This window comes from Cervus elaphus, chromosome 1, assembly GCF_910594005.1.
Source record: "Cervus elaphus chromosome 1, mCerEla1.1, whole genome shotgun sequence".
NCBI classification, from domain to species: Eukaryota; Metazoa; Chordata; class Mammalia; order Artiodactyla; family Cervidae; genus Cervus; species Cervus elaphus.
This window is the reverse complement of record NC_057815.1, coordinates 92,080,162-92,152,250: the sequence shown is the minus strand read 5'-3', so window position 1 is coordinate 92,152,250 and position 72,089 is coordinate 92,080,162. Positions and strand designations below refer to the sequence as shown.

Here is a 72,089-nt window from a genome sequence, read left to right as displayed (position 1 = left end):
CTCACTGCACACTAAACCCACAAAAAAGTACATCTGAACAAAGCAGCCAGTGAAGGAGATGGTTTTCCGGATTGACTGGAGATTTACCAGTGCCTTGGGTGTTACAGTAGAGGAATAAAATACATCAATGAATGCTAAATTGCTAAGGAAAAAGTACATAGGTGTGTGGAGCTGAGAGTCGATTCTGATTAACAGAATTAGTCCAAGGTTCCCCAAAACAGTGAAGAGATAAATAAAGAGAAACATCATGAAGAGGCTGATTTGTAGTTCAGGGTGATTTGCAAATCCAGAGAGGATGAAGAATGTCACCTCCGTGAAGTTGTTCCCAGCCATTTCTGTCCACTCAGATCCTTGACTTCTCTGCTGAAAAATGATAGGAAAAGTTAGAGGAAATTCAAGTCCAAAGGAATGATAACCAGCACTAACCTAGACTCCCATAATGAGAGAGTAACAGATGGGAAGCAAATATTAAATGACTTCAAGTTAATTGAGAATTTGGGCATGATTTTAATTTTTAAAAAATAGAAGTAACAAACAATCAAAATTCTAAGTTCACATTCATTGGAATTGATTGCACTCTAAACAAAAACCCCAAATCTATCTGGATTGTTTTTTAGAGAAATTTCTATAGAGATAAACCATCCTCTTCCCTTATCTATGCCTGGGGCCCAGTTCATATGCTTAGAAACTCACATACTGTAATTGATTGTATATTATTCTTAGAAAACATGAAACTCAGCTGGAAGTTTAAATTTTGATATGTAATGCTACCTTATGTGGCAGTCATAACATTTCAACAGCCAATAACTACTTTACAGGGTTGTTTTAGGTGCTTCATGAGCTCTTCTATGGGCATATCTAATAGTTCCTTGGACTCAATAAAACTTGCTAAATTTTGCAAATATATATGTATGTAATTTATAAAATATATATTTTACAAAATGTTACATATAAACATATGCATATATTTACATATAGTAAGTGAGATATTATATGTGTATATATTTTTTATATATATATAAAATGGAGAAGGGCATGGCAACTCACTCCAGCATTCTTGCCTGGAGAATCCCATGGACAGAGGACCCTGGTGAGCTAGAGTCCATGGGTCACAAAGATTTGGACAGGACTGAGTGACTAACACACACACACACACACACACACACACTCTCTATATATATGTGTATATATATATATATGTATATATGTATGTATTTAAGTCCCCTAACACAAACCCCCAAGGTGTGAACTTTCAAAGACGTAAATGTGCGTTCACACGCTCAATCACATGTCGGTTTTCATGTCTGGCGAGCGTTGTCCGTCCTCCACAATCGGTTGCGCTTTCGTGTATTTTACTGGACACTGCTGTGTGGAGCACAGTAGTGCAGAATCTTTATTCCAAGTGCAGGTTGGGCGGAAGCAAGCGTAAAAGCAGCAGGGATGTAGCTGGTTCCGCTCAGAAGAGAATCAGGAAATGGCAAGCGGATTTGATTTATTTGAGGAGACACTGCTAGTTTCTTGAGGCACAGGACCCGAACGTAGAATGGTGCATGAAAGCTGCAGCAGCCGTTCAGAATGCAATCCGTTGCCAGCCTGTCTCTGTGAGAAGAATAAAAGAGCTACTACTCAGACATCTCTGCACAGATTTTCCAAGAGGGCATTCATCGATAGAACTGGATCCGGCAGGGAACAAGAGCCCGTGCGTCGGCGTCGGGCCTGAGTGACCCCGCGCTTGCCCTGCTCTGCCGCTGGCGATCGTCAGCTCTGCCGGCTCCCGGCCCCTCTCTGCTCTGCCGGCGGTGACTTTTCCTGCCCGCTCGCTCGGTGCCGGCCCCTGTGTGCCGGCTTAGTTCTGCGGTACCGCACTTTTCAAGGTACCGCACTGTAAGATTAAAACTTTCCTTCCTCTTTTGTGTTTGTTTTTATGCATTAGCTGTGCAAAAATGATTATAAGCCGACTACAGGACAAAATTATACAGCTGACTGTGTTAGCCGGGTGCCTAGGCTAACTCTGTTGGACTTAATGAGCAAACTGGACTGACCAGTGTTCTCTAGGAACAGCACTCATTCACATGCAGGGGGCTCACGTGTTAACAGAAAAGGAAAGAAACGTCTTGTCTAGTTTATGCTGCTGCCAAGTCGCTTCAGTCGTGTCCGACTCGGTGTGACCCCCTAGATGTCAGCCCACAGGCTCCCCCGTCCCCGGGATTCTCCAGGAAAGAATACTGGGGTCGGTTGCCATTTCCCTCTCCATTGCCTTCTCCGTGTTTATTTTATATGTTAATGCTAAAATCCTCTCTACTTTTGTTTTCTATCACATGCCCTTTCTTTCTATTAGTGAACATTTCTAAATGGGGAACATAGTCTATGATGCAGCCAAATCGTTTTGTCTCTGTGGTTAGAACCAGGTTTATTGTTGGCATGAAGCACTTGGTTATCTACAACATCAGGCAATAACTAATTCATTGCCAATAGCAGGATTCAACTCAATAATATGATGTGAAGAAGCCTAGAAATGGTAAAATGAATATGATTTGTTATATTTAAAACAGAAAATTAAAATATAAAGTGATTTCACTAAAAATTAAAGAACTTATTTTCCTAGTTATATTGACATAAGCATGTGATAAATAAGTAAAACTGAAACTGGCATGATATTAGTGTGGTTTATTTCAGACATACAGCACTCTGCTTGAGTAGCCCAAAGGAATCTTACGTTACATAAAGTACACCTAATCCCTTAGTATCTCTCATGTTCACAGTGCTCCTATTTATTTATCCATTCATTCCTTTATTTAGCATTTAGTCAATGAAGACATTTGGTCTTGGCTGTCATTAAAGGCGCTTTTCTTAAAGCATACTGGAAGGTGCAGGTGTATAAAAATAAAAACTGTGTCAATGTGAGAATCACACATAACTACACAATAATTAAAAGAAGAGGGTGTTAAAATTAGACTTACCTGGGATTTAGTCATCAAAAGGAAACTCTCTTTTCATTTAGGACACTTCCACCTTTTTTCAGGTTTATGAGCAGACAATAGGAAGACAAAACATCACTTAATACTTGCAAAATTCATCATAATTTTTGGCACATAACTGTATTTGTCTCACTATAATTCTGAACTCTATGAATTCCAAGTAAGACAACTTGGATCTGTTGCTGTTTTTTGCTGCTACTGTGTTTGTTATCACAGAGCTCTGTTTCTAACGCAATGGACCCTTTTGATATTAGGCAGTTGGTGGGGAAAACGGCGGTGGTTTTGATGACAGTTATGGAAAATACACACGTCACCTTCCAATGACAGGATGAAATAAGAGCCAGATTAGCAGAGTGACTGTTTATTTGCATGTACCTTCTCAGGAATTCAAAGCTATTTTTTAGTTCAAATTTAGATTTTATTCAGAATTATTTTTGTTCTCAGGGTTTTTATAAAACAGTCTCATGGCAAAGAATTATCTTCAAAAATCTAGACTTAAACTGTCTTTTTATACCTAAATCTATTTTTAAACTCACAAATATATATCATAAAGGAACTGGTGAATTAGCACCTTTTTTCTCTTGAGATTTGTATTTTAATTATACCCCAAGGTTTATTTTTAATTTGCATGGGATGCATCTGCAGGGAAAAGGTTTGGAAATCAATAGTCCTTATTTGTGAGTATTTGCTTAAATGTCCATAGGCATACTGAAAAATGCAATTTAATACAGTTTTCAAAATTATATTTTATATTATACATTTAAATTGTTAAACATTATATTTATTATATTTGCTTTTATTATATACATTTTATATTTTCTGTTATTAAATTGTTATATATATTTTATATTATTCATATTATATAAAATATATATAACAGCTTTTCTAAAATATGAAATATATATGAGATTCACAGTATTAGAAAATATCAGATAACTACTGCCCCTTTCTAATCTTCCCAGGTAACTCTCCCAGCAAAGAGAAGTGAGTCTTCCTCTCTACTGATTTAACATTGAAATCATGTTACCACCTATGTTAATAAATCATGTATGCTTTTGTTTTTCTTTTTTAATGCAGGCATTCAGTGATTTTTAATTGACTTGCTCCATGGTATGTACACAAAATAACTGGCTGAGAATAAGTATGCCATCTAGAAAAATAAACACAAAATCTTAAGTAAAATTACAGTTTGTGCTCTGAGTTTCATGCTCAGCGGAATGGTCAGTACTTTGAAAAAATTTAACTATATTATTATTGTTTCTTTATTTTCTAAGCAGCTTGGTAAGGTACACTCTATAAAGATTCTAGGTTAGTGAATCTCTGACTGACCCACAAATAAAAATTTTTTAAGTGTCTCAGGTCCATGGATTCTTTCCAAATACTAGCTTAGAAGGATCTCACAGATTTGCCTAATTAAGTTACTTTTTAATTGGTATCATAATATTTTATTTTTTTACTTACCTTTAGAAAGGATTTAGTATTACAATGATGAAACATGACAGATTTTTCACTGGGGAAGAAAAAAAAAACACATCTCTAATTCTACTTGTTGCACTAGAGATTTAAAAAGAGAAATAAAATCTATTATACATGGACTATATTGGTTAAAGGCGGTCAGCATATTAAGATGTTAGAAAGAAAGAAATTGTACTACATTTCCCCCCCTCTAGTATGTGTCCTGAAAAACGTAAACTTTCAAAAAACTGGGCTGTAAACATCAAATTTCCATCCATTATCTTACTTTTTTCAACATACTTTTATTGAGCAACTATTAAATAACAGATACTGTGCTTTATGGGGGAATACAAAGATGAGAATAAAATCATCTCACTTTTGCATCCCTTAGAGTTGGTTGCCTCCTTCAAGATTCAAAATTTGTCTCAGTTCTTCAGTATTCTGACATTTGATGAGCTAAAGATATTGTGGTTACCATTGTATAAATGGTTTAAGGACTTTGTTGGACCAAGCTATAGGGTGAATGTGTGCGAGCGTGCTAAGTCACTTCAGTCATGACCAAACCTTTGCAACCCTATGGACTGCAGCTCACCAGGCTCCTCTGTCCATGGGGATTCTCCAGGCAAGAATACTGGAGTTGGTTCCTGTGCCCTCCTCTAGGGATCTTCCCAACCCAGGATGGAACCTTCGGCTCATGTCTTCTACCTCAGCAAGAAGGTTCTTTACCATGTAATAAATGCTTGCTCAATTCAGTTCATATTTCCTATAAACCCATTTATAAGAGAGTGAAAAAGCTGGCTTGAAACTCAACATTAAAACAAACAAACAAACAAACAAAATGAAGAACATGACATCTAGTCCCACCACTTCATGGAAAATAGAAGGGGAAAAAGTGGAAGCATTGACAGATTTTATTTTCTTGGGCTCCAAAATCACTGCAGGCAGTGACTGCAGCTATGAAACTGAAAAATGCTTGCTCCTTGGAAGAAAAGCTGTGACAAACCTAGACAGTGTGTTAGAAAGCAGAGACATCACTTGCTGACAAAGATCCATAACATCAAAGCTGTGGCTTCTCTATTAGCCATGTAGGGACTAAGAGTTAGAACATGAGTTACACCATGTGAGAGTTAGCCCACAAAGAAGGCTGAGTGCTAAAGAATTGATGCTTTCAAATTGTGGTGCTGGAGAAGACTCTTAAGAGTCCCTTGGACTGCAAGGAGATCAAACCAGTCCATCCTAAAGGAAATCAACCCTGAGTATTCATTGGAAGGACTGATGCTGAAGCTCCAAACTTTGGCCACCTGATGTGAGGAGCTGACTCATTAGAAAAGACCCTGATGCTGGGAAAGACTGAGGCAACAGGAGAAGTGGGTGCCAGAGGATGAGATGGTTGGACAGCATTACTGTCTCAACGGACGTGAATTTGAGCAATAGTGAATGACAGGAGCTTGGCATGCTGCAGTCCATGGGGTTGCAAAGAGTCAGATATGATTTAACAACAACTATAGCAAGAAAATAAACCCACTTTGGGTTCTGGCTGTCAATCAGCTATATTTTTAACTTTTTATTAGATATTTGCAGACTTACAGATGCACCTTACCTTGCTCAGGAAAGCTAACAGCTTACATGATTATAGCATAATTATTAGCATAAAGAAGAAATAAAGAGTTTACTTAATTTTACCAGTGTTTACACTAATTTCTTTTTTCCTGTTCCAAGATCCGAGTCAGAATAGCATGCTGCACTTGCTCTAGCAGACACTAATGGAGGATAACATTATGTTAGCCTTTCTTCAGCTCTTGTCCTCTCCACCCATTTCACCTACAGATGTTTATTCTTCCTCTCTTTCTTGCTTAATTGAACTCTGAAAATGTTTACCCTCTAACTACACCCCTCCAAGACAACACTCTCTAACATTCCTTTCCTCTGGGGGCATTCCTCATTCCAGAAAGAGTATCACAGGATGATGACCTCAAGAAACATCAGAACCTGTCCTGGAGTCACCTGAGATCCTGGAATCACCCTAAAGATCTCGGTGCCTCCAGGAAAAGGAGAAGAATGCAAGACCATGTCAACCCTGATCCTTATCTTTAGCCCCACTTTCCATCCTGAAACTATAAGACCTCTTCCAGCTTCTGCGGAAGGGGGCGCAGTTCTGGAAGCTTTAGTTTGCTGTGGTTCCCCTTTGACTGGCAAAGTAATATAGCTACTCCTTTCTACTCCTCCGAAACTCTGTCGCCATATTGCTTCTTGATATTAGCAGAGAGGCTGTTTTTTTTTTTTTTGGCAACACAGTTAATGTCTTATCTCTTTAGTTTTCTGATATCAGTGATTGCCTCCTTTTCTTTCCTTTTTCTTCATGACCTTGATTCTTTTTAAAGAAATTGGTCAAATATTTTGAAGAATGTCTCTCAATTTATGTTAGCCTGTTTTTTTCTCATGACTAACTTGAAATTATTCATTATGGGAAAAAGTACCAAAAGCCCATATACATGCCTTGTTCACATTATCAGAGGATATATTACATTGATAAATATTTCTAGTAATATTAAACTTGGTCACTCAGTTAAGGTAGAGTCTGCTCGAATTCTTTACTGTAAAAATAAGATTCCTTCCTCTGTAATTTACATAAATATTTATATGTAAATATATATGTATGCAATAGTGACATTCTTACTTAAATTAATATCATTTACTATGTATTTTATATAGATTCATATATATGTAAGTAAACAGACTATGTAAAGTTATTTCATTTATACTTTTTGGAATCCATCAATAAGCTACATCTGCTGATTATCACGATCATGCTTTCATAGTAAATTTCCATTTCCCACATTCTTTCAACATATTTTAATTGAAAATATCCTCTAAGGGAGAGTTATTCTTATGCATTTATTTATACCAGTATGTACTTGTTTAGAAGTGTTTTGTCCTTTGAGGTTATTATCTAACACTGTCATCACTTATTTTGTTGTTCAAATTGTTCTAGCTTTGTTAGTGGAAACATCATTGTTCCTGTGTGCATGATTGTTTGTACATGCTTGTCATTTTCTCTTTATTTTTACTTCTTTTACCCTGGCAGCACAAGGTACTCCAGGTTTATTTTATATTTTCCTGGGGAAACAACCACTCTTCCAAGGACACCTGCTATCTTTTATGAGAGTTGGATGTTTGGAATCCAGGATATTTTATTTTCACTTGCATTTCATTTTCATGTGTGCATTTATATTTTTCCCTTAAGAACATATAACAAATTTTTAACATTTTTAATGTTTTTAAGTTTTCAAGTCCTTCTGATCATAATTTTATAAATGAAGACTCTATGCTTTAGTTGAAAATGTTTAGAACTGGGAAACATAATTCTGAGTTTGTGCTCAGAAAAACCATTTGCTCACTTTATGGCCATGTAGGCATTGATTCACAGTGTCCTTGTCTACAAAGTGACAATAGTAGTACCCACCTTACATTTTTGTGAAAATTAAATTAAATATATAAAATATACTGCATGATATTGAGATTTTACCAGGTATTCAATCAATACCTGAGTGGCTATTGATATATTCAATCAGTTCCCCGGTGGCTCAGATGGTAACGGATCTGCCTGCAATGTGGGCAACTTGAGTTTCATCCCTGGGTTGGGAAGGTCCCCTGGAGGGGGGCATGGCAACCTGCCCCAGTACTCTTGCCTGAGAATCCCAAGGACAGAGGAGCACGGCGGGCTACAGTCCACTGGGTCGCAAAGAGTCAGACGTGCCCGAGCGACTAAGCACACAGTTAGCCAATGTCTATCTCCTGTCCTTGATACAAATGCTTTATAATAGTCTATTACAACCACACATCCACACTGATTGAACTGTTTCCTCTACTGTTTGACTTTCACACTAATGATGATTTTTTGTTGTTTATTTTTATTAATTTTTTACATTTTTTTATTGGAGTATAATCGATTTACAATGTTGTGTTAGTTTCTCCTGTAGGTCGATGTGGAATTACAAAATACATGTAGGAAATTCTATTTGTTTATGTAAAATGGTAGGAGGACTATATACGAATATTTGAACATATGTGTGCTTGAATTCTACCTCTGAAATCTTGATGTTTTTTGATCTTGGTCAAGCTTTTAACTCTTTGTTTCCTCAACTATAAAATGGATTAGTTCTTCTAGAGTTTAAAAAAGAAGGAAAATTGAAACCACTCTCTGTAACTGATTTTTTTTTTTTTGGGGGGGATGCTTGGTATAGAAGCATGTATGTGTGGGTGTTTGTGTGATCACCATCTACTGGTTCATTATTATTCAATCAAAACTGAAAATCATATTTTATAACTGAACAGCCTGTAGAAGACGGTGTCAGTTTCCTACATAAGAAGTTAGAAGAGATTCAAAATAATAGTTTGGAGAGTGAAGGAGTCCAAAGTGTACACTGGCATGAAATTAGTGCATACTGGAGACACTTTGGATTCAACACAGAGAGACTTCTCAGAGCTTCCTTTATCTGACTGAAGGCAGAACTTCTGAGGGTGAGGCTGCATAAACCCCTCTCTTTGGGTCTGCTTTGTCTGCCAGGAAAAGACAGAGAAGGCCACCTGCCTCTATCATACACAAATGATGCCCCAGAATTTCTCATCTGCCATCTCTTCCCTTAGAAGTCTGTCTGTTTTTCTCACAGAAGCCATTTCTCACTCTCCCTTTCTTCTATTGTCAAATTATTGAACAAGTAAATTTTTTCTGTACTTTTATATACATATGAATAAACTTCATCTATTCTCCCATTAATCTACCTTTTGTCAATTTAATCCACAGCCCTTTAATTAATAAACCTGAGAAGGTAAAAGAAAAGGTTTCTTCCTTTGTATATGCACACACATAAAATGTAATGTAACGGATGGGCATCTGTTTCCAAATGCCAATGAAAAGTATGTTTGTGCATATGCTAATTTAAAATATCCTCCTTCTTTTCTCCAAAATTCTCACACATATTTAATCATGTACCCATATGTAGCATCAACTAATATTTTTTAAAAGTTTCTGCATGAAAATCATAGTCACTGAGCAAATATTTTTCTCATGATAATTCTTTTCATTGCTTCTTTGGCTTCTGTGTTCCTTACACTGTATGTCAGGAGATTTAGTATTGGCAGCAAAAGAGTATAGAACACAGACAAGATTTTGGCTTTCTCCTGTGGGTAGCTAGAGCTGGTCCCCAAATAAGTAAAAATCACTGTTCCATAGAAGAGACTGACTACCGTTAGGTGGGAGACACATGTGGAGAAGGCTTTGTATCTGCCTCTCAAAGACCGTGTCTTCAGGAGCGTGAGAAGGATTTCCAGATAGGAACTAACCACAATCAGAAAGGTAGCCACTGACGTGCTTCCAGAGAGGACAGTAAATAGAGCCTCGTTGTAATGGGTGTCAGAACAGGCAAGTTGGAAAAGCAGAGGGATATCACAGAAAAAGTGGTTAATGACGTTGTGCCCACAGAAGGACAGACTGAGCAAACCAGACAGGTGGGTGAGTGAGTTGGCACAACCCAGTAGATAGGAGGCAGTGACCAGGTGGATGCAGAAGGTGGGTGTCATGAGACCTTTATAGTGAAGAGGGCGGCAGACGGCAAGGTACCGGTCATAGGCCATGGCAGCCAAGAGGAAGCATTCCGTGGTCAGGAACAAGCTGACAAAGGAGTATTGAAGGAGGCAACCACTGTAGGAGATAGCTTTCTGTCCTGCTAAGTAGTTCACCAACAGCTTAGGGATAAAGACTGAGGAATAGCAGAAATCCAGGAAAGCCAACTGGCTAAGGAAAAAGTACTTGGGAGAGTGGAGTTGATCACTAACCAGGATGATGGCGATAATCCAGACATTGCCCAGGAAAGTAATGAGATAGATCAAGAGAAACAGCACAAATAGGACTGTATTCAGTTCAGGGTTATCAGTCAGCCCCAGGAGGATGAATTCAGTTATCCCACTGACATTGCTGTCAGCCATTTATGTGACTCCTCTAAGACTGATCTGCAGAGGGTAAGAGAAGAAAGAAAATAAGCAAAGGAACAACTTGAATATACGAATTCCATTTGCTAGTAGCTTTAGAAAACTGCATGGTTTTAGTTAACAATAATAACCTGAAAGTGAAAGTGAAGTGTTAGGCATCAGTCTTGTTCAGCTCTTTGTGGACTCATGAACCGTAAACCTGCAAGGCTCCTCTGTTCATGGAGCTCTGCAAGCAGGAGCACTGGACTGTGTTGACATTGCTTTCTCCAGAGGATGCTTCTGACCCAGGGATGGAACCTGGGTCTCCTGCATCGTAGGCAGATTATTTACTGTCTGAGCAACCAGGGAAGCCTCAATAATAATAATAATAATAATAATCTATAATAATCCAATTCTTTCAAGTATGAAAAGTTTACCAGATATAAAACTTTACTTGGTACAAAGTGTCACCAGTGCATGTAACCTGGCATTATGCATCATAAAAGAACCTCTAGAGAAATTAAAGTCCTCATGAAGGGCCCTAAGAGGAGTCTTTAACAAAGAAAATTCAGGGGATAGATCCTGGATAACAGTATAGTCCAAATTCCAGACATAGACAAGAATCTCCTATTTTAAGAAAGTACATCTGTTAACAAAGAGCAAAAAAAAATTAGTGTTTAGCAGGTAAATTCTTGAGACATCTAGCAAAATTATTCTCTATAACAACTTTTTTCACCTAGACAAAAAACATATGTTAAACAATAAAAAAAAACAAATGAATAGAATATATATGCATATACATATACATGTATATAATATAATCTAATAAAATTAATGATTATCCATAAAAATGGAAAATGGAGATTATGAGTGTCTAGAATATAGAAAGAAACAAGTTTAAAAACTGTCTATCCTAACATATGTTACTTGTTAAAACTCATTCACTGCAGGAAGTCATTCTTTGCTCCTCCAATAGATATTTATTATTTCATCCTTTGATTTCCCATTTTATTATCCAATGGCTTGAATTAGTCCATATCAGATTTTAAAAATTAAGATAGAAAACTTTCAATATTTTTTTAATCCTGGCAGTCAAAAAGTCTCAAATCTAATTTCAAGTATAATGCATATGCTTTTGGCATAAATCATCCCAAATCTGAATTTTTACTCAGGTATAATTATCTAGGAATAGTTAGATCATTATTTTCTTTTAGGTTTTTATCATATAACTCAAAGAACATAAAAGTCAAGGTTCTTATAAAGCAATTATCCATCAATTAAAAATAAATAAAATTTAAAAAGCAAGGTTTTGATATCTAATATATTGGGGAAATACTTGATTAAATAATTTTTAAAAAAGGTTTTCTTTACTGCAGAACCTTTAGTAATGCATAGTATATAACTATGCTTTGTGAGTTCCAACAAAAAAATAAATATAGAACATGTTTCACATCCAATTAACAGTTGAACATATTTTCACTAAAAATTAATGAAAATGATGTTCCAAAATCTGTGCTTTGGAAATAATGCTTCCTGGTATTGAATGAAAAATGAATGAGTTTGGATCTCTATGCCTTATTATCAATGTGGTGTAAAGTAAGCTATTTAATAACATTAGTGTGATGTAAGTTATTAGGAACAATTCAATTCCTACAAACCATGCTACAGAATACCTTTGATTATGTCCATGTTACCAAAGCACAAGATGTATAAAAGAGTGACTAGACACTTTTTTACGACATTAAGCTGTGGTTTCAGATCTCTTAGCTTCATTTATAACCCTTCCTCAAGACATAGTTATGAGAATTAAATAAGAAAACATGTGAAAGCTATGTTTTATACCATAGGCACTCAATAAAAGTTTGCTTTATATTCAAAGTAAAACTAACAAGGAAAATAGAGATAAAACTATCTGTCGACATACAGGTCAAACAGGTTTTGGCTAAAGTCATTTTTTGTATCTTTGCTCTTTTGGGTTTCGTTTTGTTAGCTTTGCCTAGACTAACTTTGTTTCTTAAAAAATCAGTGATCTATTGCTGATTCATGTCAATGTATGACAAAACCCACTGAAAAAATAAATAAATAAATTATAAAAAAAAAATCAATGTGTTTCTTTAATGATGAGTTTCTTATTTCTTTGATATCATATTTCTTTTTTGATTGAGTGTCAATCTCTCAGTCATGTCTGACTCTTTGCAACCCCATGTACTATAGCCTACCAGGTTCTTCTGTCCATGAAATTCTCCAGAGAACAATGCTGGAGTGGAATCCCCTTCTGCAGGGAATCTTTCTGACCCACAGATCAAACACAAGTCTCCCACATTACAGGCAAATTCTTTACTATCCGAGTCACCAAGGATCACTTAATAAACAGAAATTTTTCTCTATACTGCCTTATAACAGCACTTATCTTTTGCTATACATTCAGGTATATAAAATAAATTAATCTTTGAGTTAAAGATTAGCTCTGGTAATAGGACCAAATAAATGACTGTTCTTTCCCTCATATTTAACAAAATTCAACTGTTTGCAATGATTAGTTTTAATTCTTAAAGAATTTCTTTAAATATATTATTTCTTTTAATTTATGTAATTATGTGAAATTTTAAGCACAGCTACTTGAGGAGTTATGGACTAAGCCCACTGATTCTTTCAAGAGAGTTAGTTGACTTGTATTGTGAGACTGTTCTCTTTCCAATGATTGGAACAGATTTGAGGCAGGTGATTTTTCTTCTCCTTCCATTTACAGCATGTACTGAGAGTTGCTGTTTTTGAGAAGTGGAAAAGGCATTTATAATTCCTTTGTTAGAACACATAAATGCAATACCTACCTGGTGCCAAAAGGAAGTCTGTTCCTTTCTCTTAGTTTCTTGACCTGTGTTTATATTTGGCTCTGGGGCTTTGGAGGAAGTGATCACCAGGGACACTGTGAATACTGAGTTTCATCAAAATGGCTAATAAGAGGCATGGGGAAAGTAAGGTCCCAGCACTCTTTCCAAATTAGAGCAGTTCATGGATTTGGCTTTTTCTCAGTCTTAGGGAAAATTGTTGATCTGTTCTTGTCTAACTAATATGAGGCTCTACATGGGAAAGTGCTTCCCTGGTGGTTCAGCGGAAAAAATCTACCTGCAGTACAGGAGACGTGGGTCCAATCTTTGGGTCAGGAAGATTTTCTGGGGAAGGAGATGGCAGCCCACTCCAGTACTCTTGCCTGGAAAATCCCACAGACAGAGGAGCCTGGTGGGCTGCAGTCCGTGGGGTCACAAAAGAGTTGGACATGACTTAATAACTAAACAACAGCAACAAGGGAAAACCAAATTATTAAAAATGAACTCCGCGGTGTTTATAATTATGATTCACATAGATTAATTATACGTGTGTGTGTGTGTGTTAAAGAGTGCTAAGTTCCATTTTTTGATGACTACATGTTTCTGTTGTGGTAGTTGTTGTTCAACCACTAGCCGTGTTCGAATCTTTGCGGCCCCCTGGGCTGTAGCCCTCCAGGCCCCTCTGTCCATGGGGTTTCCTAGGCAAAAATACTGGGATGGGTTGTCATTTCCTTTTCTGAGGGATCTTCCTGACCCAGTGAACTCATGTCTCCTGCATTGCAGGTGGATTCTTGACCTCTGAGCCCCCAGAAAAGGAGCCATAATGGCTCTATGCTTGTGTGCGTGCCAGGTCATTTCAGCTGTGTCCAACTCTTTGCAACCCTATTGATTGTAACCCGCTGGCCTCCTCTGTTCCTGGGATTCTCCAGGCAAGAATATGAGAGTGGGTTGCCATGGCCTCTTCCAGAGGATCTTCATGACCCTGGAATTGAACCCATGTCTCTTATAACTCCTGCATTGGCAGGTGGGTTCTTTACACTAGCACCACCTGGGAAGCCCAAATAAACCTCAAATCTTAGAAACATAAATTCATTGCATTGACTTGAGAGTCTCCTAATAAGTATCAAAGATAACCATAGTGTCAGTTTGCCATGGCTAGTCCATATGCTGCCAGTAACTTATGTTTATAATGCTTTGGACCATTTCCAAATTGCAGACTCTAAGTTTACACATATGAAATAAAATTTGCACATATTTGATAGAGGTTCTCTGAGTGCTGAGAGGAAATTATGTGATATAAACATCAGCTGAGCCCTGATTTCTCTCAAGATTGATATTAAACAGTAACCAGTTTTATGTATTAAGTACAGGGCTTAGAGCTACAAGTGTTCATTCTCAATTTTTTTCCTGATATTTTATGTGACAATTGATAGAGTACTAACAGATATTTCATTGGTGAAGTCCTCATTGATTCCCCATTGACTAATTGTATTGTCACTTAAAGTCATTTGGAATGTGCTTAACTTGGTTTATTTACTTTCAGGATATATACTAATAAATATATATTTAGTGTGTTACCAATTTTCATTATATTCCTAATTTTTCAATCTAATAATATGAACTACAAATCTGCAACAGACTCTCCATCTGTCTGAGAATTCTAAGACAGAGATTTATTTTCCTCACTTAAGCAGCCAGTTTCCTTTTATAGTATAATATAGTAGCTCTTCACTGGGGAAGGGAATGGCAAAGCACTTCAATATTCTTGCCTTGAGAACCCTATGAACAGTATGAAAAGGCAAAACGATAGGACACTGAAAGAGGAACTCCCCAGGTCGGTAGGTGCCCATTATGCTACTGGAGATCAGTGGAGAAATAATTCCAGAAAGAATGAAGGGATGGAGCCAAAGCAAAAACAACACCCAGGTGTGGATGTGACTGGCGATGGAAGTAAAGTCCAATGCTGTAAAGAGCAATATTGCATAGGAACCTGGAATGTCAGGTCCATGAATCAAGGCAGATTGGAAGTGGCCAAACAGGAGATGGCAAGAGTGAACTCACCGCAGATGGTGACTGCAGCCATGAAATTAAAAGAAGCTTATTCCTTAGAAGAAAAGTTATGACCAATTTAGACAGCATATTAAAAAGCAGAGACATTACTTTGCCAACAAAGGTCCGTCTAGTCAAGGCTATGATTTTTCCAGTGGTCATGTATGGATGCCAGAGTTGGACTATAGAGAAAGCTGAGCACCAAAGAATTGATGCTTTTGAACTGTGGTATTGGAGAAGACTCTTGAGAGTCCCTCCGACTGCAAGGAGATCCAACCAGTCCATCCTAAAGGAAACCAGTCCTTGGTGTTCGTTGGAAAGACTGACATTGAAGCTGAACTCCAATACTTTGGCCACCTGATGCGAAGAACTGACTCATTTGAAAATTCCCTGATGCTGGGAAAGAGTGAAGGTGAAAGGAGAAGGGGCCGACAGAGGATGAGCTGGATGGATGGCATCACTGACTCAATGGACACGGGTTTGAGTAAACTCTGGGAGTTGGTGATGGACAGGGAGGCCTGGCGTGCTGCAGTCCACGGGGTCGCAAAGAGTCGGACAGGACTGAGCGACTGAACTGAACTGATAGGAGTTCTTGGGCTTCCCAGGTGGTGAAGAATCACCTGACAGTGCAGGAGATGCAAGAGAAACAGAAAAACTGTAAGTCAGGAAGAGCGTCTGGAGGAGGAAATGGAAACCCGCTCCTGTATTCTTGCCTGGGAGAATCCCATGGACGGGGGGCCTGGAGGGCTACAGTCCACGGGGTTGCAAAGAGCCAGACATGACTTAGCCGCAAACTGCCGCAACTACACATTCACACTCAGTATAACTGTGTTCTTTTATCCAAGACCTGGGAGTCTGGCCCCTTCTTTCACAGAGATTGTACTGTTGATACAGGTGGTGTTAGTAGTGAAGAGCCCTCCTGCCAATGCAAGAGTTGCAAGATACAAGGGTTTAATCCCTGCGCGGAATGCCCCTGGAGGAGGGCCAGGCAGCCCACTCCAGTGTTCTAGCCCGGAGGATCCACGGACAGAGGAGCCTGGTGGGCTGTCGTCCGCAGCGTCGCAGAGAGTCAGACACAGCTGAAGCAAATTAGCACAGCACCCAGAACTATACATAGACTATATATTATATATATATACTATAACAGATTGTTTTAATTAAAAATTTTATTTTTCTGAGTTTAATAATCTTATTTGTATACCTTTCCTTGTGTTCCATACTCTTAGATAGAAGATATTGAATATTCTTGAGAAATTGTGAAGAATTATATAAAATTAAGCATAATATTACCATTAGTTTATTTTATTCTGAAAATTACTTTCATACAAATGCATTTACATGACGTCTCATACCAAAAAAAAAAAAAAAAAAAATGTAGCCAGAGGAGTCAATAATATATTAAACGATTTTGGAAAATTGTGACAGTCTATACAAATGTTATATGCGCTTTTTGATAGTAGTCGTGGTGTTATTTCATTCTAAAAAGTAAACTTTCAAATGAATTTCTTTGCATGAGTGGCTAATATAATAAGCATTTCAACTAGCTACCTTCTCAGGTAGTGGAACCATTTGTATATTATTTTAGCTGAAACTGAGAAAAAATAAAAAATAAAAATGTGACAATATTTACTGAGGCTTCAGCTTTCTCATTGTGCTGTTTAGCCTACTTGCCACTAGTTATTTCAGTATTTAGAAAATTAAATATGATTTTATTTATAAAAAAATGTATTCTTTAGAAAACTGTTTCTGTTTTCCAGATACTCCAATTTATAGCAATTTAGGGAAAGGAGATCACTATGGGACAGTCAACATTTACAGGCCTGATTTTATCATTATGCATCTGTACATAAAATTTGTGGGGGTTTTTTTTTGTTTGTTTGTTTTTCTTATTTTGTTAAGTTTTTAACTGAGATTTTACATGTGCTGTGCTCACTTACTCAGTCGTGTCTGACTCTGCGACTTCATGCACTGTAGCCCGCCAGGCTCCTCTGCCCATGGGGATTCTCCAGGCAAGAACACTAGAGTGGGTTGCCATTTCCTTCTCCAAGAATTAACATACACATACACATAGAGAAGTCCATAAATTGTAAGTAAATGGATTTTAATAGAATGAACATGGCTATGTAACTACCACTCAGATCAAGAAATAGAGCATTACCAGCAACCCAGAAGCCTCCCTCAAAATGGGAGAAAATATTTGCAAATGAAGCAACTGACAAAGAATTAATCTCCAAAATGTAAAAATCATTCATATAGCTCAGTATGAAAAAAACAAACAATACAATCAAAATATGGGTGGAAGACCTAAACAAACTTTTCTCCAAAGAAGACATATACATGTTCAACAAATATATGAAAAGATACTCAACATCACTAATTATTAGAGAAATGCAAACCAAAACTATGATGAGGTATCACCTCACACCAGTCAGAATGGCCGTGATCAAAAAATGCACATATAACTTGAGTCAAAAGGAAAGCAACTGGCTTCACATATTTTGTCTCCCTAGAATTCACAGCATGTTGTCTCCTATCTAAACTACTGTCAGAGAATTTTTTGTTTAATGTCTAAAGAAGATGTTGAAAGATCCTTAAAGGAAAGGGGAATAAGTCTGATTATCAATGGTTCCTTGATTAACTTGACAGCACCCTTTCTAAACATTAAGCAAATTTTTTCAGGATATATTTTCTGTGAGTATTAGTGGCCCTTCTGTGTGAAATGGTAATGAAACCATTATCTTCAAAGAGGCGTTCGATCTTTCTCAGTTTCATGTGACTTAATAGGAATGGAGACCATGGCGAGAAAAAAGGAAATGGTCTAGACTAACCCCTGTGAGTGGAAAGGTAATCCAGAACCAACTCCTCTTTCTGACTATATTTGTGTGTTTGCATTCATTTTGCAGAATATCTGACTATAAGTGTTTCAGGCTAATTCCAGGAACATGTATCTGTCAGTTTTATTGGATACTTCAAATACCAATGCCTTTTGCTTTAAAATTATTTTGCTTTTTGTCTGTGCTCAATAGAGAAAATGAGTTAAGAGATACTTCATTACTTATGAATTTTATGTTTGTGTCTCCCTATCTGTGTGTATGTCTGTATGTATATATTTATTTCTGCCTAAATATAGGAATAAAAATGCTAACAATTAGCCAGAGATAGCTAAACTGGAACTTAGTATGGCTTATTAGCTTAGTTTACACAATAACCAGCCAAATGTACTATGACATGCTATTCTTCCAGGCCTTTTTCTTCCATTGCAAAACAGTTAATTTTAATAAATGCACATAAATACCATTAGCCAAAGCACTCATTTGTCTACTAACAGTTTGGCACATATGGTATGACATTAACAAAGAATATGCTTCATTTCTTTAGCCCTTTTCACAGCATCTTTCACTTCCTTGTTTCTTAAGCTATAAATTAATGGGTTTAACATAGGGATAACCAGGGTATAAAACACAGATACTACCTTCTCTTGTTCTAAGGAATACTGGGAGCTTGGTTGAATGTAGCTAAAGCTTATAGAGCCATAGAATAGAATCACAACCGTGAGATGTGAAGCACATGTGGAGAAGGCTTTGTGTCTGCCTGCTGCTGAGCGGATCCTCAGGATAGCAGCAACGATGAAGATGTAGGAGATCATCACAGTCATGAAAGTGATCAAGGCAATAATGCCAGAGAAGATTAAAAGCAGCAGTTCATTCATGGATGTGTCAGAACAGGACAGCTTCAGCAGCGGGGGAAGGTCACAGAAGAAGTGCCTGATGACATTTGGCCCACAGAAAGACAATTTCAGCAAGCCAGTTGTGTGAGTCAATGAGGTGATTACGCCTCCTACACATGATCCAATGACCAGAGCAACACAAACTATTTTTGTCATAGCCACAGTATAAAGTAAAGGGTTCACAATGGCCATATAGCGGTCATAGGCCATTGCTGCCAGCAAGAAGCCCTCAGCGGTAAGGAGTGACACGAATAAAAAGTACTGCACCATGCATGCAGAGAACGAGATTGTCTCCCGTTCAACAAAGAAGTTCATCAGCATTCTGGGTGCAAAGACTGATGAATAGCAGGCATCAATGAATGACAGGCAGCTGAGGAAATGGTACATGGGTGTTTGGAGTTTGGGAGTTATTTGGATTAGAAGGAGCATCCCTAGATTACCCACCAAGGAAATGGTATAGATGAGCAGGAACAGCAGGAAGAGAACCACTTTCAGTTCAGCATGATCTGTCAGTCCCAAGAGGATAAACTCAGTCACCAGTGTAAAATTAACATCAGCCATGTGTTTGTTTATCTTGGTACCTGTCAACAAATAAATTGAGAAGGATCACACAGCATTATCAAGACTACTCGGAATCTCTAACTAGTAATCTGACTTGGGTTACTGACTGCTCTGCTCTGGTGGTTTTGGCTATAAAATTAGAAAACATTTAGCTAGAAATATCTATTCTCTTCAAGCACTGTCTATTTGCATGTTCCATAGAAAATTTCAAATTTAAGCAAGAAAACATTAGTCTTAGCTTCAGGATACATTTGAAATGCTATTCTTAGTGTGAAGAAAAAAGCTTAAGTGAATTTCATTCTGTGTGTGTGTGAATTGCTCAGTTGTGTCCTACTCCTTGTGACCTCATAGACTGCAGCCCACCAGGTTCCTCTGTCCATGGGATTTTTCCAGGCAAAAATATAGGAGAGGGTAGCCTTTCTCCAGGGGATCTTTCTGACCCAGGGTTAGAACCCAGGTCTCCTGCATTGCAGGCAGATTCTTTACCATCTGAGCCACCAGGGAAGCTTCTAAAATAGGCAAAATCCAGATTATAAAGCATCATTATTTAAGTTGGAAATTTAATCTGTGGTACCACTGAAGTTCTCTTTTAAAAAATGATACAGGGATGTCCCTTGGAGTACAGTGGTTAGGACTCCACGCTTCCATTGCAGGGGGAGTACACCAAAGATTTGATCTCTGGTCAGGGAACTAAGTCCCCACAGTCAAAAACTGAAGAAAAAAAAAAAGTTTAAAAATGATAAAAATAAACTTATTTACAAAATAGAAACAGACTTACAGACATAGAAAACAAACTTATGGTCTTCAAAGGGAAAGGGGATAGGGAGATATAAAGTAGGAATTTGAAAGTAACATATGCACACTACTATAAATGAAATAGATAAAAACAAGGACCTATTGAATGACACAGGGAACTATACTCAATATTTTATAGTAAGCTATCTGGGAAAAGAATTTGAAAATGAATCCATATACATTATATACAAATAATTTATATGTATTATATACATGCATACATATACGTATGTATTTATAGAGGTAGAGAGAGAGAAAAAATCACTTTCCCATATACCAGAAACTAGCACAATATTGCAAATCAAATACACATCAACAGCAACCAAAAAGTAATCTTACATCAGATTTCATTGTGGCTAATGCCAACTCTATAAATATCTGAGCATAAACTGTATCATAATATTTAAACTTGTTTTCCCACTTATGTTTTCATGTTTAGTGTGTAGTCCACATTTTTTTAAACTTTGATTTGACAAAAGGCAAGGTCCCAATATCAAAAATTCTGGATTCATTCTTAGAAAATAGACAGAAGCATTGGCTTTTGAGAATACTGTCCACTAGAAATTGAAAAGGAGTACTCTGAGCTGATATATGAAATATGATGAATAGAACTTATAATTGGCCTTTTTTGGGAAAACTTCCTATTTAAAAAAAAATATTGAAATATAGTTGGCATGTTCAGGTGATTCTCATTTTCCAAAATGACAAGTCATGCAACAATATACTCCTACACTCATATAATAGTGTGGAAAACCTTATAGAATAAATAACATAAGAAGCAGAACTGTTACTGACTACTTTGGATGGTTTGTATTAACAATGCATTTCTAATACAAAGGAAGATTCATGGCCTTTGATATCCAATAGAAATGCCATACTCAAGAGACTGAGGAAACAATCTTTATACATTTCTAAGTAAAGCAAGTTTATAAAATAAAGCCAACCTATAAAACATACAAGTACTTCTCTGCAATATTTTTTTTCATGATATTGCAACAGGTTTCTTAAAATATGCCATGTCTTTTCCACTTAACAAGTGCACATCTTTTGAGCACTTGGAAAGTCCCATAAAGTAAAACCAACCTATAGAACATACAGCTACTTCTTTGCAATTTTTTTTTCATGATATCACAGCAAGTTTCTTAAAATATGCTATGTCTTTTCCAATGCACATTTATTATTTCTACATTTTGCCCACAAGATGGAATTCTTTTTTCACATTTATATTAAAAATGAAAACATTGTAAATAAGTCAGGATACTAGTAACCTTGGCTCAGATGCTAAAAAAATCCACCTGCAATCTTCCTGGGTTTGATCCCAGCATTCTAGCCTGGGAAATTCCATGGACAGAAGAACCTGGCTGGCTACAGTCCATAGGGCGGCAAAGAGTCAGACAAGACTGAACAACTGACAAACACAGACACAGTAACGTCACTCCTACAGAATAAAGGATACGGTTTTCTTGGCATTATCATCCTTTCACATGGGAGATGCTAGCCCTGTGTTCAGTATGTAAAGCCCAATATTTCCTTATTTCCTATCATTTTAATAATCTCACAATATTGTCCTTCTATTATAATACCCTTATAAATCTAGAATATCTGTGGAGACAGGTAAATAATCTCCATAAGTTTACATAGTTATGATTTATATTGAAATTCATCCTTTAGAAGATATTCCAAATTGAATCCAATCGTTCGTTTTTATTACTCCCAAAGAAGTCGCATGGCAAATTTGAGGTTAATATAGAGAAAGAGACTTAAGTGGAGGATACAGAAAGAGATGAGAGCCAAATTACAAATCCCTCACTCCCCTATACCTTGAAGTCTTTATCACATTAAAATCTGAACCTCTTCTTCTTCTTCTTCTTTGTATTTCAACTTATATTGACAGAATGCATATACACTGACTATTAAAATCCAGGAATTTTACTTACCAGAGAGTGGAAGAAAAAAATGTGCAGCAGTTTAGCTCATTGACGAGCCTCATCATCACCCATTCTTGTGATCTATTTTTCTAAATTTCCCCCCAAACAAAAACAAGCACAGAAAAGATAGTTAAATTTGTTGGTTTGCAGTGACGCATAAATTAGGTCAATGACAGAAGTTAACAGGTAGTAGATTTGAAATTTAAAATTTTTAAATTAAAAAACAAAAGGCACAGATTCCACGCTGTCAATGCAAGAGTGGGATGATCAAAGAACAATCATATCAGAAAACAGAATTAGTTAAAAAGTTAATTTATATAATTACCTCAGTTCAAATGGGAATAGACTCCCTGGAGTTCATCTTGTGATCAAAGGATATAATAAATGTGTTCTTAAAAGTTCCTCTGTGCATCTGGAGGGATTTAGAAAACCCACAAGAATGCAACTGCCCCCTTAAGGCATTTCACGCCCTTACTTTGCAATGAATAAAGGAAATTTGCCACAAGTAAAGAGAAAAAAACAGTGTGTATGTGTGTGTGTGTGTGTGTGTGTGTATATATATACACGTGTGTGTGTGTGTGTGTGTGTGTGTGTGTGTGTGTGTATATATATATGTATTTATATATATATATATGAGTTTGAGTAAACTCCGGGAGTTGGTGATGGACAGGGAGGCCTGGTGTGCTGCAGTTCATGGGGTTGCAAACAGTTGGACATGACTGAGGGACTGAATTGAACTGAACTGAACATATATATATATATATTTATATATAAATGCAGTTGATAGTGATCCCTGCAAGGTGCATTAGGAAGAGAAGCTTTTCAGAACATATCTGTGCCTAATGTCAGAAACACACACACACACACACATATACATTCAAATAAACACAAACAGAAGCAAAAGCAAACAGCAGTGAGCTTTAAGGTAGTAGAACAAGACCTGATAATTAAAAAAAAAAAAAAAAATCTATCCCTTTACTTCCTTGGATTGTAAGAACGTCATCAAAAAAATTACAGTTAAAACTACTACATCTTAAAAGGCTTCCTTCCAAAGAACCCAACCATTGATCCAATCTAGCTTGTGTCTCCTGATAAAAATTTGGAGTTTTTACCTTTATCTTAAAATGAATCGTGAGCAATTCTGGTAGCAGTATTTCAAACTATTCCATACATATATATATACACACATATGGAATATATACATATATATTTGTATGTATGAACTGTCCTTTATTATTTATTTTATAATCAATTACAATTTTTCAACCTAAATTCAAATTTCTTAAATCTCCGAATTAACAGCTGATGGGGCAAAAGTTAGGAGTGGGGGTTAGGTGATATTCTAAGCTTGAGTTAGGCCATAAGATAATCCATTATTTGATAAGACCTAGAGCATTTTAAGTACCTGTGTTTTCTGGGCTTTTTTTAATATATATAATCCATTTTCAGTCCACATATGACATATTTATATAAAAAATGTACAACTAACCCTTGAATAATGTGTTGGGGTGCCAATCTTCTTGTGTAGTTGAAAAACTGATGTGTAATTGAGAGTCTTCCCTCTGTTTTTGTTTTTTTGTGGTTCATCCAGTTCTGCAAATTCAACTAGGGAGCCTTTAGTAATGCAGTAGCTACAAGTGAAACAAACTGATGCATGAATGGACCCCTGCAGACAGAAGATGCGATGTTTGGATGGCATCGGTGACTCAGTGGACATGAGTCTGAGCACGCTCGGCAGTTGGTGGTGGGCAGGGAAGCCTGGCGCACTGCAGTCCAGTTCAGTCCAGTTCAGTCGCTCCGTCGTGTCTGACTCTTTGCAGCCCCGTGGACTGAGGCACGCCAGGGCTCCCTGTCCATCACCAACTGCCGGAACTTGCTCAAACTCATGTCCATTGAGTCGGTGATACCATCCAATCGTCTCATCCTCTGTTTTCCGCTACTTCTCCGGCCTTCAATCTTTCCCAACATTAGGGTCTTTTCAAATGAATCAGCTCTTCGCATCAGGTGGCCAAAGTATTGGAATTTCAGCTTTAACATCAGCCCTTCCAATGAATAATCAGGACTGGTTTCCATTAGGATGGACTGATTGGATCTCCTTGCAGTCCAAGGGACTCTCAAGAGTCTTCTCCAACTCCACAGTTCAAAAGCATCAATTCTTCACCACTTAGCTTTCTTTAGAATCCAAATCTCACATCCATACATTCCTGCTGGAAAAACCATTGCTTTGACTAGATGGACCTTTGTTGGCAAAGTAATGTCTTTGCTTTTTAATATGCTGTCTATGTTGATCATAGCTTTTCTTCCAAGGAGAAACCATGTTTTAATTTCATGGCTGCAATCACCACCTGCAGTGATTTTGGAGCCCCCAGAAATAGTCTCTCACCTTTTCCACTGTTTCCACCTTTTCCACCTATTTCCACCTATTTGCCATGAAGTGATGGGACCAGATGCCATGATCTTAGTTTCCTGAATGTTGAGTTTTAAGCCAACTTTTTCAAGCCCTAATTAGTTACTGTGTGAATATGCCCTTTGGGACACAGGGTAAGTCTAGGAGGATGAAAGTCTTCTTTCTACCTATAAGAAGCTGGGGGACAATGTTTTTGTACTTGAGAGGGCCCCACGGGTTCCTCTGCATTTCAATCCCACTTTTTTTGATAATCTTCAACCTTGTGGGGAACAAGTGATGGACAAAAAAAGAGATGCCATTTGCATAGAGATGTTAATCATAAACTCAGCAGGGGAGCTCAGTTTTAGGAGGACCTGCTTTCAACATGACAAAATAAATGGTATGAGTGGACTAAAAAAAAATGCACAACTTGAGAGTTGTGAGTTAAGTTTTACTGGGGGCAAAATTAGGACTGCAACCCAGAGGCAGCATCTCAGATAGCTCTGAGAGACTGCTCCAAAGCGGCAGGGGTTGGTCAGTATATAAGGTTTCGGTGAAGTGAGTTCAGTACCATGAAGCACTTACTCTGCAAAAGGATTTTTGTTAGTCATAAGGATCTGAGGTCACCATGAAGGGATTTAGTGCTTAATGCTTCTCTAGATATGAGGAGATGCAAGGATTGAGATCATAAAATTTGTTCCTAAAAAATCCAACTATCTAAAGACCTGTCCCACCAGATTCCCTGGAGCAGAGAGTGCCTCACTCCACCCTGAACACCCTCAGGGGATGTTGAAGGTCAACATCTATAGCAGCATGGAGTTCAGTTTCCATAGAGGAAGATGGTAAATGCCTGTGTTGTTCAGTCATTGGCAATGCTCTTGGTAAATGCCAGTTTCTTGTTGACATATGAGAGTAGCCGGAAGACATACCACTAAACATGAACAAAATGAGTTTCAACTTTGGGACATCATTGAGCAAGAAAACCTTGGTCCTAGTAATTTTGAAATTACCATTGTTACAGAGGTGGTATTTACATTAAAAATTACCATTAGTTTCTCAATTGCTGGCTTAACTCTCACAGTTGCCTATTATCAAATAGGTTTACACTGCTTTTTAATTTTTTTTTAATTTCCAAAGACGTCTGTTTATCAAAACTAAATTTGTTGAGTAGAATCGCCCTTCAAAAATATAACACATACAAAAGTAGCTCCTTTATCAACACCAATAAGTTATCACCTGAAAGTGCAGTGTGAGCAGCCTTCCTTCTCTGTAAGAGTCACTTTTAAATCTATGTTAACATGGATTTAATTATCACAAATCAGCAGAAACTTTATAATAATATTGTAAGCTATTCTTAGTCTGTCCCTTTTAGACTCTTCCTTTGTTTCCTCATCTTGATAAATCATCCTCAATGCAATACTTGTCCTGGTCTAGGCATGGGTTGGAAAAGAATTTCCAGACAATAGACAGAATGAGAGGGAAATAAAGTTTATTAGAGTGGGAGACACTGTTAGAACAGCAGGCCAGCTCAAGGGAGAACCTACGTTGAACACAGGTCCTTAATCCACTTTTATACCAAGGGTACAAGGGGTGGGGTAGGGGTCTTGAGGGTCATTTGCTGACTGGATGAGGCATGTATACTGAGCGGGGGTAAGAGTAAGGCAAATGCCTTCTCCCCTCCTATGGGGCAGGAAGGGAGACAGTTTATACTGCTCAGGAGGACCTGAAATCCATTAATAGTTACAACCTGGGGGAGGGAAGGATGATAAGGGTCTGGTTTTCCTGTTCCTGCATTCCAGGACCCTCCTTGCTTTTATCTGCTCTTTCGTCCTTGGTTCACCACAATGCAGTATTTGATGAACATTTCTGGAGGAAAGTTGGTCATGGAGTATCACTCAATGCATAATGCATGAAATTATGGGTTTTAGGAAAGGACAGCACAACATTGGTCATAGTATGTTGTGAAATTTTAGTTATAAAATGCAGATGGATACTAAGTATACAGTATGATAAAAAGTATGCAAATCTAGAGGCACCCAAATAAGCATTTATGAACCAGAAAAATTAAGAAAACTTTATCAAATATTACAAGAGGTTGATTATTTTCATATCACTTTTGAATTTTATTATATTCTCATTTTGTATCTTTATTTTTCCTGATATGTTTTAGTATGCAACAGTTATTTTAGAAAAATCAGTTGTCATCATAAATTATACATATGCAAAAAAGAACACAAGGATATTTTTGGAGATTTTTGGATAGGTTTAGAGCTTTGATTGTGGTGATGGCATCATGGATATATACAGAAGTCCAAACTCATCAATATGTACCTAGTAAATGAGTGCAAATCTTCCTGTATCAATTATATTTCAATAAAACTTAAAAAAATTAGTTCTAACCTTGCCTAGAATTCCCTTCATATTTTCAGATTTCATTTTGTTTCTATGAACATAGTAACTCCTATAATGTTACAGATTTAAATATAAAAGTTTAATTGTGAAAAATGCATCATTTTGTCCCTAATGGTTCCAGTCATAAAGTAATCAAGTATTTTTCTAGAAATAGTTTCTCTATCACCACATGCATAAATATAGAGCATCACAAAGGAAGATTAAACCATCATGCTCTTCACTGTCTGACTCCTAAGAGAAAAGATAACTAGCTTTTGAAAACATTAGCAAAGCTACACTTAGTTTAAGAAATCTTGTCCTTAGGGACATACAAAATAATATTCCTTGAAACTAGTCCACAGGGATGATGAAATTTTGCATTAACATCAGTCCCCCGTATGTGAGGTACCTTGAAATTTTTAATATAAGAGGCAAGGCATACTGTGCTCTGTTTACTTACATGGTAGAGCCTTGATGTTCTTTTTAGACACAACTTCCAGGCAAAATTTACACATGATCACCAGCTGAACAGAATTTCTATGTTGATTAACTTTTCTTTCAGAATAAAACAAAATGAATGCACTAAGAAGTCAAAAGAACTTATCTCAAAGAAAACAAATATTACAGAAGTTTTTGACTGAAATATCTTCATATTTCATTGTGAGCAAAATTTGAGGTTGACATACTTCTAGACAGATAATATTAGAAGAAAATGATTTTTCACTAACTTTGCCTCCTGGTAAGTACTATTCTCAAATTTAGAAGACTTTTGTTTGGTTCAAATATAATAAGGAATTATCAGAAATCTCTGCATACAGGTACCATTTTTTAAATGGTATCTGTATCATTTCTCACAGATATCATTTAAGTGACTTCTATATCATTTCTTACTGATATTATTTGAATGATTATTTGCTCTATCATTTCTTCTTCTTACCCTAAGAAGTTCCAGGACTTGTGGATCCAGAAATATAAAATTGATGTAATTAAGGTCTGCAAGGAAATTGCTAATTTTAGAAGAAATTTGATTTTAATAGTCAAATTAGGAAAATGCATATTTTGGAAATTAATATGAATATGAAGCTACAATTTTGATACTCTTTACAATTAAAACGTCAAGAGGTTGTTATTTATTTTTCATTAGTATTGAAGAATATTTGAATGTAGTGAACAGTACATGATACATTAAAACAATTCTACCACTGTTCCTTTTATATCTAGCATTTATCTTCAGGTTTGCTGAAGGTAATTATAAATAGGAATAAAGTATCATGAGCATACTCTCTGGGATCAATCTATCTTGGTAGAATTACAGAGAAAACATGAAATAGCCCTGACTGAAAAAATTAACTAAATTCTCTGTGCACTTTTTCTCACCTAAAAAATGTGGGTAATAGTAATACCTATGATGTAATAGTCTAATGAAAATTAAACATTTTAACAAAAGGAAATGGTGTTAGGGCTATCCTAATTGTTTTTAATATATTAGCATTTATTATATTATATCCAAGTGTCAGTTTATGTCTGTTTCTATATTTATACATTTGGCAATCAAATTAAGATGTTTCTCTTCATACTCTACACACTTCATTATTATCACATCCTAGAAACACTAAACTAACATAAATTTGTCATGTCATCAATGAAAATGCAAACTATTTGAAGACATTTTTGCTGAGTATCAACTTTGATATCTCAACAGTTTGGAGCATTTGAACACTATGGGCAGAAGGAATATCACACATGTGTCTGACTTCATCCTCATGGGACTGACAGACTCTGAAGAGATCCGGCTGGCCCTCTGCACCCTCTTTCTCCTGATATACCTGATCACTGTGCTGGGCAATGTGGGGATGATCCTGATAATCCGCCTGGATTCCCAGCTTAACACTCCCATGTATTTTTTGCTCAGTCACTTGTCATTTCTTGACCTCAGCTACTCAAGCGTCATCACCCCTAAAACCTTAGACAACTTACTGACTTCCAACAAGTATATCTCATACCTGAACTGCTTCATCCAGATGAATTTTTTTATCTTCTTGGCTGCCACTGAATGTTTCCTTCTCTCCTCCATGGCCTATGATCGCTATGTAGCCATCTGCGACCCTCTGCATTACCTGGCTGTTATGTCCACTAGACGCTGCTGCTCCATACTTTTTGGATCTTATTTGATTGGCTTTATGGACGCCTTTGTCAATGTGCTTTGCATGAGCAGATTGCATTTCTGTGACTCCAATGTAATCTATCACTTTTTCTGTGAGACACCCCCGATTGTAGCGCTGTCCTGCACTGACACGCATGCCATTGAAATCATTATATCCACATTTGCTGGCTCCACTCTACTGGTGTCTCTTATCATGGTGTCTGCATCCTATGTGGCCATCTTGTCTACCATCCTGAAAATTACTTCCACTTCAGGGAAACAAAAAGCCTTCTCTACTTGTGCCTCCCATCTCCTGGCAGTCACTGTCTTCTATGGCACCACAATTTTTACGTATGCAAAACCAAGTAAGTCCTACTCTTTGGGAAAGGATCATGTGGCTTCTGTGTTTTATACTATTGTCATCCCCATGTTAAATCCACTCATATATAGTCTTCGAAACAAAGAAGTGAAAAATGCTCTCAGAAGAGTCATGCAGAATAGAAAAGGCCCCAAACAATTAAAATAACAGTGATGAAAAATTTTAAAGCTCATTTTCCCCCATCCCTATAGTGTATTTCCTTGCTTTCTCTACAGAAACAAATAGAATTAGTAATATTTATTATTTATGTTGTTGTTGAACCATCCTGATTGACTAAATATAATGTCAAATATTTCTAAGAATATGCCTTTAGAAATCTACACTGTAATTGGAAATCATGAACCATGTTAAATCATGGTCTGTATACATACATTTTTAAAGGCAACTGGTTTGCAAAATGAAAGATTATAGTTTTCATCTTTGAAATTATATCAAACAAGTTCACATGGATAAACCAACTTCCCATAATTTTATGATGGAAAATAGCTCAGTTTTGGGAATAGTAAATTATTTTGGAAATTATTTCCTCTACTTAGTGGAGAATCAACATAACAGAGTGATTATGAGCACTTGCCCAGACCCAACCAACCATTCCAGAATTTAGATTCTAGATCTGCTGCACTTGTACTTATATAACCCTTTAAAGCATTGCCAAAAGTTTAAATTTCAAGTTTCCTCAAGAAAAATAGTAATTTATCTTGCTCAAGATAAATAATAATTCCAGGCCCACAAATATTCTGTAAAGATTAAATCAGATAATGATGGCATTTAAGGACATACAAATAAGCTCTGGCCATTATTGTTTGAACACTCATAATCCTGCAGTATCTTATATGTACATGGCTTTTTCTTATTGAATATTCACTTTTTTATGAATTACTTTTGATTGATTTGGTTATTTTCTGCAATACAATGAACTGAATCAGGTAGATACACACACATCCCCTCCCTCTTGGATTGAACCTTCCCCCAAAGAAATCATTTTAAAAGGCTTACTTCTGTGACATGTCAACAAGCTTCAGTACACTGGTTCTTCATTGAAATTCTATGTATTTTAAGACCTCATTGCTTTTCTCCTGATTTCTATAGGTTTGGCATGATTATTAAAAAGTTTTTTTTTACTTAAATGCTTGTCTCATTTGTATTAATATTTGCAGCAAAGACAAGTTGTAAAGCTACTAAATTACAATGAAATCAAATGTTGCAGCAACCTATTAGCTTTAATCAGGTAGAGTGCTAAAATTTCCTTTATTTAAAAATTTTGTACATTACCTTTAATTTTCTCTACATAAAGCATAAGAATATATTTAAAATTTTCCAATTATTTCATAATTTTCTACACTTTTGTAATTAAATAGATCATTATATTCAAATAACAATAATTACAAACATTTTATTTTTTTAATTTATATTGGTTTCTATCTAAAATGGCATCTGTTTATTTTTTTACAAAGTACTTTTTAAATGTTAAAATTCAAACTCTTTTTTGGAAATAAATGTTTAAATTATTTTTACCAATTCAAAACTCTTGATAAATTTATTTGTCTTGCATTATTTTCCCCTACTTTATTTTAAAAATTCCCTTTCATATTTGAATGCCATTAAATTATGAAGACTTATTTTTGCTCTGATATTCACATTTTCTAGACTTTATATTTACAGCTATTGTTATTTGCTTTCACTTGCATATATTTAAGAATAACTTTTTGGCTCCTCTCTCCTCTTTCAAAAGCATATTACCTCATTTTATTTTTATGGGCATTTTATTTTTCTAGTCTATTTGACAAACTGACTTTACCTTTTTTTTTATTTTTTTTTTTTATTATTTTTTTTTTTTCCAGTGGGTTTGTTATACATTGATATGAATCAGCCATGGATTTACATGTATTCCCCATCCCGATCCCCCCTCCCACCTCCCTCTCCACCCGATTCCTCTGGGTCTTCCCAGTGCACCAGGCCGGAGCACTTGTCTCATGCATCCCACCTGGGCTGGTGATCTGTTTCACCATAGATAGTATACATGCTGTTCTTTTGAAATATCCCACCCTCACCTTCTCCCAGAGTTCAAAAGTCTGTTCTGTATTTCTGTGTCTCTTTTTCTGTTTTGCATATAGGGTTATCGTTATCACCTTTCTAAATTCCATATATATGTGTTAGTATGTTGTAATGTTCTTTATCTTTCTGGCTTACTTCACTCTGTATAATGGGCTCCAGTTTCATCCATCTCATTAGGACTGGCTCAAATGAATTCTTTTTAATGGCTGAGTAATATTCCATGGTGTATATGTACCACAGCTTCCTTATCCATTCATCTGCTGATGGGCATCTAGGTTGCTTCCATGTCCTGGCTATTATAAACAGTGCTGCGATGAACATTGGGGTGCACGTGTCTCTTTCAGATCTGGTTTCCTCAGTGTGTATGCCCAGAAGTGGGATTGCTGGGTCATATGGCAGTTCTATTTCCAGTTTTTTAAGAAATCTCCACACTGTTTTCCATAGTGGCTGTACTAGTTTGCATTCCCACCAACAGTGTAAGAGGGTTCCCTTTTCTCCACACCCTCTCCAGCATTTATTGCTTGTAGACTTTTGGATAGCAGCCATCCTGACTGGCATGTAATGGTACCTCATTGTGGTTTTGATTTGCATTTCTCTAATAATGAGTGATGTTGAGCATCTTTTCATGTGTTTGTTAGCCATCTGTATGTCTTCTTTGGAGAAATCTCTGTTTAGTTCTTTGGCCCATTTTTTGATTGGGTCATTTATTTTTCTGGAATTGAGGTGAAGGAGTTGCTTGTATATTTTTGAGATTAATCCTTTGTCTGTTGCTTCATTTGCTATTATTTTCTCCCAATCTGAGGGCTGTCTTTTCACCTTACTTATAGTTTCCTTTGTAGTGCAAAAGCTTTTAAGTTTCATTAGGTCCCATTTGTTTAGTTTTGCTTTTATTTCCAATATTCTGGGAGGTGGGTCATAGAGGATCTTGCTGTGATTTATGTCGGAGAGTGTTTTGCCTATATTCTCCTCTAGGAGTTTTACAGTTTCTGGTCTTACATTTAGATCTTTAATCCATTTTGAGTTTATTTTTGTGTATGGTGTTAGAAAGTGTTCTAGTTTCATTCTTTTACAAGTGGTTGACCAGTTTTCCCAGCACCACTTGTTAAAGAGGTTGTCTTTTTTCCATTGTATATCCTTGCCTCCTTTGTCAAAGATAAGGTGTCCATAGGTTCGTGGATTTATCTCTGGGCTTTCTATTCTGTTCCATTGATCTATATTTCTGTCTTTGTGCCAGTACCATACTGTCTTGATGACTGTGGCTTTGTAGTAGAGTCTGAAGTCAGGCAGGTTGATTCCTCCAGTTCCATTCTTCTTTCTCAAGATTACTTTGGCTATTCGAGGTTTTTTGTATTTCCATACAAATTGTGAAATTCTTTGGTCTAGTTCTGTGAAAAATACCATTGGTAGCTTGATAGGGATTGCATTGAATCTATAGACTGCTTTGGGTAGAATAGCCATTTTGACAATATTGATTCTTCCAATCCATGAACATGGTATGTTTCTCCATCTGTTTGTGTCCTCTTTGATTTCTTTCATCAGTGTTTTATAGTTTTCTATGTATAGGTCTTTTGTTTCTTTAGGTAGATATACTCCTAAGTATTTTATTCTTTTTGTTGCAATGGTGAATGGTATTGTTTCCTTAATTTCTCTTTCTCTTTTTTCATTGTTAGTATATAGGAATGCAAGGGATTTCTGTGTGTTAATTTTATATCCTGCAACTTTACTATATTCATTGATTAGCTCTAGTAATTTTCTGGTAGAGTCTTTAGGGTTTTCTATATAGAGGATCATGTCATCTGCAAACAGTGAGAGTTTTACTTCTTCTTTTCCTATCTGGATTCCTTTTACTTCTTTTTCTGCTCTGATTGCTGTGGCCAGAACTTCCAACACTATGTTGAATAGTAGTGGTGAGAGTGGGCACCCTTGTCTTGTTCCTGATTTCAGGGGAAATGCCTTCAATTTTTCACCATTGAGGGTGATGCTTGCTGTGGGTTTGTCATAAATAGCTTTTATTATGTTGAGGTATGTTCCTTCTATTCCTGCTTTTTGGAGAGTTTTAATCATAAATGAGTGTTGAATTTTGTCAAAGGCTTTCTCTGCATCTATTGAGATAATCATATGGTTTTTATCTTTCAATTTGTTAATGTGGTGTATTACATTGATTGATTTACGGATATTAAAGAATCCTTGCATTCCTGGGATAAAGCCCACTTGGTCATGGTGTATGATTTTTTTTAATATGTTGTTGGATTCTGTTTGCTAAAATTTTGTTAAGGATTTTTGCATCTATATTCATCAGTGATATTGGCCTGTAGTTTTCTTTTTTTGTGGCATCTTTGTCTGGTTTTGGAATTAGGGTGATGGTGGCCTCATAGAATGAATTTGGAAGCTTACCTTCATCTGCAATTTTCTGGAAGAGTTTGAGTAAGATAGGTGTTAGCTCTTCTCTAAATTTTTGGTAGAATTCAGCTGTGAAGCCATCTGGTCCCGGGCTTTTGTTTGCTGGAAGATTTTTGATGACAGTTTCGATTTCCTTGCTTGTGATGGGTCTGTTAAGATCTTCTATTTCTTCCTGGTTCAGTTTTGGAAAGTTATACTTTTCTAAGAATTTGTCCATTTCATCCAAGTTGTCCATTTTATTGGCATAGAGCTGCTGGTAGTAGTCTCTTATGATCCTTTGTATTTCAGTGTTGTCTGTTGTGATCTCTCCATTTTCATTTCTAATTTTGTTGATTTGGTTCTTCTCCCTTTGTTTCTTAATGAGTCTTGCTAATGGTTTGTCAATTTTGTTTATTTTTTCAAAAAACCAGCTTTTAGCTTTGTTGATTTTTGCTATGGTCTCTTTAGTTTCTTTTGCATTTATTTCTGCCCTGATTTTTAAGATTTCTTTCCTTCTGCTAACTCTGGGGTTCTTCATTTCTTCCTTCTCTAATTGCTTTAGGTGTAGAGTTAGGTTATTTATTTGGTTTTTTTCTTGTTTCTTGATGTAAGCCTGTAATGCTATGAACCTTCCCCTTAGCACTGCTTTTACAGTGTCCCATAGGTTTTGGGTTGTTGTGTTTTCATTTTCATTCATTTCTATGCATATTTTGATTTCTTTTTTGATTTCTTCTATGATTTGTTGGTTATTCAGAAGCGTGTTATTTAGCCTCCATATGTTTGAAGTTTTAACAATTTTTTTCCTGTAATTGAGATCTAATCTTACTGCACTGTGGTCAGAAAAGATGACTGGAATGATTTCAATTTTTTTGAATTTTCCAAGACCAGATTTATGGCCCAGGATGTGATCTATTCTGGAGAATGTTCCGTGTGCACTTGAGAAAAAGGTGAATTTGATTGTTTTGGGGTGAAATGTCCTATAGATATCAATTAGGTCTAGCTGGTCCATTGTGTCATTTAAGGTTTGTGTTTCCTTGTTAATTTTCTGTTTAGTTGATCTATCCATAGTTGTGAGTGGGGTATTAAAGTCTCCCACTATTATTGTGTTACTATTAATTTCCTCTTTCATACTCGTTAGTGTTTGCCGCACATATTGCGGTGCTCCTATGTTGGGTGCATATATATTTATAATTGTTATATCTTCTTCTTGGACTGATCCTTTGATCATTATGTAGTGTCCTTCTTTGTCTCTTTTCACATCCTTTATTTGAAAGTCTATTTTATCTGATATGAGTATTGCGACTCCTGCTTTCTTTTGGTCTCCGTTTGCATGAAATATTTTTTTCCAGCCCTTCACTTTTAGTCTGTATGTGTCTCTTGTTTTGAGGTGGGTCTCTTGTAGACAGCATATATAGGGGTCTTGTTTTTGTATCCATTCAGCCAATCTTTGTCTTTTGGTTGGGGCATTCAACCCATTTACATTTAGGGTAATTATTGATAGGTGTGGTCCCGTTGCCATTTACCTTGTTGTTTTGGGTTCACGTTTATACAACCTTTCTGCATTTCCTGTCTAGAGAAGATCCTTTAGCATTTGTTGAAGAGCTGGTTTGGTGGTGCTGAATTCTCTCAGCTTTTGCTTATCTGTAAAGCTTTTGAATTCTCCTTCATATCTGAATGAGATCCTTGCTGGATACAGTAATCTAGGTTGTAGGTTATTCTCTTTCATTACTTTCAGTACGTCCTGCCATTCCCTTCTGGCCTGGAGGGTTTCTATTGATAGATCAGCTGTTATCCTTATGGGAATCCCTTTGTGTGTTATTTGTTGTTTCTCCCTTGCTGCTTTTAATATTTGTTCTTTGTGTTTGATCTTTGTTCATTTGATTAATATGTGTCTTGGGGTGTTTCGCCTTGGGTTTATCCTGTTTGGGACTCTCTGGGTTTCTTGGACTTGGGTGGCTATTTCCTTCCCCATTTTAGGGAAGTTTTCAGCTATTATCTCCTCGAGTATTTTCTCATGGCCTTTCTTTTTGTCTTCTTCTTCTGGAATTCCTATGATTCGAATGTTGGGGCGTTTCACAGTGTCCCAGAGGTCCCTGAGGTTGTCCTCATTTCTTTTGATCCTTTTTTCTTTTTTCCTCTCTGCTTCATTTATTTCCACCATTTTATCTTCTACCTCACTTATCCTATCTTCTGCCTCCGTTATTCTACTCTTGGTTCCCTCCAGAGTGTTTTTTATCTCATTCATTGCATTGTTCATTTTTAATTGACTCTTTTTTATTTCTTCTAGGTCTTTATTAAACAGCTCTTGAATCTTTTCAATCTTTGTTTCCAGGCTATTTATCTGTAACTCCATTTTGTTTTCAAGATTTTGGATCATTTTTATTATCATTATTCTAAATTCTTTTTCAGGTAGATTCCCTATCTCCTCCTCTTTTGTTTGACTTGGTGGGCATTTTTCATGTTCCTTTACCTGTTGGGTATTTCTCTGCCTTTTCATCTTGTTTAGATTGCTGTGTCTGGAGTGGGCTCTCTGTATTCTGGAGGTCTGTGGTTCCTTTTTGTTGTGGAGGATTAACCCAGTGGGTGGGGTTAGACGATTGGCTTGTCAAGATTTCCTGGTTAGGGAAGCATGCGTCAGTGTTCTGGTGCGTGGAACTTGATTTCTTCTCTTTGGAGAGCAATGGACTGCCCAGTAATGAGTTTTGAGATGGCTCTATGTGTTAGGTGTGACCTTGGGCAGCCTGTATGTTGATGTTCAGGGCTATGTTCCTGCGTTGCTGGAGAATTTGCGTGGTATGTCTTGCTCTAAAACTTATTGGCTCTTGGGTGGTGGTTGGTTTCAGTGTAGGTATGGAGGCTTTTGGATGGTCACTTATTACTTAAAGTTCCATGTAGTCAGGAGTTTTCTGGTGTTCTCAGGTTTTGGGCTTAAGTCTCCTGCCTCTGGATTTCAGTTTTATTCTTCCTGTAGTCTCAGGACTTCTCCAACTATACAGCCCTGATAAGAAAACTTCTAGGTTAATGGCTAAAAGATTCTCCCCCGTTAGGGACACCCAGAGAGGTTCACAGAGTTACATGAAGAAGAGGAGAGGGAGGAGGGAGATAGAGATGAGCAGGATGAGAAAAAGGGGGACTCAAGAGGAGAGAGACAGATCTACGCAGCTGTCTGTTCCCAGAGTGTTCTCCCTAGCCCAGTCACCTACAAAGATTCACAGAATTGGATTGGGAAGAGAAGGGGAAAGGAGGAAATAGAGGTGTTCTGAGGTAGAAAACAGAGAGTCAAGATTGGGAGAGAATAATCTTTGGTTTAAAAATATGGCTTCTCTTCTTTTTTTTTTTTTTTTTGTAAGGTTATAGTGTATTGAAAATGAAAATTAAGGAGTAGTAGAGGAGTACTAGAGGACTTTAAAAGAAATAAGAGAAAAAGAAAAATAGAAAATAGAAGAGAAAAAGGAAAGAAAAAAAAGAAGAAAAAAGAAAAAAAAGAAAGAAAGAAAAAAAAATTTTTTTCCCCCCTAATTAAAAAATCGTAAAAGTATATGGAAATGAAAGTTAAGGAGTAATGGGGGAGTAATAGGGGATTTTAAAGGAAAATAAAAGAGAAAAAATAAAAAAGAAAAAAAAGAAAAAAAAAGAGAAAAAAGTAAAATTATATCTAGGAGTTTCTCTGGAGCTGCTGCGGTCAGTGTGGGTTCGGCTCAGTTTCAGATAGCTCCTCGTTCCAGCTTACGCTTCTCGATATCTACAGGCCCCTTCCGGTGAAGTCGGTGTTTTCTTCAGGGATTTTAATCTGTTGCACCAGTCCCTTCTGAAGCGGTTCCCTTTGTTTATTTGGCTTCTGTTTGCCGGTCTCTTCAGAGACTCATTTCCGCCCTGACACAGGCGGGCGGAGGTGGACTCTTATTCAGTTAGCTAGTTCCGTTGCGCTGCTGGGATGGGCTTGTGCTGCGGGGTTGGACTGGCGCTGCGGGGCGGGGCTGGCGCTGCGGGGATGGGCTGGCCCTGCGGGGATGGGCTGGCGCTGTGGGGCGGGGCTGACGCTGCGGGGAGGGGCTGGCCCTGCGGGGCGGGGCTGACGCTGCGAGGAGGGGCTGGCCCTGCGGGGAGGGGCTGGCGCTGCCGGGAGGGGCTGACGCTGCTTTCTCCGTCTGCGCTGCTCAGGCTCCCGGCTGTTCTATATGGAGCGCGCCCCGCGCTGCGCTAGGTTCCAGCCCTCGGGTGTTCCACAAAAGCGCGGAAGGAAAAGCTGCGCCTGCTCCCTGTGCCTTCCCCGTCAGAGCGGTCCAGGCAGCCAGGGGCTTGATGGGCGCACTATCCCCAGGTGTGGCGCACTCACTCGCTTCCGCGGACCCAGTCTCAGTTTCCGCTGACGCCAGTCGGGTGCGCGCGCCCCTGACTTTACCTTGATATCAAAGTAAAGGGATACATTTTTGCAGTGGTTGTTGTTCAGTTGCCAATTTGTGTCCAACTCTTTGAGACCCTATGGACTGCAGCACATCAGGCTTCCCTGCCCCTCACCATCTCCCAGAGTTTGCACAAGTTATGCAGTAAGGTATAGCATAAAACAGCAAAATTTAATTTCTTAATCCCTATAATGTGTCTCTCTAAGTTCTAAGAATTGATAACTTTTAAAGATTAGAAATAACAAGGGGACATTTCATGCAAATATGGGCACAACAGACAGAAACAGCAAGGACCTAACAAAAGCAAAAGAGAGTAAGAAGAGGTGGCAAGAATATACAGAAGAACTATGCAAGAAAGGTCTTAAAGACCCAGATGACCACAATGGCATTGTCACTCACCTAGAGCCAGACATCCTGGAGTGTGAAGTCAAGTGGGCCTTCGGAAGCATCACTATGAACAAAGTTAGTGGAGGTGATGGAATTCCACCTGAGCCATTTTAAATCCTAAAAGATGATGCTGTTAAAGTGTTGCACTCAATATGTCAGCAAATTTGGAAAACTCAACAATGGCCACAGGACTGGAAAAGTTCAGTTTTCATTCCAATGCCAAAGTTCAAACTACAGTACAGTTGCTCTCATCTCACATGCTAGCAAGGTAATACTCAGAATCCTTCAAGATAGGCTTCAACAGCATGTGAACCAAGAACTTCCAGATGTACAAGCTGGATTTAGAAAAGGCAGAGGAACTGGAGATCAAATTGCCAGTATCCATTGTATCAGAGAAAAAGCAATAGAATTCCAGGAAAAAAAAAAAAAAAAAAAAAACTTCTACTGCTTCATTGACTATGCTAAAAATTTTATATAGATCACAACAAACTGTGGAAAATTCTTGAAGAGATGGGAATACCAGACCACCTTACCTGCCTCCTGAAAAACCTGTATTCAGGTCAAGAAGCAACAGTTAGAACCAGCCATGGAACAATGGATTGGTTCAAAATTGGGAAAGGAGTAGGTCTAGATTTTGTATTTTCATCCTGCTTATTTAACGTCTATGAAGAGGACATCATGTGAAATGCACACCTGGATGAAGCACAAGCTGGAATCAAGATTGCCGGGAGAAGTATCAACAACCTCAGTTGTGAAGATGATACTACCCTAAAAACAGAAAGTGCAAAGGAACTTAAGACTCTCTTAATGAAGTTGAAAGAGGAGAGTGAAAAGCCTGGATTAGAACTCAACATTCAAAAAACTAAGATCATGGCATCTGGTCACATCACTTCATGGTAAATAGATGGCAAATATAAACAGTAACAGATTTTATTTTCTTGGGATCCAAAATCACTGTGGATGGTGACTGCAGCCATGAAATTAAAAGACACTTGCTCCATGGAGGAAAAGTTATGACATGGAAGAAAATCTGTGACAAACCTAGTCAGCATATTAAAAGGTGAAAGATTTATATGATCTGAAGAAAAACCAGAGTATAGACAGCATATTAAAAAGCAGAGATATCACTTTGTGAGCACCTGTTCATATAGTCAAGTCTATGGTTTTTCCAGTAGTCATGCATGGATGTGAGAGTTGAACCATAAAGAATGATGAGCACTGAAGAAATGATGTTTTCAAACTGTGGTGCTGGAGAAGACTCTTGAGAGTCCCCTGGGAAGCAAGGAGATCAAACCAGTCACTCCTGAAGGAAGTCAACTCCAAATATTCTTTGGAAGGACTGATGCTGAAGCTGAAGCTCCAACACTTTGGCAACCTGATGCGAAGAACCAACTCATTAGAAAAGATCCTTATGCTGGGAAAGATTGAAGACGAGAAGGGGCTGATAGAGGATGAGACGGTTGGATGGCATCACCAACTCAGTGCACTTGAGTTTGAGCAAACTCCAGGAGATAGTGAAGACAGGGAAGCTGTTTTATTGCCATCCACACAATCGCAAAGAGTCGGACATGACTTAGCAACTGAACAACAATGATATGCATGTTTGTGTATATGTGTATAAACATGAAGTACTAGGTATAGAATATCACTGTGACATTTGCGAGGTATATTTAGAGACTCTCATTTCTTCAGATTGGGCAGAAAAAAATCATTAAATCTATAGTATTAAAAAGAGAAACTGGGTGATCCTTTTATTTTTGAGGATACTGTCTTAATTCATCCCTCATTCTCTTTATTAATTTAACATTGATTTTTTTCTTCTAAGCACCATGTCTGAGTCAGATTAGTTGCCTTCAAGATAGTTCATTATCATTATTGAAAATTATTAAAATTATTATATATGTATATATATATATATATATCTGTATATATATATGGAAGTGACAGTGTTAGGCACTCAGTCATGTCTGACTTTTTGCAACAACATGGATTGTAGCCCTCTAGCTTCCCTGTCCATTGAATTTTCCAAGCAAGAATGCTGGAGTACATAGTCATTCCCTTCTCCAGGGGATCTTCCCACCCCAGGGATCAAACCCTATTCTCCAGTATTGCAGACAGATTCTTTACCATCTGAGCCACCAGGGAAGCCCATATATATATATAGCATGATCTTATATATATATATATAGCATAGTTAAAACTGTAATCATTAAGAAATGAAGCTAGACCATCATTAAATTAAGAGAGATTTTAAAAATCTCTGATCATGCTTTGGTTTCTGACATGACACAGTGAATGGTATAAGAATAGTTTGAAATCAGGAAAAACACTAAAGTGAACATAATGAGTTCCAGTGCTAGAAAATATTAAGTAAGAAAAACTTTCTCCTCATAGTTTTGCATTTATTATGGTTTTTGAGGTGGCTTTTAGTTACAAAATGAGAGTGGATACTGAATATACAGTATGATAGTGATTATGCAAATCTGGAGGTATACAGATAAGCACTCCATGACAAAAATATTTGGGAGAAATTCATTAAATTGTTACAACAGTTTTGGGTTTTTTCATATCATTCTTTGAATTTTGTTGTATTCTTGTTTTCTTTTTAACAAACATATTTACTCCCTAAATAATATTACACATTTAAATATCAAAATTTTTGTCAAAAATGTATCACTCTGCCCCTGACGATTTTAGTCATAGAGTAGATATTTTCCTAGAAATAGTTTCTCTACCAACCTGGGCATAAATATAGAGCATCACAGAGGTAGACCAAGCCATTAGGCCCTTCATTTTCTGGCTCCTAAGAGAAAAGACAACTAGCTTCTCAAATCCCATCATAGCTGCTTTTGGTCCTTGAACTTTTGTCCCTGGAGACAGGCAAAGAAATCTTACTTGATAACTGGTCCACAGGGATGAGCAAATATTTCATCATCAACAATTCCCAGTATATGAACTACCCTGGAAATATTAGGAGGAGATGAAAAGCATGCTCTGCTCTGCTGATGTACCTAGAGTGTGGGGCCCTGAAATTCTTTTCAAGCATAACTTCCTGGAAAATTTTACATTTGATCAAGAGCTGAATGAAATTTCTAGTTTGATTTACCTTTCCCTACAGAAGAAAACAAAATGATTGCATTAAAAATTAAAAATAATTTATCTCAAAAAATAACCATGTTTATTACAGAAATTTTCAACTGACATGATCTTCACATTTTATTTGTGAGAAAAATTTGTGGCTGACATACTTCATAGACAGATAATATTGAAAGAAGTGTATTTCACCAACCTTGGCCTCCAGTAAGTATTATTCTCAAAGGTAGAAGGTTTTAGATAGAATCAAATAAAATGGAGATATTTTCAGAATATGTACAGTGATATCATTTAAACCTTTCCCTAAGTAATGCCAAGATTTGTAGAACCAGAAATACAGAGTTGATGTTATCAGGGCCTGCAATCAATGTGTGTATTTAGAAATATAATTTTGGAAGAAATTTAATCTTGAATTATCAAGTTGTACAAGCATCCTATTGTTTGAAGATTAATATGAATATATGGTCTATAATTTAGTATATGTTACTGAAGTTCACTAAAGTTGAAATCAATATTTCATTATATAATATTAAATATATTGGGAAAGAAAAAACAGTGCATGGTGCATTAAACTGTATATATCAAACAATTATATATATATATCAATTTATATATCAAATTATCAATTATATATATCACAAACTTTTTTTGTTTTTTGCTTTTTAATTTTTTTCATTTATTTTTATTAGTTGGAGGCTAATTACTTTACAATATTGTAGTGGTTTTTGCCATACATTGACATGAATCAGCCATGGATTTACATGTGTTCCCCATCCTGATTCCCCCTCCTGCCTCCCTCTCCATCCCACCCCTCTGGGTCTTCCCAGTGCACCAGCCCTGAGCACTTGTCTCATGCATTCAACCTGGGCTGGTGATCTGTTTCACCCTTGATAGTATACTTGTTTCAATGCTGTTCTCTCTGAACATCCCACCCTCACCTTCTCCCACAGAGTCCAAAAGTCTGTTCTGTACATCTGTGTCTCTTTTTCTGTTTTGCATATAGGGTTATCATTACCATCTTTTTAAATTCCATATATATGCATTAGTATACTGTATTAGTCTTTACCTTTCTGGCTTACTTCACTCTGTATAATGGGCTCCAGTTTCATCCATCTCATTAGAACTGATTCAAATGAATTCTTTTTAATGGCTGAGTAGTAGTCCATTGTATATATGTACCACAGCTTCCCTATACATTCATCTGCTGATGGGCATCTTGGTTGCTTCCATGTCCTGACTATTATAAACAGTGCTGCAATGAACATTGGGGTGCACGTGTCTCTTTCAGATCTGGTTTCCTCACTGTGTATGCCCAGGAGTTGGATTGTTGGGTCTTATGGCAGTTCTATTTCCAGTTTTTTTTAAGGAATCTCCACGCTGTTCTCCATAGTGGCTGTACTAGTTTGCATTCCCACCAACAGTATAAGAGGATTCCCTTTCCTCCACACCCTCTCCAGCATTTATTGCTTGTAGACTTTTGGATAGCAGCCATCCTGACTGGTGTGTAATGGTACCTCATTTTGGTTTTGATTTGCATTTCTCTGATAGTGAGTGATGTTGAGCATCTTTTCATGTGTTTGTTAGCCATCTGTATGTCTTCTTTGGAGAAATGTCTGTTTAGATCTTTGGCCCATTTTTTGATTGGGTCATTTATTTTTCTGGAATTGAGCTTCAGGTGTTGCTTGTATATTTTTGAGATTAATCCTTTGTCTGTTGCTTCATTTGCTATTATTTTCTCCCATTCTGAAGGCTTTCTTTTCACCTTGCTTATAGTTTCCTTTGTTGTGAAACAGCTTTTAAGTTTCATTAGGTCCCATTTGTTTAGTTTTGCTTTTATTTCCAATATTCTGGGAGGTGGGTCATAGAGGATCTTGTTGTGATTTATGTCAAAGAGTGTTTTGCCTATGTTCTCCGCCAAGAGTTTTATAGTTTCTGGTCTTACATTTAGATCTTTAATCCATTTTGAGTTTATTTTTGTGTATGGTGTTAGAAAGTGTTCTAGTTTCATTCTTTTACAAGTGGTTGACCAGTTTTCCCAGCACCACTTGTTGAAGAGGTTGTCTTTTTTCCATTGTATATTCTTGCCTCCTTTGTCAAAGATAAGGTGTCCATAGGTTCGTGGATTTATCTCTGGGCTTTCTATTCTGTTCCATTGATCTATATTTCTGTCTTTGTGCCAGTACCACACTGTCTTGATGACTGTGGCTTTGTAGTAGAGCCTGAAGTCAGGCAGGTTGATTCCTCCAGTTCCATTCTTCTTTCTCAAGATTGCTTTGGCTATTCGAGGTTTTTTTTATTTCCATACAAATTGTGAAATTATTTGTTCTAGTTCTGTGAAAAATACCGTTGGTAGCTTGATAGGGATTGCATTGAATCTATAGATTGCTTTGGGTAGTATACTCATTTTCACAATTTTGATTCTTCCAATACATGAACACGGTATATTTCTCCATCTATTTGTATCCTCTTTGATTTCTTTCATCAGTGTTTTATACTTTTCTATGTATAGGTCTTTTGTTTCTTCAGATAGATATACTCCTAAGTATTTTATTCTTTTTGTTGCAATGGTGAATGGTATTGTTTCCTTAATTTCTCTTTCTATTTTCTCATTGTTAGTATATAGGAATGCAAGGAATTTCTGTGTGTTAATTTTATATCCTGCAACTTTACTATATTCATTGATTAGCTCTAGTAATTTTCTGGTAGAGTCTTTAGGGTTTTCTATGTAGAGGATCATGTCATCTGCAAACAATGAGAGTTTTACTTCTTCTTTTCCAATCTGGATTCTTTTTATTTCTTTTTCTGCTCTGATTGCTGTGGCCAAAACTTCCAAAACTATATTGAATAGTAGTGGTGAGAGTGGGCAAAATTCCAACATATGGAGGCTGAATTTTTTTTTTTGTTATTTTATATCTAAATATTTTGCAGATTTGCTGAAATCAATCATAAATAAGAAAATAGATACTATTATGGGTATTCCTTCTGAGGTCAGTCTACCTTGGTAGAATATCAGATCCAATATTTAATAGCTCTGACTGTGGTTGGGTGAACTAAATTCACAGTGCTTTTTTTTCTCATATGAAGAATGTGTCAAATGGTACTAACTATGGTACAATAATCTCATGGTAATTAAATGCATTAATAATGACAAGCCTTCAAACACTGTCAGTCATTCTAACTATTCAACTGTACTAGGTTTTGCTACATTATATCCCAATATATAGTTACCCTTATATCTATATTTGGTAGTCAAATTAAGAGTTTTCTTTTCATACTCTCTACACCCCTGTTCTGACTTTTTAGAAACATCAAACTAAAACACCAAATATAAATATATCATGTTTATAAAAAATCAAGCTTTTTGAAGTAATTCATGTCAAGTATCAACTTTGATCTCAACAGTTTAGAGCATTTGAACACTATGGGCAGAAGGAATATCACACATGTGTCTGACTTCATCCTCATGGGACTGACAGACTCTGAAGAAATCAGGCTGGTCCTCTTCACCCTCTTCCTCCTGATATACCTGATCACTGTGCTGGGCAATGTGGGGATGATCCTGATAATCCGCCTGGATTCCCAGCTTCACACACCCATGCACTTTTTCCTCAGTCACTTGTCATTTCTTGACCTCAGTTACTCAAGTGTCATCACCCCTAAAACCTTAGACAATTTACTAACTTCCAAGAAGAATATTTCATACCTGAACTGCTTCAGCCAAATGTATTTCTTTGTCTTCTTGGGCGCCACTGAGTGTTTCCTTCTGTCCTCCATGGCCTATGATCGCTATGTAGCCATCTGCAACCCACTGCATTACCCCGTCGTTATGTCCACCAGACGCTGCTGTTCTCTTGTCTTTGGATCCTATTTGATTGGCTTCATGGACACCTCTGTCAATGTTCTGTGCTTGAGTAGATTGCATTTCTGCAACTCAAAGATAATTTATCACTTTTTCTGTGATGGACCAGCAATTTTAGCACTGTCCTGCACTGACACACATGACATTGAAATCATCATATTCATTTCTGCTGGCTCCACCCTCGTGGTGTCTCTTATCACGATATCTGTGTCCTATGTGTCCATCCTGTCCACTATCCTGAAAATTACTTCCACTTCAGGGAAACAGAAAGCCTTCTCTACCTGCGCCTCCCATCTCCTGGGGGTCACCATCTTCTATGGCACTATGATTTTCACTTACTTAAAACCAAGTACGTCCTACTCCTTGGGAAAGGATCAAGTGGCTTCTGTTTTTTATACTATTGTCATTCCCATGCTGAATCCCCTCATTTACAGTCTTAGAAACAAAGAAGTAAAAAATGCACCTAATAGGGTCATGAAGAAGAGAAAGGACTCCAAATAATTAAAATAATGGTGATGTTAAACTTCAAAGCTCATTTTTTTTTTCATTCCTATAGTGTATTTCCTTGCTGTCTCTTCAGAGACAAATAGAATTATTTGTTTGTTTATTTATTGTGCTGAGCCATCATTTGCCTAACTAAATATAATCTTGGGTATTTTTAAGAATATGCCTTTGGAAATCTACATTATAATAGGAAACCAGAAACATGTTAAACCATGGTCTAACTATACACATTTTTAAGTGAAACTGATTTCCTAAATGAAAAAGTATAGTTGTCAGCTTTTAAAATATGTCATATATATTCCAAAACATAATCCAACTTCAGAATGTTACGATGGAAAAGAGGTCAGTTTTGGGAACAATGATACCAATTTCAGAAATCATTCCCTTTACTTTGGAGAGAAGAGTTGTAGCAGAGTGATTATGAGCACTTGCTTGGGAACCAAACATTCCAAAATTTAGATTCTAAGACTGTTGCTCCATTACTTATATAACCCATAAATCACTGAAAATTCAAGCTTCACGTTTCCTCAATTTCACTAGCTAAATAATAATTCCAGGTCCATATAGTTACTATAAGGGGCTTCCCAGGGACTCAGTGGTAAGCAATCCATCTGTCAATGCAAGAGACATGTGTTCAATCCCTGGGTCTGGAAGATCCCTGGAGAAGGAAATGACAGCCCACTCCAGTGTTCCTGCCTAGAACATTCCATGGACAGAGAAGCCTGGTGGACTGCAGTCCGTGGGTTTGCAAAGAGTCTGACAGGACTGAGTGACTAAGCATACATGCACTCACACACATAGTTACTATAAAGATTAAATCAATTCATTTATGCAAAGCATTTAGGGCAGTACTGATACATGTTGGCCATTATCATAAGAATATTGATACCCCTCCAGTATTTTTAACATGCAATGACTTCTTTGTAATGAACATATAGTTGTGTTTTATGAGTTATTTTAGGTTGATTTAAAAGGCAAACACACAAACAGCTAAGGAAATATCACAATTTTGGATTTTGAGTGGAATATGTTAATATTATAAAAATTTGGAAAATATTGAAAATTTAAGGAAATAGAAATGTGCTAGAAGTTATTATGTGTTTAGTATGTGTTCTTCTAGATTGATAACTATGTAGGTTTTGTGTGTATGTATTATGAACATGTGTGATATTTCTGACATTTCCTATATTTTTTGAGACTTTATGCATACACTTACATGTATAAACTTGTATATTCCTTTATCATTAAAATCTAAGATGGCTGTGTTTGTATGTGGGAAAGATGCTTATTTTGTAATTCTTTGGATATGAAATATTATTGAATTCATCAAGTTAACATTCTGCATGAAAGAAAGTGAAAGTCACTCAGTTGTGTCTGATTCTTTGAGACCCTAGGGACTATACAGTCCATGGGATTCTCCAGGCCAGAATACTGGAGTGGGGAGCTTTTTCCTTCTCCAGGGGATCTTCCCAACCCAGGGATCAAACCCAGATCTCCTGAGTTGCAGGCAGATTCTTTACCAACTGAGCAATCAAGGAAGCCCATTGACAGCTTACACAGTCCAAATCTAAAAATGCCTGTGGCCCCTTACAAGATCAAGAAGCAAGGTTTTCTATTAATGAGTCGTTGATGCTGGGAGAGGATTGGTCTTTACGGCTGAGCACGCGTTTCTGTTGATGGGTTGACGCGTAATGCTGATACACAGTGCACAGCACAGAGGAGAGAGGAGGCCAGAGGACATCAAAATGCTTTTTGTACCTCTAAATTTTTCTTGAGTCATCATAAAATATGAATTTTATATCATATCTATGTAATAGAACTTTAAAAATATTTCAAGTGGTTTTGCCAGTGTTTATAAATAATATTGTATATAAATATTGACATTTTTATAATAATATACTTAAAACTTTCACATTTTTATATTATCATATATCCATATATGGAAAGCCAAACAATATATTCCAAACTGAGTTTAGTAGGGAAAGTTACCTTTCTTGAAGAATTTTTACCAAGTGTATGTGAAAGCAACACTATCTGCTTACAGAGGTATGTGCTCAGCAAGAAGCACCTTCCAGGGACTTCCCTGACTGCCAGAGGTTAAGACTTTATCTTTCAATGCAGGTTTCAATCCCTGCATTGTGAGAGCTAAGTGAGAGAGCTAAGATCCCACATACCTCTTGGCCAAAAAAACAAAACATAAAACAGAAGCAATATTGCAACAAGTTCAACAAAGACTTTAAAAACAGTCCACATCAATAGGAAGAAAAAAAAAAAAAAGCTCTTTAAAAAAGAAAGAAAAGAGGACAAAGTAAAGGTAAAGGAAACCAAGTGTCATTATTTCCCTGAGTGCTCAAAACTATTCCCTTCCCTTTAAAGCTTCATCAGAAAGTATCAGAAAACACTTACTCTCTTTAAAAATAAATAAATAAAGGGTAAAATTCCTATGCTACTTTTTGTGATTTCTAAAATCCCACAAAAATACAATTCTTTTCTTTTTTCTTTAATGGAAGGTCTTTGGAGAAGGGTCATGAGTTAATGGATTATTAAAATGCTTAATATTCCCTTTCAGTGTGATAGTTGGAGCTTTGTCTCCTTCATTTCTCACTTCTGTCTTTCTTTTTGTCCTTTTTCTATGAACAGATATCATGGTACCCTGGAATCTATCAGGAGGACCAGGTTCTTGACAAAGTTGTGCGTTTACCTATGTGACCTTGAACACATCAATTTTCCACTATATTTGCTAGTTCCTTCATCTTCTTGACAAGGAACTCAGCCCATTCACCTCTAAGGTAGTTTTTATATATAACATTTCTGTAAGTAAACAAATATGTGTATACATGTGCCTTGACCCTCAGCAATCGGTAGCTAACTCTTCAGAGAACCTGACGGGAAAACGTCCACTTAAGCCGTTCTTTCTAGTGTGAGACTGACAGCTATGCCCTGCACCCTGGTTCTAACGTTTTGGAGTCCAATCCCATGGCAGCTTCTCTTGTCATCACCCATAGCATACTGACGGTAGCTCCTGCCAAGCTTTACAGGGGTGCTAATGACTCCCTAAAAAGTGTGCTTCTTCATTTCAGTTCAGTCGCTCAGTTGTGTCTGACTCTTTGCAACCCCGTGGACTGCAGCACGCCAGGCCTCCCTGTCCATCACCAACTCCCAGAGTTTATTCAAACTCATGTCCATTGAGTCGGTGATGCCATCCAACCATCTCATCCTCTGCCGTCCCCTTCTCTTCCTGCCTTCAAACTTTCCCAGCATTAGGGTCATTACAAATGAGTCAGTTCTTTACATCAGGTGGCCAAAATATTGGAGTTTCACCTTCAGCATCAGACCTTCTAATGAATACCTTGGGAAAGTGAATGTTCTTGCAGCCCTTGGAGAAGCCAGGTGAGAGGTGAGGAGGGTGATCTTTAGGCAGCAGTAGAGTAGATCACACCTAATAGGTTATTTACAATGTTTCTGTCGTCCATCTTCAATATTATACCGGGTTGGTCTGACATTCTGATTTCAAATCCCAAATCCTTGCTTGGTGTTCCTGTGCCAATACAGTTAACCATACTAAACTTAAAGTTCCGTTGTCCTTGGTCTCATGCTCTCAGAATCCATTCCTATAGATATTCTCCAGACTCCTGTCAACCTTGATTGGTGATGTCCTGAAATTCTTAGCAGATCAGATTTGGCGTTTCACTATCTGGGCTATGTGGGTTTTGAAGTTTCACACCAAACACAGAGGAAAGGCAGGATGATGGGGTTGAGTGTAAGGGAGGCTTGGATCTGCTTGTGTTTAACCGTCCAGGTGCAGTCAGTAACGAGACTTAGTGCTGGGGCAGTTCCTATTCCCTGGATAAATGGGAGGAATTATTGGGTTTTGAAATGAGACTTAAGGATTTGAGATGAGAAATTCTCAGATTTTTACTTCTCTGCCCAAATGCCCCTACCCTATGCCTCAGAACCTCATCCCTTCTGGTCATATTCTTATCTTTCCTTAAATACCAAACAAGCTTATTTGGGGAGGTAACTGCACTGCTACAATGTGGTCATAGCATCTGTCCTCAAATATAGTTTCCCAAGGACCAGAGGAAGTGAGAGACTTCTTCAAAGACATAGTTTAAGCTTGCTGCTGCCTGCTTGTTTTATCAATTGGATAGTCTCAGGTTTAAACTGCAGCAGAAGCCAACTCCCCCCATAATGTTCATAATCTCCATCTGCAAGCTTCTCTGCTACAGGAAGTGATCCCTCAGTGCTTTGTTTCCACCTAGCTTTCACTCCATGATGCCACTGGCGACCACTTAAGTAAGTCTGATGCTACTGCAGGGGCTTCTCAGGTGGCGCTAGTGGTAAAGAACCCACCTGCCAGTGCAGGAGACATGAGAGACTTGGGTTCGATCCCTGGGTCAGGAAGATCCCCTGGAGAAGGGGACGGTAAACCACTCCAAGATGCTATATGTCACCACTGTGACATTTCCCACTGGGATGAGTGTATATGTCTAATCTTCAAATATGTGAAGAATCCAATTATATTCAAACGTTTATCTCCTGAGACTGCTCTAAGACCAGTATCACTTATAAACATGGAAGGTAGTTGAAGGCCACCCAAACTGGTTAATTTGGGGAGGGTTTAATAAAGATATTAATACAAAGGGATGTCTAAGGCTTGCAGAATTTCCAAAGACTAGTGCAATAACTTTAGAACTAATAAATTCTGAAAGCTGTTACCTCCTCTGTTCCTGGAGGAATCAATATAAGAAAAGAAAGAGGTTATGAGCACTGGAGGGGAAGCTTTGAAATGGGCCATCCAGAAGAATCTATGGTTTAGGTCAAGGGATGAAGCCAGCTATGGCATTTTGCAAGAAAGGAGGCTGGGAAAAAACACTCTGACCCTACTCTCTTCCCTTCTAGTCACAACCACTGGCTAAACACACTAAGTATGAAGAGAACAAATGAGTCCACTGATGCAGCTAGTACGGCTGAGCACCCTGGAGCAGAAACGAGATTAAAAGGATAGAGAATGGATTTGGAAGAACAGAGAAAAGGTATTCAACATGTAACAAAGGCAGCGATGGAGATAAAGACATGGAGAATAGACTTGTGGATAGAAGGTGTGGAAGGAGACCATGGAACAAATGGAAAGAGTAGCATGGGAACATGTACATTATCATATGTAAACAGATAGCCAGTGGGAATTTGTTGTATGACTCAGAGAGCTCAAACAGGGTCTCTGTGACAAGCCTAGAGATGTGGGATGAGGTGGGAAGGGAGGTTCAGGAGAGAGAAACACATATATATATACCTATGCTGATTCATGTTGATATACGGCAGAAGCCAACTCAATATTGTAAAGCAACTATCCTTCAATTAAAAATAAATAAATTAAAATGTTTAAAAAATAGTACCAGTGAACTTGTGATTTTAATATGCAGAACATGCATATAAATATTTATGTGTTTACATATATATGGTAAATATATATATATATATATATATATATATATATATATATATATATATACACATAAATTTAATTTGGCTTCTACATAACTAAAGAAAAATGAGAATGAACATTCTGACTGATTATATTTTCACTAGGAAAACTTAGTCTCAAAAAACATTTGTCCATCTTCAGTTCAGTCACTTAGTCATGTCCAACTCTTTGCAACCCCATGGACTGCAGCACACCAGGCTTCTTTATCCATCACCAACTTCCTGAGCTTGCTCAAACTCAATGTTAAACTCATCGAGTTAGTGATACCACCCTACCATCTCATCCTCTGTTGTCCCCTCCTCCATCTTAGTAATTCCCAGTTTCTCAATACATAGCTTTATTTAATTGCCATGAAGTCCTAAGTGTTTGCAGGATTCTACAACCCCAGGGATGCAGAAATTGATTTAAATAATTCTGAGACAGGCATACATAAATTCTGTTCAGGCGATGGTACTGCTGATACTTTATGTAAGTTTTCTAAATGAGATATTAGAGGTCTCAACTTCATACTCCAAGATATATTTTTGTCTAGTTGCTATTATTAAGGTTAAAAATAAAAAATAAAACTATAAAAGCAATAAGAAATTCAAATGATGTAGAAATTTATAGTACTTTGTTACTTATGCAGTAATTACAAATTACATTTAAAATTGATTCTTTAGAATATTGTTATATATTGTTCCTTACTGTCAATTACATAAAACACATAGGTAATTCTGTGTACTTTATAATCCTTTTATTGTATACCACCCCTCTCTATATGTTTTTTCCCAAACATATATGTGTGTAGGTTTATTTATTTTTCTGTATAATTTAATATTTTCTTAACCAAAGAGATTTTACTAAGATGCATGAATCTAGAAAGACTGTAGAGTGTCCCAACATATAAAAGCACTTAAAAAATAATTTACTGTTTTAAAAAATATGTAAAATAGGAAAGTCTACATGGATATAGAGAACAGATTTGTGGTTAGCAAGGGTGAGGGATTGGGGATAGGGATGGAGTAGTAGGTTGGCTTTAGTAAATGTAAACTATTATATATAGAATGGACAAACAACAACATCTTAATGTATTGCAAAGAGAACTATATTCAGTATACTATGATGAACCATAATGAAAAAGAATATAAAAATGTATATATATTTACACACACGTATATATACATATGAATACACACACACACATACATATATAAATGAAGCACTACTTCATTTATATATGCACTTATAAATGAAGTACTGTAGAAAGAATGCAACTTTGTTGTACTTCAATTTGAACAATAAATGGAATTAATATTTGATATAAACAAGTAAGTAAATTTTAAGCTATGAAGTAACACATTTAATAAAAAGGAAAATGGACATTACAAATAGCACCAAAATATAAAAGGCAGAGATTACAAATACATCCTCTCTTTATTTGAACAATCAGTTCAGTTCAGTTCAGTAGCTCAGTCTTTAAGACCCAATGAACCGCAGCACACCAGGCCTCCTTGTCCATCACCAACCCCTGAAGTCCACCCAAACTCATGTCCATTGAGTCGGTGATGCCATCTAACCATCTCATCCTCTGTCCTCCCCTTCTTCTCCTGCCTTCAATCTTTCCTAACATCAGGGTCTTCTTCAATGAGTCAGCTCTTCGCATCAGGTGGCCAAAGTATTGGAGTTTTGGCTTCAACATCAGTCCTTCCAATGAACACCCAGGACTGATCTCTTTTAGGATGGACTGGTTAGATCTCCTTGCAGTCCAAGGGACTCTCAAGAGACTTCTCCAACACCACAGCACAAAAGCATCAATTCTTCTGCGCTCAGCTTTCTTTATAGTCCAACTCTCATGTCCATACATGACTACTGGCAAAATTATAGCCTTGACTAGACACACATTTGTTGGCAAAGTAATGTCTCTGCTTTTTAATATGCTGACTAGGTTGGTCATAACTTTCCTTCCAAGGAGTAAGCGTCTTTTAATTTCATGGCTGCAATCACCATCTGTTGTGATTTTGGAGTTGAGAAAAATAAAGTCAGCCACTGTTTCCACTGTTTCCCTATCTATTTGCCATGAAGTGGTGGGACCAGATGCCATGATCTTAGTTTTCTGAATGTTGAGCTTTAGCCCAACTTTTTCACTCTCCTCTTTCACATTCATCAAGAGGCTCTTTAGTTCTTCTTCACTTTCTGCCATAAGGGTGGTGTCATCTGCATGTCTGAGGTTATTGATATTTCTCCCGACAATCTTGATTCCAGCTTGTGCTTCCTCCAGCCCAGCGTTTCTCATGATGTACTCTGCATATATGTTAAATAAGCTGGGTGACAATATACAGCCTTGACCTATTCCTTTTCGTATTTGGAACCAGTCTGTTGTTCCATGTCCGATTCTAACTGTTGCTTCCTCAGCTGCATACAGGTTTCTCAGGAGGCAGGTCAGGAGGTCTGGTATTCCTATCTCCTTCAGAATTTTCCACAGTTTATTGTGGTCCACAATAAACACTGTGTCAAAGACCTTGGCATAGTCAATAAAGCAGAAATAGATGCTTTCTGGAACTCTCTTGCTGTTTTGATGATCTAGTGGATGTTCCCAACTTGATCTCTGGTTCCTCTGTCTTTTCTAAAACTAGCTTGAACATCTGGAAGTAAACAGTTCACATATTGCTGAAGCCTGGCTTGGAGAATTTTAAGCATTACTAGGGTGTGAGATGAGTGCAATTGTGTGGTAGTTTGAGCATTCTTTGGCATTGCCTTTCTTAGGGACTGGAATGAAAATGGACCTTTTCCAGTCCTGTGGCCACTGCTGAGTTTTCCAAATTTGCTAACTTATTGAGTGCAGCAGTTTCACAGCATCATCTTTTAGGATTTGAAATAGCTCAACTGGAATCCCACCACCTCCATTAGCTTTGTCCGTAGTGATCCTTCCTAAGGTCCACCGGACTTCACATTCCAGGATGTCTGGCTCTAGGTGAGTGTGAGTGATCACACCTTCGTGATTATCTGGGTCGTGAAGATCTTTTTTGTACAGCTCTTCTGTGTATTCCTGCTCTTCTTAGTATCTTCTGCTTCTGCTAAGTGCCTACCATTTCTGTTCTTTATTGAGCCCATCTTTGCATGAAATGTTCTCTTGATATCTCTAATTTTCTGAAGAGATCTCTAGTCTTTCCCATTCTGTCGTTTTCCTCTACTTCTTTGCATTGATCACTGAGGAAGGCTTTCTTACCTCTCCTGGCTATTCTTCGGAACTCTGCAGTCAATGGGTGTGTCTCTCCTTCCCCTTTCCTCTCCCCTCCCTTCCTCTCGCAGCTGTCTGTGAGGCCTCCTCGGCAGCCATCTTGCTTTTCCGCGTTTCTGTTTCTCGGGGACGGTCTTCCTCCCTGCGTCCTGTACAGTGTCGCGGACCTCCGTCCATAGTTCCTCAGGCTCTCTGTCTGTCAGACCTAGTCCCTTAAATCTATTTCTCTCTTCCACTGCATAATTATAAGGCATTATATTCTTCGGAACTCTGCAGTCAATGGGTGTGTCTCTCCTTCCCCCTTTCCTTTCCCCTCCCTTCCTCTCGCAGCTGTCTGTGAGGCCTCCTCGGCAGCCATCTTGCTTTTCTGTGTTTCTGTTTCTCCGGGACGGTCTCACTCCCTGTGTCCTGTACAGTGTCGCGGACCTCCGTCCACAGCTCCTCAGGCTCTCTGTCTGTCAGATCTGGTCCCTTAAATCTATTTCTCTCTTCCGCTGCATAATTATAAGGCATTATATTCTTCGGAACTCTGCAGTCAATGGGCGTGTCTCTCCTTTCCCCTTTCCTTTCCCCTCCCTTCCTTTCGCAGCTGTCTGTGAGGCCTCCTTGGCAGCCATCTTGCTTTTCCACGTTTCTGTTTCTCGGGGACGGTCTCACTCCCTGTGTCCTGTACAGTGTTGTGGACCTCCGTCCACAGCTCCTCAGGCTCTCTGTCTGTCAGACCTGGTCCCTTAAATCTATTTCTCTCTTCCACTGCATAATTATAAGGCATTTGATTTAGGCCATACCTGAATGGTCTAGTGGTTTTCCCCACTTTCTTCCATTTAAGTCTGAATTTGGCAATAAGGAGTTCATGATCTGAGCTACAGTCAGCTCCCGGTCTTCTTTTGGCTGACTGTATAGAGCTTCTCCATCTTTGGCTGCAAAGAATATAATCAATCTGATTTCGGTGTTGACCATCTGGTGATGTCCGTGTGTAGAGTCTTCTCTTGTGTCATTGGAAGAGGGTGTTTGCTGTGACCAGTGCGTTCTCTTGTCAGAGCTCTCTTACCCTTTGCCCTGCTTCATTCTGTACTCCAAGGCCAAATCTGCCTATTACTCCAGGTGTTTCTTTACTTCCTACTTTTGCATTCCAGTTCCCTATAATGAAAAGGACATCTTTTTGGTGTTTTAGTTCTAGAAGGTCTTGTAGGTCTTCATAGAACCGTTCAACTTCAGTTTCTTCAGCATTTCTGGTTGGGGCATAGACTTGGATTACCGTGATACTGAGTGGTTTGCCTTGGAAACGGACAGAGATCATTCTGTCATTTTTGAGATTGCATCCAAGTACTGCAACTCGAACTCTTTTGTTGACCATGATGGCTACTCCATTTCTTCTAAGGGATTCCTGCCCACAGTAGTAGATATAATGGTCATCTGAGTTAAGTTCACACATCCCAGTCCATCTTAGTTCATTGGTTCCTAGAATGTCAATGTTCACTCTTCTCATCTTCTGTTTGACGGCTTCCAATTTGCCTTGATTCATGGACATAACTTTCCAGGTTCCTATGCAATATTGCTCTTTACAACATCAGACCTTACTTCCATGACCAGTCACATCCACAATTGGCTGTTGTTTTTGCTTTGTCTCTGTCTCTTCATTCTTTCTGGAGGTATTTCCCCACTGATCTCCAGTAGCATATATGGCACCTAATGACCTGAGGAGTTCATCTTTCAGTGTCCTATATTTTTGCCTTCTCATACTGTTCATGGGGTTCTCAAGGCAACAATACTGAAGTGATTTGCCATTCCCTTCTCCAGTGGACCACATTCTGTCAGACCTCTCCACCACGACCCATCCATCTTGGGGGGCCCCACACGACATGGCTTAGTTTCATTGAATTAGACAAGGCTGTGGTCCTGTGATCAGATTGGCTAGTTGTCTGTGATCGCGCTTTCAGTCTGTCTCCCCTCTGATGTCCTTTCTCAGTGCCTACCGTCCTTCTGGGGTTTCTCTTACCTTGGACATGGGGTGTCTACTCTCGACCACTCGTCACTCCAGCATCGTGCAGCCACTGCAAATTGAACCCAATTCTATTTGAATATTTGTCTCCTGAGACTGCTCCAAGAGTCTGTTATGAAAACCTGGCAGGTAGCAGAATGCCACACAAGCTGTTTAATTTGGTGGAGATTTAATAAAGGAATTATTACAGAATGTCCAAAGAAATTGGCTCAATGGTAAAGAATCTGCCTGCCAATGCAGAAGACATGAGTTCAATCCTTCAGTCAGAAAGATCCCCTGGAGAAGGAAAGGGAATACACTTCAGTATTCTTGCCTGGACAATCCCATAGACAGAGGAGCCTGGAGGGCTCCTGTGTAAGGTCACAAAAGAATCCAACACAGCTGAGTGACTAAAGAACAACATTATAATGCTCTATCTGTGGCAGGCAAATATAACGGGAAAAAAAATCTGTTAAAAGGAATTATCTTCCGTACTTTCCAATACATTTTGTCCTGAAATTAAACTTAACCTTAAAAAAAAAAAAAAAAAATAGTCTATTTAAAAAGATGGAAGGAGGTGATTGTTTTCTGAAAAGAAAGTTGAACCTGAAGCAGGTTAAACATAAAGGGGTCAGTTGAATGGAGTTTTCATTTTCCTTCTACATACTCTAGGGATTTTGACTCTTTTTAGTAACAGATATGAATTAATATAGCCTTCTAATAGAAATTTAAAAGAATTATTTCCCTCTATAAACATATTAAAAGCAATTAATGACACTGTTTATGAATGATCTTTTTTAATTTTTCTTTATAATTATTTATGTCCATATGTGTACAGTCAAAATCTCCAGTCCAACTTCAGCATAACAAGGAAGGACACTTTTCTTGGAGAAATCTTGCCACCTTGTGGTGTATAAAAATAATACTATGCTTAAAGTATTCACACTTGTGTTCATCAAGAAGCGCTGTCCTTTAGCCAGGCTCTGCTGCCCTAGATAGAATCCATACCCTTCCATGTGTCCATAATCTAGAATCCTAACTCTAGTATTTATAATGCTGAATAGTTTACAGATATTTGCAGTTGTATATTTCCCTGTCTCTTCTCTAAACCACAAACCCCTAAGAACACTGGGTGATTTTTGCCCTGAGTCAGATATGACTGAGCACGCATGCAAGAAGTAAAACACAATGTTTTGATACACACATTTATATAGTGCAATGAGTGCTATATCCAAGCTAATTAACACGTCCATCTTTTCACATCATCGTGTGTGTGTGTGTGTTGAGATCACCTGAGATCTACTCCCTTAGCAAGTTTCCCATATAATATAATTATTAGCTATGAGCACCACGCAGCACTTTGGGTTTCTCAAGCTTATTCATCCTACATAACTGGAACTTCACACACTGTGACCAGCATCTCCCTGTTTCCCACACCTCCCTGTCCCTGATGACCACTGCTCTACTCACTATTTCTATGAATTTGACTTTTTGAGAGTTCACATGTAAGTGGGATCATGCAGTATTTGTCTTTTTATGCCTGGCTTATTTGCTTAGGATAATGTCCTCCAGGGGCTTACCAGGGCACCTAGTGACAAAGAATCCACTAGAAATACAGGAGACACAAGAGATGCAGGTTTAATCTCAATTTCCTGAAGTAGGAACTGGCAACCCACTGCAGTATTCTTGCCTCAGAAATCCCGTGGACAGAGAGCCTGGTGGGCTACAGGTGATGGGGTTGCAATGAGTTGGACACGATTGTGCTCAACTGAGCACACTATCCTCCAAATTCACCCATGTTGTTGCCAAACACAGGATTTCCTTCATTTTAAAATTAAGGGTATAGATATAGATATATCACAATTTCTTTATCCACTCATTCATCAATGGACATTTAGAATATCCAATGTACTGATTTCATTTTCTTTGGATACATATTCAGAAATGAAATTACTGAATCATATGGTAGTTCTGTTTTTAGAGAAACCTCCAAACTCTGTTCCATAAAGCCTATGGCAATTTTCCCTCCCCACAATGCATGAGGGTCCTTTTTCTCTACATCTCTGACTGCACTTGATATCTTTTGTCTTTTTGACAATAGTCATTCCAATACGTATGAGGTGACACCTCATTATGGTTTTAATTTGCACTTTCCTGATGATTAGTGAAGTGGAGTATATTTTTATATACCCATTGGTCATTTGTATGTCTTCCTTGGAGAAAAAAATGTCTATTCAAATCCTTTGCCCATTTTTGAAATTAACTTCTTTGATATTTTTTTACTACTAGGATGGCTGAGATCCTCACATTTTGGACATTAACTCCTTATCAGATCTATGATTTGCAAATATTTTTCCAAACACAAGTTGTCTTTTCATAATGGTGAACATTTTCTTTGTTGTGCAAAAGCATTTTTATATAGTCCACCTGTATATTTTTGCTTTTGATTTCTGGGCTCTTGGTGTCACATTCAAAAAGTTATTGCCAACGTCAAGGATATTTCCCTCTATGGTTTCTTCTAGTTTTTACAGTATAAAGTATCACATTTAAGTCATTAATCCATTTTGGGTTGACTACTGCATGTGCTGTAACAGCAGGGTCCTACCCATATTTCTCTTTTACATAATTAGTCATGGCTTTTTATTGAAACCCTCTCATGTTTATCTTAAAACAGCATTGTCATGCCTTGTAATACCTATTTAAAATTATTTCATCAGTTCAGGACCTCCCCTTTAGCTAGTATAATGCTTGCTCTGTTATATATTTGCTCTGAGTGTGTTTATGTGTGTGTATCCAGAATATACACATACAAAGTTTACATGCATTGAAAATATATAAAGCATATTTGCATATATTTGCTATATCCATTCAGCAGATTATACCAATCAACTATCTCTCAGAGAAAGTATTCTTTTTTTTTTTTAAAGCTAGCCAAAAAAAAAAAAAAAAAAGCAAAGTTGATTTAATTGAGAGCAAGGGTCATTAATTCCCTGAGTACTCAAGAATTTTTCTTTCCCCTTACTGCCTCTGTCAAAAAGTACCAGGAAGCTCTTTCTTTTTAAAAAATTCTCCTTTAGTTTTCTATCACATATTTCTAAAATTCCACCAGAATATGATGGTCTATTTTAAAAGAATGTCCTTTGGGAATAGTCATGAGTTAATCATAAAATGTTTAATGTTCTCTTTCAGTGTGATTAGTTATTTGAGCTTTCTTCCCTTCCCTCCTTGCTCTTTCCTCTGTTTTTTATAAGTATCATGGGACCCTGCAAGGAGTAACTGCCTAATCATTAGCAGGACCAGGTTCTTAATATTGCGCTTCTGCCTCCATGACCTTAAGCCAATCAATTTTATCTATCAGTTCCATCATCTCACAGAAAGAAAGATCAGGCCAGATTATTGCTAAGGTGGTTTTCACTTCTAACCCTTCTGGGATCAGAAAAACTTCGAGTGAGTTTCAAACCTGAGCAATCAGAAGTTAAATCTTCAGAGAAGCTATCACAGCAAAAAAAATAACAAGATTTCCATGCCAGTGTGAGACTTAAACTCCAAGACCCAACATTTTTACTGATCTTCTTTCTAACAAGATGCTTTGGGCATTATTAAGACTGATTGAGTGTTCAGAGATGGGTGATTACTAACCTTGAAATAAATTATTTGCCTAACTCCTAAACAAGTTTCAGAGGAACTAATTAATGAAGGCAGTCTTAGTAAGGAAACTTCCTGGGTGATAATTGCTGTTCAACTCTGAAATGTAGCTCTTGAGGCCTGATACAGTGAGGCAGCAAAGAAGACCTGACCCCGGGGGAATCACAATACCTTTGTAAATTACCATAAGGTGCCGGGTAGTTTTTTCTAGCACTGTAAGTTTATTGATTGTTATCCTAGTTTCTTGAAGTTAGATTGTTTTCCCTACAAAACAAACAAAAGAAAAATTTATTCCCATTTAGCAGAAACTGGCAAAACCAGAAGATTAAATTGCTTTATAAAAATCAGAAGCTATAGGAAAGGCTGTAATTCAAACTTTTTGCTAGTTGAGGAACATGGGTCCTAGTCTTCAAAGGCTACATATTTTGTTATTCCCATTACATGACATTATAGAAAAGGCAGAAATATACAGATAGAAAAAGATCACTGATTGTCAGGGGTTTGAAGGAGGGTAGATACATGAAGTAGGGGAAGCACAGATGTTACATTAGAAAAAATAAGAAAAAAGTGCATAAGATCTCTCTGTATTGTTTCTTCTACTTATTTTTCATATTCCTCATAATTATTTCTCTTTATTTCATCTACAATTATCTCAAAATAAAAACATAATTAAAAACAAAACCAAAAGAATGTGTGTACTGCAGGAGGACACTTTTAGGTTGGAACACCAGCCCTTGATGTTGAGCAAGTTATTTAAAACCCCTGAGTTTCTGTTTCTTCAAGCATAGGTGCAAGCTAGTGGGACCCACAGAAAGTAATTACATGGGCTAGTGCATATAATGTGCCTAGAAGATAGTAAGTGCTCAATAAATATTACTTCTCATTCTTGCTTAATTATCACTATTATTATCATCCAGACTATTGCACCAGGTCGCATCACCTCTAGACACTCTGACCATCCTACAAAAAAACACCTTTCCAACAGGGTAGTCCTAATATGATAAAAATTAGCCTCTTTCTAGAGAATAATGTTCCAACTCACTAAACCAATTAGACCATAATATGACTCCATCTAGTTTTCTATTCCTATCCCATACCACTCGACTGTACCGTTCCCATAATCTCAGCTAAATGTGACCCCCTGTTTGTCACATCACCAGGCCCTCCTTCGGTCATTCCCTTCACCCGCTATTCCTCTCATCACAGCTGGACACCCAAATTGCACCTTCAGTGCCTGTCTCAAAGGTCACCTCTTCCACAATGATTATTTACTGCCTAATCTAATACACAATGAATATTCCTTCCTTCTTTCCTTCCTTCCTTTGAGTCTTCATCAAACCCTGTGTTTACTTCTTATGACTATTAACAATTCTGTCATAAATTTTACTCATTATACATTAGCCATGCATTACTTGATTGGGGCTTTCCTAAGGATAGTGACTATATTTTTCTGGTTATTTTTACTAATAGCAACAATAAAGGCCAACAAACTATACTATTTCAACTTTAGTAAATAACCCCTATTTTGTTGCTCAGAAATGGTTGTAATTCTGTTTTATAAATGTGAAGCCCTCCTGGGAGCAAGGTAGCTTCTGGAGGTTAAAGAAAAAATTAATGACAAACTTCAGTCTGGTACTCTCCCCTTTGACTTCCTATCCAGTGAGCTTCCCAGACCAATATCTTCTTAATCTTACCTGGACAAGATCACCAGTTCTGTGTTGTCAACATTGTCAACAGTCCATGTGCTCTCAGGCTTCCTGCATAAACACTAACACATTTGCCAGAGTATTAGTTTCATTTCAATTTTACAAGCAAAAATATGCAAAGTTTGTAGTCATTTAACTTCCCCAGACCCATCTTCTATTCCCATTGTTGTTTTTTTTTTCCCCACCAAAGTGTCCACAAGCCCAGAATCTCCTAAAAGCCCTTAGAAGTACCTCATCAAGGGCAAAATCCATGCCACAATGGCCTCAAGTTTAAAACCAGATAAATCAAAGTATGAAATGAGACTGGTGAATGTGTCTTTTATACCAAGAAATAGTAAATTAAAAATTGGAAGTCTATAAATTGACAAGGGAATCCTTAAAGCATGGTTATTGACTGATACTGAATAATAAATATGTTAAACAGGCTTATTTTCAAATTCAAATTTCAATTAAAATAAATAAAAGGAGAGTTACTACCTTTGAAAAGGACAATAAAGAATTAAGTGGACAATCTTAAGGGTATTCTAGGATCCTTTCTAAGTAGACATTATAGAGACACACTCATTATATAAAGCTTAAACAACAAAGAAACATAGAAAAAAATTTTCAGTGATGTCATCAAACAAATATAACTGCTACTAAGTTAGGTGGTTCATTTCTGATCTTCCTTGTTTTAAACCTTTCCCCTGTGTTTAGTGTTTTGAAAACATCTGTATAACATTTTATTTTTACTACATATTTAGCCAGAGAATAATATCATCATGGTTTATAAACACTTGTTTAAGACTGGTAATAGCTAAAAACTATTTGTATATATAGGACATAAAGTTACAGTTCATTGGGCTTAAATATTCAACAGACAAAAATGATTATTTTAATAGTTGATCATTCCATCTGTAGTAGGTGCATCTGAGCCCAAAGATTGTACTTTTAAGGATGAAATTCATTAAAGCCATTTTAAAATCATTTTGAAGTTCTCAGTTTTAATTTTTGTTTTTGTTTTTTTTAGAGAAAAGGTAGAGACTTGGATACTTCTTTAAGGCAGAGTCTATACTTCTATCCTGTACAAATCCTGTCAATCAACTTTTTAAAAAAATCATAGTAAAATAACATAAACATATATCAAATTGTCATTTTAATGATTCAATGTATAATTGACATTATACATAATTGACAATGTATAAGTGACATTAAGTAAATAACCATCATACAACCATTACCGTACCGCCATCTAACTCCAGAATCATTGTTTCATCATTCGAAACTAAAACCTGAACCTATCAAACAGCTCCATACTGTCCCCCCATCCCCGCCTGCCTGCTGGTGACCACTGTTCTATTTTCCATCTCTGTGGATTTGACTGATCTTTGCTTCGCATGTGGCGCGAATGGTAAAGAACTCGCCTGCCAATGCAGGAGATGTAAGAGACACGGGTTTGATTCCTGGGCTGGGAAGATCCCCTGGAGAAGGAAATGGCAACCCACTCCAGTATTCTTGCCTGGAAGGTCCCACGGACAGAGGAGCCTGGGGGGCAACAGTCCACAGGGTGGCACAGAGTCAGACACAACTGAAGCGATTTAGCACAAGTACTTCACATAAGTGGAATCATATAATATTTGTCCTTTTGTGTCTGGCTTATTTCACTTAGCTTGTCAGGGAACATTTAACAGGATTCCTGAATGCTGTTTTCTATTTCTCATAAATCCTCTGTTCCTTATCAGTTCCTAGCAATGGAAACGAGTGAAATGTCATGCAGTTCTCAGGACTGAGATCTTGGGAAAGGGTATCTGCTTGGATTCCTTTCAGTAACTCCCTTCAGTGACTCTTTTCTGCTTCAGCGACCTTGTATCTATTAGACTATCCATATTGTGACTACTGGTAAAATTTCATCCTGCGTAATAGCTGAATAATCATCTTACTAAAGATATATAAGCCTGTGTTTCTGCTAATAAAATACCCTTGCTCCATCAGAGCTTGGATCCCTGTGTCTTTCTTTCTTTCTTCCTTTCTTTCTCTCTCTCTCCTCCCTCTAGCTCTCTCTTCCACTTTCTTATCGTCGACTCTGAACCACCAGGTTCTGGTCCATTAAAGGGCCACAACAAGTGGCGCCTGAACAGGGACCTGGCATACGTGATATTTCAGACGGAGTGACTCAGAGTCTATTGAGGTCAGTAAGTACTAATACACGGGTCAAACAGCTGAAAAGCCCCATCATTTCTCTACTTTACTTCACCGTTTGTTCAAAAAGACTTTTTTTTTTTTTTTTATAGTATACATGCTGTTCTTTTGAAATATCCCACCCTCACATTCTCCCACAGAGTTCAAAAGTCTGTTCTGTATTTCTGTGTCTCTTTTTCTGTTTTGCATATAGGGTTATCATTATCACCTTTCTAAATTCCATATATATGTGTTAGTATGCTGTAATGTTCTTTATCTTTATCTATCTTAAACAAGTGTTTATAAACCATGATGATATTATTCTCTGGCTAAATATGTAGTAATATCTATCTTTTAAATCTTAAAGCAGAAAACTATGAGATCTCTGTCTGTCTGGATATATATTTATGCCTCAATGTATGTTTTTGTCTCTAGATAATATTGCTGAGGTTAATTTATGAATGAACTAAACAACATTTCATGGTTTCAGAAAGAAAGTAGGATGCATGTTTTCAATAAAAAGGGTATAAGAAATGGAATTACATTTTATTAACAGAAAAAGGAAGTATGGCTTATAGAGGGCTATTCTATGAATAGACAAAGTGATGAATATAGAAAGTGTAAAAAAGATTTACAAAAGGTGAGATAAAAAAAAGTTCCATGTGTGGTACATTTTGTTAAGAAAAAAAGAAAGAAATATGGCTTATAGATGACTGTTCTATGAATGGACAAATAAAGTGATGAATACAGAAAGTGTAAAAAAGGTTTGTGGAAAGTGAAACCCAAGAAGAAAGTTCTATGTGTGGTACATTTTATTAAGAGAAAAAGAAGCATGACTTACAGATGAATACAGAAAATGTAAAAAAGGTTTGTAGAAAGTAAAAGAGAATTTTATACATTATACAAGTTTCTTAAGACTTATGACTTTACTATTAACTGCTAGCTATAGCTATATTACTTTCTGTGTCACTTGTTTTGGAAGATTATTTCTTACATTAACAAATGTGTGACTGAGCTTATGACATAATGCTGATATACAGTTCCATATGAGATCAATGATTGTATTAATATAACTCTGGATATGAGAAAAAGCAACAAGAGGAAATATTTTCCTGGACCAAGAGACTAGTAAGAGAGTGGTCCAGAGACTTTTGCTACTTGCAAGGCCTGGTCCAATAGCAGCACACTGAGTGGCCTATCAATGAAATCTTCCCTAGACCTGGGAAGGAGCCTTCCCAACACCATGAGACACAATGGCCATAAGATGCCCCCCAATCATGGTTAAATACGTGGCTATGAAGGGACCTTGCTGCCTGGACATTGATACTTGCCAGCTGCCTCAACAAAGATTACATCATGTCCACTGCAAGCTGCTGACTTTCAACACCCCCCAAAAGGAGTTCAGGGTGGAAATCAAAAATAAGACACTCTGTGCTCTAGGCAAAACCCAGAAAAACCAGCCTTCAGACAGTCAGATGTTTTCAAGTAAAGATTTTATGAGCCCAAATTCTTGCATCTTCTCATACCTAGAGAAACACTAATGTCATGAACCAATGTCTGGTCCTAATTCTCCTGGTAGCCCCTAAACAGCTTTTCTATTTCTATTAATCTTTGGGCCATGTACCTTTAACTTTCTTGTTAAGTTTGATTCTACCAGAATACAACAAATCTCCAAATAGTAGTATGACAAAAATATTCCCTGACCAACGCCTAGACAATGCTGAAACAAGTCACCTTATCATTCCATGGACTCTCATCTCCCTCTGTTAATGCACCCTGACAGAGAGCAGACAAAGGGAACCCAAAACCCCACGATGCCCCTGTACAGCCTAAAGAAGCCAGAGCGGCCATCACCCCTTTTCCCCTGAGACTGGGTTCCCAAATGCCTGAAAACAGAAATAGATAGACAGTTAGACATGAACAGGATATCAAAAGGGACCAAAATCCAAAATCAAGATTTCCAAAATCAAAAAAATAAAAATAAAAATTAATGTTTATGGCTAATCATAAAATTGTCAATTGGGGACCCCATGGTATATGGTTGTCTAACTGCTCAAAGGATATTAACAGGACTATATATGATTATGTTACTCAAGTAATATAGAAGATTACTAACAGTTCAGTGAAACACTTCCATGAAAAGGACTCCTTGGCTGAGTTGACGGTGAAATGGGACCTTTTCGCCCTCAGTTCAGTTCAGTTCAGTTCAGTCACTCACGTGTCCGACTCTTTGCGAACCCATAAATCGCAGCACGCCGGGCTTCCCTGTCAATCACAAATTCCCGGAGTTTACTCAAATTCATGTACATCAAGTTGGTGATGCCATTCAGCCATCTCATCCTCTGTCGTCCCCTTCTCCTCCTGCCCCCAATCCCTCCCATTATCAGGGTCTTTTCCAATGAGTCAACCCTTCACATGAGGTGGCCAAAGTACTGCAATTTCAGCTTCAACATCAGTCCTTCCAATGAACACCCAGGACTGATCTCCTTTAGGATGGACCGGTTAGATCTCCTTGCAGTCCAAAGGACTCTCAAGAGTCTTCTCCAACACCACAGTACAAAAGCATCAGTTTTTCGGCACTCAGCTTTCTTCACAGTCCAACTCTCACATATATACATAACCACTGGAAAAAAACATAGCCTTGACCAGACAGACCTTTGTTGGCAAAGTAATGTCTCTGCTTTTTAATATGCTATCCAGGTTGGTCATAACTTTCCTTCCAAGAGTAAGTGTCTTTTAATTTCATGGCTGCAATCACCATCTGCAGTGATTTCGGAGCCCAAAAATATGAAGTCTGACACTGTTTCCATTGTCTCCCCATCTATTTCCCATGAGGTGATGGGACCAGATGCCATGATCTTAGTTTTCTGAATGTTGAGCTTAAAGCCAACTTTTTCACTCTCCTCTTTCACTTTCATCAAGAGGCTTTTTAGTTCCTCTTCACTTTCTGCTATAAGGGTGGTGTCATCTGCATATCTGAGGTTATTGATATTTCTCCCAGCAATCTTGATTCCAGCTTGTGCTTCTTCCAGCCCAGTGTTTCTCATGATGTACTTTGCATATAAGTTAAATAAGCATGGTGACAATATACAGCCTTGATGTACTCCATTTCCTATTTGGAACCAGTCTGTTGTTCCATGTCCAGTTCTAACTGTTGCTTCCTGACCTGCATACAGGTTTCTCAGCAGGCAGGTCAGGTGGTCTGGTATTCCCATCTCCTTCAGAATTTTCCACAGTATATTGTGATCCACACAGTCAAAGGCTTTGTCGTAGTCAATAAAGCAGAAACAGATGCTTTTCTGGAACTCTCTTGCTTTTTTGTTGATCCAGAGGATATTGGCAATTTGATCTCTGGTTCCTCTGCCTTTTCTAAAATCAGTTTGAACATCTGGAAGTTCTCGGTTCATGTATTGCTGAAGCCTGGCTTGGAGAATTTTGAGCATTATTTACTAGCGTGTAAGATGAGTGCAATTGTACGGTAGTGTGAGCATTCTTTGGGATTGGCTTTCGTAGGGATTGGAATGAAAACTGACCTTTTCCAGTCCTGTGGCCACTGCTGAGTTTTCCAAATTTGCTGGCATATTGAGTGCAGCACTTTCACAGCATCCTCTTTTAGGAATTTGAATCAGCTCAACTGGAATTCCATCATATCCACTAGCTTTGTTCATAGTGATGCTTTTTAAGGTGCACTTAAATTCACATTCCAGGATGTCTGTCTCTAGGTGAGTGATCACACCATTGTGATTATCTGCGTCGTGAAGATCTTTTCTGTACAGTTCTTCTGTGTATTCTTGCAACCTCTTCTTAATATCTTCTGGTTCTGTTAGGTTCATGCCATTTCTGTCCTTTCTTGAGCCCATTTTTGCATGATATGTTCCCTTGGTATATCTAATTTCCTTGAAGTGATCTTTAGTCTTTCCCATTCTGTTGTTTTCCTCTATTTCTTTGCATTGATCGCCGAGGAAGGCGTTCTTATCTCTCCTGGCTGTTCTTTGGAACTCTGCTTTCAAATTGGAATATCTTTCCTTTTCTCCTTTGCTTTTTGCTTCTCTTCTTTTCACAGCTATTTGTAAGGCCTCCTCAGACAACCATTTTGCCTTTTTGCATTTCTTTTCCATGGGGATGGTCTTGATCCCTGTCTCCTGTACAATGTCACGAACCTCTGTCCATAGTTCATCAGGCTCTCTGTCTATCAGATCTAGTCCCTTAAATCTATTTCTCACTTCCACTGTATATTCATAAAGGATATGATTTGGTCATGCCTGAATGGTCTAGTGGTTATACCTACTCTCTTCAGTTTAAGTCTGAATTTGGCAATAAGGAGTTCATGATCTGAGCCACAGTCAGCTCCAGGTCTTGTTTTTACTGACTGTATAGAGCTTCTCAATCTTTGGTTGCAAAGAATATAATCAATCTGATTTCAGTGTTGACCATCTCGTGATGTCCATGTGTAGAGTCTTCTCTTGTGTTGTTGGAAGAGGGTGTTTGCTATGACCAGTGCATTCTCTTGGCAAAACTCTATTAGCCTTTGCCCTGCTTCATTCTGTACTCTAAGGCCAAATTTGCCTGTTACTCCAGGTGTTTCTTGACTTCCTACTTTTGCATTCCAGTCCCCTGTAATGAAAAGGACATCTTTTTTGGCGTCCTCAATAAGTAAATTGGGCCTAAACAGTGAAACATCTGAAAACTTACTGCAAATACTGAAAAACTTGAAACTTGGACTAGAATTTTCACAGAGGCCAATCGTAGTCATACTAACTATTTCTTTCATTATAATCAATCATATATCATACAAGCTTGGGTTCCCCTTCCTTTTGTTACAATTATATTTGTTGTTTAACAACGCTTATACACAAAAATTGTTAAAACTAAACAAACTCAATTGGTCAAGACCCTTCTTACAAATATAATAAATAAGAGGGAATTGTCAGGGAACATTTAACAGGAGGATTCCTGCATGCTGTTTTCTATTCCTCATAAATCCTCTGTTCTTTATCAGTTCCTGGCAACAGGAATGAGTGAAACAGCACACAGTTCTCAGGACTGAGATCTTGGGAAAGGGTATCTGCTTGGATTCTTTTCAGTAACTCCCTTCAGTGACTCTTTTCTGCGTCAGCGACCTTGTATGTATTAGACAATCTATATTGCGACTGTTGATTTCATCCTGTGTAATAGCTGAGTAATCATCTTACTAAAGATATATAAGCCTAAATTTCTGCTAATAAAATACCCTTGCTCCATCAGAGCTTGGGTCTCCGTGTCTTTCTTTCCTTCCTTCTTCCTTTCTTTCTTTCTCTTTCTTTCTCTCTCTCTCTCTCGCTCCCTCTGGCTCTCTCTTTCACTTTCTTACCATCGATCAGGACCACCAGGTTCTGGTCCATTAAAGGACCCCAACATTAGCTGAATATTTTAAATTTCATTCATGTTGTAGCATGTATCAGAATCCCATTCCTTTATAAGGCTGAATAATATTCCACAACATGATATCCACCTGCAACACAGTAGAACCTGGTTTGATTCCTGGGTCAGGAAGATCCCCTGGAGAAGGGATAGGCTACCCAATCCAGTATTTTGAGCTTCCCTTGTTTCTCAGCTGGTAAAGAATCCACCTGCAGTGTGGGAGACTTGGGTTCAATCCCTGAGTTGGGGAGATCCCCTGGAGAAGGGAAAAGCTCCCCACTCCAGTATTCTGGCCTTGAGAATTCCACGGAGTCGCAAAGAGTCGGAGAGGTCTGAGCGAATTTCACTTTCACTTTCACTATATGAATACATCACTTTGATATCCATTTATTTGTCAATGGATATTTGGGGTTTTTACATATTTTTCACTATGATGAATAGTCCAGCTATTGTCAGTAACCTTCTTAGCCATGCAAGGACAAAGCAAATATTTTCTACTGAAATTAGGATGAGTATGATAATATAAAATATTAGCTAGTTTATGAACACTCATTTAACAAATATTACTAAGCACCTACTCTGTAGCAGACATTCTGCTAGGTGGACAGTGCTGAATGAAAAGAGCTTTTCGATTAATGTACAAAGTACAAGGGTGCCTAGAAATTTGGGGACAAAGACGGTGAGCTGGCCACACAGACCTGGGAGCCTCCTCAGGTACAATATGGAAGGCAGTTTGCACAGGTGCTCTGATGGCCTGGCCCCAGGACCCCAGGGAGACTAACCCTAACATCCTCTGCTCTGATCTCTGCTTTGCCATCATATACTAATCTGGTTAATCCAGGCACCCGAACAACTGTTCTCCACGGCCCCATTGTGGATAATGGCCATGGGACAGCAGGATAGGGCTGTGCAGAGGCGGTCGGGAAGGAAGTGGTGAATATTTTTTCTGGTGAAGTTTCCCGGCAAACACAGCTCCACCTGGGCTCCCAAATCCGTCTTCACATTCATCAGAAACATGTACACCTTTAGCTGAATTGTCATTTTACTGATATCTAGGCTGCAACATGACTAACACTGTGTGAACATTCTACAGTTTAGAGATTCATCAGCTTTTGGAATATGCTATATGTGAACATGAGACTGGATTTGAAATTCATTTTCAGTGTAACAAGAAATCTCAACACCCTGTTTCTCAAAGGGAGAAAATGAAGAAAAGCTTTAACATCATTTCTTTAAATTTAATGTCAGGCCCTTTAAGTATATGCATATGTAGAGCTGATTCACTTTGCTGTATAGCAGAAACAAGCACAACAGTGTAAAGCAACTATAATCCAGTAAAAAATAATAATAATAATTTTTATTTTAATTTAAAAGATTATTCTTCAGAAAATGTTCATAGTCATTTCAACTGAAAAAGCTGAGGTAAACTGTTGGAAGCAAACTCAAGCTTTCCATTCAAAAATTTGGAAAAAAAAAAACTATTTGTAATTTGTATACAAGTTCAAATAACCCTTCTTATCATTTTGAATTGTATTTGCTTCATCAAAATATGATATTTGAAAATAATATAGGTTCCCACTTGGATACCCCAGTCTTTTCCCAGTGTCTTCAGTGTGCTGAACAATTAACATGTTTCTTTATTTTATTGAAATCCATCCAGCTCTATGATGACTAAATTATATGTGTCAATTTGGCTGAGTCACAATGACCGTCTGTGGCCAAACATTATTCTAGATGATTCTGTGAGATGTTTTTGGGTAAGAAACATTCAAATCAGTGAATTTTAAATCAGATTACCCTCCAGCAAGTGTGTGTGCCTCATCTAATCAGTTGAAGGCCTGAATATACTAAAACACTGATCTTTCCTGAACAAGAGAAAATCCTGTGGCAGACTCCTTTCAGATTTGAAAGTGAAGCATTGTTTTTTCTTGTGTCTTCAGCCTGATGGTTGGACTTGAACTATAACATCAACCCTTTCCCAAATATCCACCCTACAGAATTTATACTTGACAACCTCTATAATATCATGAGTTCATTAATTAAAATAAATGCCTTTCTACTTATACATACACATCTTATTGGTTCTGTTTCTCTGGAGGACCCTAATACAAACACAAATGATAATAGCAAACAACTAGTGCTCTTTATGTAACAAGACGCTATTCCAGTCACTTCACAAAAATTAGCTATGTAACTATTATTACTATTATTATCATTTTCATTCTATA

General features: G+C 37.5%; 5 protein-coding genes across 5 annotated transcripts in view; 2 read left to right on the top strand and 3 right to left on the bottom strand.

The window, feature by feature from the left end:
- LOC122700043 (olfactory receptor 8I2-like) overlaps positions 1-333 on the bottom strand; it is a 930-nt gene extending 597 nt beyond the window's left edge. Inside the window, exon 1 of the mRNA XM_043912581.1 lies at positions 1-333. This exon is cut by the window's left edge and continues 597 nt beyond it. Within this exon, the coding sequence (XP_043768516.1) occupies positions 1-333 (333 nt within the window).
- A 9,146-nt stretch (positions 334-9,479) lies between these two features.
- On the bottom strand, positions 9,480-10,418 carry LOC122700000 (olfactory receptor 1052-like). Its single transcript, XM_043912511.1, has one exon. It carries the CDS (start codon positions 10,416-10,418, stop codon positions 9,480-9,482), a length of 939 nt encoding a protein of 312 aa, XP_043768446.1.
- Positions 10,419-18,626: 8,208 nt separating this feature from the next.
- Positions 18,627-19,586, bottom strand: LOC122700095 (olfactory receptor 1052-like). Its single transcript, XM_043912712.1, has one exon. The coding sequence runs from the start codon at positions 19,563-19,565 to the stop codon at positions 18,627-18,629; it is 939 nt and encodes a 312-aa protein (XP_043768647.1). The 5' UTR covers positions 19,566-19,586.
- Positions 19,587-28,786: 9,200 nt separating this feature from the next.
- Positions 28,787-29,734, top strand: LOC122699909 (olfactory receptor 8H1-like). Its single transcript, XM_043912353.1, has one exon. The coding sequence runs from the start codon at positions 28,787-28,789 to the stop codon at positions 29,732-29,734; it is 948 nt and encodes a 315-aa protein (XP_043768288.1).
- A 15,591-nt stretch (positions 29,735-45,325) lies between these two features.
- On the top strand, positions 45,326-46,264 carry LOC122699985 (olfactory receptor 8H1-like). The gene has a single exon (XM_043912499.1). It carries the CDS (start codon positions 45,326-45,328, stop codon positions 46,262-46,264), a length of 939 nt encoding a protein of 312 aa, XP_043768434.1.
- Positions 46,265-72,089: the final 25,825 nt, after the last annotated feature.

Excerpts from the sequence above, each read along its gene's own strand:
- LOC122699985 (XM_043912499.1), top strand. The coding sequence starts at position 45,326 with ATGGGCAGAAGGAATATCACACATGTGTCTGACTTCATCCTCATGGGA.
- LOC122700095 (XM_043912712.1), bottom strand. The coding sequence starts at position 19,565 with ATGGCTGATGTTAATTTTACACTGGTGACTGAGTTTATCCTCTTGGGA.
- LOC122699909 (XM_043912353.1), top strand. The coding sequence starts at position 28,787 with ATGGGCAGAAGGAATATCACACATGTGTCTGACTTCATCCTCATGGGA.
- LOC122700000 (XM_043912511.1), bottom strand. The coding sequence starts at position 10,418 with ATGGCTGACAGCAATGTCAGTGGGATAACTGAATTCATCCTCCTGGGG.